Source organism: Helianthus annuus, chromosome 3, assembly GCF_002127325.2.
Source record: "Helianthus annuus cultivar XRQ/B chromosome 3, HanXRQr2.0-SUNRISE, whole genome shotgun sequence".
In the NCBI taxonomy this organism is placed as follows: Eukaryota; Viridiplantae; Streptophyta; class Magnoliopsida; order Asterales; family Asteraceae; genus Helianthus; species Helianthus annuus.
Window position 1 is genome coordinate 21,172,832 of NC_035435.2, and position 72,089 is coordinate 21,244,920.

General features: G+C 37.9%; 3 protein-coding genes and 2 long non-coding RNA genes across 5 annotated transcripts in view; 3 read left to right on the forward strand and 2 right to left on the reverse strand.

Annotated features, from left to right (window-relative positions):
* Positions 1-3,917: 3,917 nt before the first annotated feature.
* LOC110928747 lies at positions 3,918-5,037 on the reverse strand. The gene is made up of 2 exons (XR_002586654.2): positions 4,391-5,037; positions 3,918-4,318 (listed from the first exon to the last, which is right to left on the reverse strand). It is a non-coding gene; the product is annotated as an uncharacterized LOC110928747 (long non-coding RNA).
* Positions 5,038-6,722: 1,685 nt separating this feature from the next.
* Positions 6,723-36,928, reverse strand: LOC110927588. The gene is made up of 10 exons (XM_035987978.1): positions 36,850-36,928; positions 34,989-35,549; positions 33,093-34,888; positions 29,726-29,800; positions 28,966-29,073; positions 26,879-26,983; positions 25,192-25,362; positions 8,517-8,621; positions 6,830-7,000; positions 6,723-6,785 (listed from the first exon to the last, which is right to left on the reverse strand). The coding sequence occupies exons 1-10, from the start codon at positions 36,926-36,928 to the stop codon at positions 6,723-6,725; spliced, it is 3,234 nt and encodes a 1,077-aa protein (XP_035843871.1).
* A 20,909-nt stretch (positions 36,929-57,837) lies between these two features.
* Positions 57,838-60,387, forward strand: LOC110928749. The gene is made up of 3 exons (XR_002586655.2): positions 57,838-57,907; positions 58,005-58,060; positions 58,517-60,387. It is a non-coding gene; the product is annotated as an uncharacterized LOC110928749 (long non-coding RNA).
* A 42-nt stretch (positions 60,388-60,429) lies between these two features.
* Positions 60,430-61,752, forward strand: LOC110931306. Its single transcript, XM_022174705.2, has one exon. The coding sequence runs from the start codon at positions 60,430-60,432 to the stop codon at positions 61,750-61,752; it is 1,323 nt and encodes a 440-aa protein (XP_022030397.2).
* An 8,920-nt stretch (positions 61,753-70,672) lies between these two features.
* The window catches only part of LOC110928748, a 2,609-nt gene continuing 1,192 nt past the window's right edge, over positions 70,673-72,089 (forward strand). The window contains exons 1-6 of the mRNA XM_022171780.2: positions 70,673-70,915; positions 70,993-71,195; positions 71,273-71,392; positions 71,484-71,662; positions 71,731-71,988; positions 72,062-72,089. The exon at positions 72,062-72,089 is cut by the window's right edge and continues 116 nt beyond it. Coding sequence (XP_022027472.1) covers positions 71,642-71,662; positions 71,731-71,988; positions 72,062-72,089 — 307 coding nt within the window. The 5' untranslated portion in view covers positions 70,673-70,915; positions 70,993-71,195; positions 71,273-71,392; positions 71,484-71,641. The remainder of the gene's footprint in view (positions 70,916-70,992; positions 71,196-71,272; positions 71,393-71,483; positions 71,663-71,730; positions 71,989-72,061) is intronic.

Genomic DNA, 72,089 nt, shown 5'->3' on the forward strand with positions numbered 1-72,089 from the left:
CTCCACGGTCTATATGGAGGTATGTTGGCTACCTGGTCGGGGGTTAAGAGAGCGGTTTGGTAAGAGTCTTGCCATTGTTCAGTGTATAGATCCTGCAAAGGACCTGGGTCAAATTTAGTAGGACCTCCTTCAATACCCAACGGTATTGGATGGCGGGGGTCCAAACTCTTTGATCCCCTCATAAGTTAAACTACTATTAAAACTTTAACCCGGCTACTTAGGACTGTATCCTTGTTGACTCAGAATACTTAGCTGAGGGTAACGTTGTTGGATCATTGTAGGACCCGACTGAGTCGATCAGAAGAGCTTTATATCCGGTTCAAAGGCGGAATCAATGAAACGGACGTGGAAACAGCTTGATACTATTAAATCTGTCACTTATATTGATAATTACATCAATTACAACCTGAACAGATTTTGGCAGCACTTCGTTACAAATCCGGAAGCATCGTACCAAATGAAATGTAAGGTGCACTATATATAGTAGTATGATTCCGCTTGAAATGGTCCAGGAGGGTTTCAAGCGGAATCAGAACTTTCTGATTTCGCTTGAAATGGCCTCTTGCATTTTCAAGCAGAATCAGCACTTAAGTTCTGAAAAACTGTTTCTCGAACCTCGTGCACTGAATATCCTATCCTATCCTATTACATGATACAAGACGAAGTCAATAGACGTAATGCACTAACAGACTCCCCCTCGGATATTGACGAAGTCTTTAGTGTCTAGTCATCAGCATGACACATCTTTAGTCTTGATCATTCTGCCTTCTCTTTCAAGTTGTAACATTATAAGCATCTTTCAATCTTTATCTTCTCCTATCAGCTTCAGGCTCCCCCTCTCGTTAAGCTTCCGTGCTTTGGGATCGACACCTAGCTTTCCGTATACAAGCTCTTCTGGGATAGTTACATGGCTTCTAGAATCCACGCTTCCTCTTGCGTTGAGCTCGTCTACAGACTCCCCCTTAGACTCGGCTTTCGGGATCGTAGTCTGGTATAACATCTGCAACACTCAAACATTTATAAGTAACAACGTTTTGAACATTCAATTTTCCAGAAATCGTAATCTGGCTCTATTCACCTTTCTAAATCACTCCCCCTATCAACAAACTTAAATGATATGGCAAAGTTTAAGAATCCAACTCCCTCACAGTTAATCATCCAAGTCCAAATTAATGACCTTGGAGATATCACAAACTGTTTTTAAAATTTTTTATTTTAATTCAAGTTTCAAATGAATGAACTTGTTTTATTTTCAGAAACACAATCAGCTTACTTAGGTGTTTTAAGAACTTAAACTCATTCATGTGTCCCACCTCTTGAATATACTCCCGTATCCAGATCCCAATATTCAGTCTTACAGGTGAGCATACCACAGATGATATCTGTAACGGGTTAAATGCGAGGGCCGTGAGAGCTCAGGTCGATACTTCCGTATACGCAGAGAGATGACGGCTTCGTCTTTTCGGTGTGTCCCCTTTAGAGGATCTTTTTTACAACAGCAATGATTATCAATTTTATTGTTTCATCAATTTGCTGAGGGCGATGCTATGTTTCAAGCAATGCGGAAAGTATTATTCGGGGACTAGGTCAGAACTTCCATTCAGCAGAAGTCCCGGAATAATACCCCAGATATCACTGAGTATAAAGACCTAGTATTTCAGAAAGAGGGACCTTTCAAACGAGATTTCAGGGGTTACCTATATATCTAAGTAATGTTCCCCATGAAATTTTCACACCCCGAAATTATCAGAGCATGGCGTGACTGGACTGGTATCTTCATTGCACAGCGGAAGCAGATAAACTAAGTCTTTTAGGAATTGAACGCCACTAAGTACTCGACTCTTCATGGTTCTCCTATTCCAACTGTTCCATTGCTTGAAAAGTAACCTGAGAAAGAAACATGCGAAAAATCAACATAAAGTTGAGCGAGTTCATAGTTTGTTTGTAAATGATTTAAAATAAATCTTTTTGAATAACCGGTTTTTGTTGTATTGCTGAGAAAACGAATCTAAAATCATTTTCTTGTACAAATCATGTATTCTTGTATAAATCATGTATTCTCGTATGCATCATGTATTCACTGTATAAATCACGAATTCTTGTATGTATCATGTTTTCATGTATAAATCATGTTTTCTTGTATGTATCATGTTGTTAATGGGTTGCAAGGCCATTAACATGTGACACGACATAGGAAGTCACCAAACCTTAGGCATTTTCTAGTTGGCATATTCTGAGACACAAAAGCACTGCTTGGTACTCGTTCTCACCAAGAGTGAGGCTGCCCGACACCCATTAGATCTAACCTTTTGTTCTGCGGTCTAGGTATATTGTTGATTAATGGTGCTTATGTACCCTATTCGTGACACGATTTCTCGTATCATTTTTCATAACGCATCATACTTGGTTCTCGTTCTCACCAAGTGCGCTTCTTGTATTCTTATATCACCTCACACTTGGTACTCGTTCTCACCAAGTGTGCTTCTTGTATTTTGTATTCTCAATTCTTGTATCCCTTTGTACTTGTATTTTCTCATAGTTTAGAAAACTAGAATTCATATGTATGCATATTTTGAAAAATACGCTTGTTTGAAAAATCGGTATAAAAGCATAAGCTTTTCGTAAACCATTTGTGTCAGTTTAAAATTTGCTTGTAAAATGGTTTAGAACTATGTAATTCTTGTATGCTTTGCAAAAAGTGCATGTCTTTCCACCCCGAAAACATTTAGAAAAATGTAAAACAGTGAAAAGGTGGGGTTATGAACTCACCTGAATATTCCTTGTGCGAAAACTAGCTAATTACGACTTCGTGGTGTCATTTCCAAGACGAGACTCGCTAGCGTGCATTCTACAATATTCCTAACATGGAATATCTTATAAGTTTCTAAATAAAAAACGGTAACTACGTGTTACCGAGCTCTACCGAATCGTTAATCGAACGATTCGTTGGTATGTTGTTATCTTAAAAGAAGCTAAGAAGTTATACTTGTTAACTCGATTTGAGAAGTCGTATGTTGATATATAGGAATATTCGCATGAAAGTAATATATAATAAACTTGTATTATATATCGCGTCTTGTATGAAAATTATCAAAATATGTGTATATGCGGTTTTAGGTGTTTGAAATAAATATAAAAGAGTTATATTTATTCTACAAAAGAATCGTTGAGTTGTATTTGAAAATAAATATATAACTATATTTATTTTTTATAAAAGAACTCGTGTCATACGATATTTGAAATAAATAAGTATATAAACTATATTTATTTTATAAAACGAGGGCAAGTTCGGCGTTTGAATCAATATAAATAACTATATTGATTTTATAAAAGATTTGTTGAATTTCCGAAGTTTAAAATAAATATAAATACTATATTTATTTGTTGTCGAAATAATTTCCGTATTCTTGATGTTTAAACCAAACCTCGTAGTCATTTACGAAAAATTATCCGAATTTGGATGTTCGAAAAAAATATAATAGTTATATTTATTTTATAAAAGACTTTTCGAGCTTTCAATGTTTAGACTAAACATGATTAGTTATATTCCTTTTATAAGAAATATTCGAATTGTTGTTGTTTGAAACAAATATATCTAACTATATTTATTTTATTTTACAAAGTTATCAAGTTTAGTAATGGTTTAGTCGAAATGTTATAACCACGCTTTGTAAGTCATGCAATGTTGTAAAATGTCGTTGATATTTTGTATTGGTTTTACTAAAATATTATTTGAATTCTGACGTTTGGTTTTATAATAAAAGCGCTTCGTATTTACGGATTTTCTCAAAAAACGGGCAGAGTTTCCTCTGTTTTTGGACAGCCCCGACAATTAATAGTGTCGATATTTTGTCAAAATTCAACCAATTGCAACAATGTATACGTATGTAATCAATTTATATAAACACGACAATAAATAATTCCAAGTAAATCTTTAACTAAAAATTTACTAAATTGTTCGGTTCGAGAGCTCGTATTTCACGTAATCCATAAATAATGAAATGATTAAATGCGTTATTGCGTTGATAATTTTACCAAGTCTTCGTGTCGAATCGTCGGAAATGGTTGACTGAGTTTACCGAGTCAACTGAGTTGACTTGCTTTGACTGTGTTGACCGAGTTGACTCGGGTTGGACCGAGTCGACCCGGACCCTAACCACGAACCGCAAGACCCGATCCGCTGACCGTTTTTACTAGGTTTGACCAGACCCGAAACCTTGACCCGTCGTGAACCCAGCCGCGACCCAAACCGTTCATACCCGAACAGAAACCATTCTGACCCGATCTCATCATGAACAAATCGAACCTCTCACAACATCTTCAACAACATTCAGCACCATCATCAAGAATCTTTCAGAAGCAAAATAGAAAATAAAGAATGGGGGTTTACCGTAGCATTGTCGGAGAACAAGCACCACCGCCGACATCAAGGCGCGTCGGAGACGCCACCTCCGTCTGCCGTCGCTGTCGTACCCCAGTCCTTCCTCTTACCGGTAAACACACTCGAACCACCGCCGGCTCCTCCACCGCCGTCGTTTCCGGAGGCTACAGTCGCCGCCGTGAAGACCCACCGCCTCCGCCGCCATCATTCTCTCTCCTTCTCTCTCTCTCTCCTTCTGATTCTCGTAGCATCGTCAACTTGGAACGAACCGTCGGATAAAAAGAATGACCGGCGGTCCGTTGTTTCTCCGGTGACCGAACAGAAAGCAAGAGAGGGGGGGTTATCTGTCGTCGGTTGGAACATCTGCCGCCGGTAATACGACCGGCAGCCGGCCGTGTCTTCGTCGGAGGGAGAGAGGGGAATCGAGAGGGTGAGGAGGACAGACTATATGTCTGTGTTTGTGTGAAGGTGTTTGTCTTTTCTGTGTGTATATATTGATATGTTGCAAAGAAAGGAAAAATAGGAGAGAAGAGATGATGCTCCAATCTTTGATGTGGGTGTGCAGTAGTAGCATCGAGAGGGAGAAAGAGAGTATGTGAGTTTTGGGTTTTGATTTCTTTTGTGGGTATAGTTGTGTGTATGCAGACAAATGAAAGTGATGGTCCTTTATATAGAAATTTGAGGATTAAGGGTTCTAGTGTGTATTTTTATTACATTCACGTTGTATAGTTTACCCTTTGAATTAAAATCTTTTGAAAAGTTTTGTAGAGATTTTGGATATGTCGTAAGGATTTTGCAAGATATTACAAGATTTCATAGAGATCTTGTATGTTATGTGCAGGTTTAGGTTTGTGGGTTTTGGGCTTGGGCCCAGAGCTCGCAAACCCATCTTATGTGTAAGTGGCCCGATAATTCCTATAAACTCGTTTTTGCGACCCGAACTTCTCGTATTACTGAAATTAAAAATTTCAAATTTATAAATATGTGAAATAGCATCAATAATCATTGTTTGACGCGTTTGATCATTGGTCACGTTAAAAATTTGCGTAGAGTGCATCGATTGTCGTTTTAATGCGTTTTTCCATCCGGTTTCAACTGCGATAGTTAAAATTTGATTACGGAGCTAAAATCTATATTACCCTGTTCCGCGGAAAATGAATCGTATTAGCAATCGAGTAATTACCCTGTTCCGCGGCAGTGATTCGATATTAGTGGGTGTGTGAACGATTCCTGCTATAACTCAGTGTATAATCGAGTTTTAACGTCGAAGTAACACCAAAATTCAAGTGCCACTGCCCCCTATTTATATCTGAAATTTGGTCTCCCTCGCGTGTCGCGACAGGGAAACATGGTCCTGTCGCGTGGCGCGACGGGTAACAAAAGTAGGGTAGGGTGAACACGTTTCGGGGTAGCTTTGCTGAGTTGACAGAATAATAAATTTTAATTTTGACAACGAGGTTTGAAGATAATATCGAATGGGAATTGCTCCCTCTGAGTTTTAGGGGCCCTAATCCTGATTCTGATTGTTATGAAAATTTTAGGAGTTGTGCAGGATTACTTGGGTGTTTCAACTATGGTTCCCTATTGGGTAAATAAAATAATAGGCATGACTTTTGATGAAAGTTTGTTTACAAAATAGAAATAATAAATAATAGTTTTGGGTAACTTACAAAAAGAGAATAAAATGGTGGGAAAAAGGAATGGACCCACTGTGTAACTTTAGGATTCAACTAGAAGGACTCCTGGTATAAATTTTGGGTATAACTTTATTAAAAATATATAATGCACTCGTGTTAAGTATAATATCCTAATTCAACCTTGTCCCGAAGTTCCGAGATAGAATCCCAACAACTTAGTCTGGTAGAGCCCTGCCGAGGCTCAGATCAATCGGAAAAAGGGTAGCGGTGATCAGGGGTTACAATACTTAAAACAGGGCAAGACTTTTATTATTATCAGTGTAATATAAAAGAGAGAAAATTTTGAATTTAGAGAAAGAGAGGGGCGTTTGAGAGTAAGAGCAAGAAATTGAGCGACTTCTCAATGTCTACCCTGCTTGCTATTTATACTACTTTCCATGAATGTTAAGAGTAAGTTTTATGAGATTTCTTTTTATTGGAATTGTTACATGTATACTAATTCTTGACACATACACATATTTAATAAATTTTAAATTAATAGTTTTGATTCTTCTTTGCAAACTAGACACGTATGAACAAAATATTATATTATTATTTTTGATTCTTTTGCTATTCACCAAACTAGGTAGTTTCCGGCGCGCGCGTTGCGCCGCGCTTCATGAATATGATTACTAACACGATTCACCAATAGTAGTTAAATAGAGCTATTTGCCAGGAACATGATTACCGATAAAGATTTCAGTAAGATCACTACCGACAAAGATCGACTACAATGGCAACGCTAAACGAATACAGAAATTAGCACGTGGACCTTCTGCATCAAGAAATCATCACTTGTACCGTCAGCCACAAAAGGTTGCACTATGATACCTTCTGCCATTGACGGTATGCTTGGTAGTTGTGTGCCAATGAAGCTGGTTAATCGATACTCTGTTCCATCTATATCAATATGTCCTGCTCCCCATGTCCATGTCCATGTCAACTATAATTAGTCATATAAATGTCAAAAAACTGATCGAAGATCATCATCAATACTTTTAAAAACTAATTTTACCGGTGACGGATTCAGAAACTTCAGTTTAATCAATAAGTATTGGGTATGTATGCAGCAAATAAAAATAAGTATGAAATGCTATTTGAGAAATTAAAATCTTTTTGCTTCTTAGTAGATCTGAACTAACTGTATGTACCATCCTATCATGACCTTAGTTAATAAGAGTAGCGTTTGCAAATTTTTAGCAACCCTTCTAAGGCTTAACGTTGATTGAACCCTTTTACAAAAAGTAGGTTTACTATAAAAGTATTCTTCGACCCGTACATATTAACATACCGAGGCTTTATAAATTTTTTTAAAGGCCAAGTAGTTTTAAGGCTTTATAGGTGGAGTGTGGACACAACACTTTTTGTCTTAATTTTAAGGCTTTAAACAATTAAATTGCAGTGCGTGTTATTAAGGCTTTATAGGTCAACGCTACACTTTTTGGCCAAATATTTTTACTTGATCCGCTCTGTGACTTGAGTTCCCAATTAATCCTAAATGAAAGCATCTACCTAGATAATGTTAATCCTTCTCCCGTTTTAAGTTTTGTTGATTATTTTTGCTTCTTTTAAAAAGCATGATAAGCTTTAATAACCAATCTTAAAAACGAAACTTAACAGCGTAACTTCTTGTATTCAATAAACTAAATATTACAAACACTCAGCAAGAATAATTAACTTTAACAGGTTAAACCAAGATGTTATGCCACAACTGTCCATCCAAACCAATGTTGCCATTACTAATGTCTGATTGCTATATTATTATACATGAATGCTACTCTAATTTGGATAAATCAAAACAAAACAAAACGAAATCGATATTTATCCTCAACAGATACTACAATAACCATATTACACAACAAAAAACCACACAACAGTTTGAAATCAGGGGCAAATATGTATAGGACCAACAAAAGTTTAAGACTAAAGCCAGCAGCCAGCTAACAGCCCAACCAAACAAACAACCACCATCTCACAAAGAAATTATTAAGCAAGAAACAACCATTTACAGATCATCACCGCATGAAAGTGTAATAAAGTAAACTAAAACAACAACAATAATAATACCAGCAACTACTGATGAGATTGGTGGGGTGGGTTAGACGGGTTTTACCTTGATAATTGGAAAAGCACAACGAATCAATTACATCATCCTCATCACTGTGGTAATACCTTAACTGCCATCACCATCTGGTTCCGCTGATGTCGCCTGAAACGGCAAACGAAACCCTAGCCGCCACTGTCGTTTCCGCAGGTGGCTCGACGCTGCGTCACTCTCACACTTCCGGTTCACTCTCTAATTCTCTGGTTTCTGCAATGTTAGAATGAGGTAACAATCAACAGGAATTGGGGGATTAAAGATACCTAGAGATGGATCGATGAAACCATCAAAGAAGCAGCAAAAACCCTAGGTTTAGCTGAAAAATTAGAAGCAGATATAAAAAGATTTCGAGAGGAACCTCAACGCCGCCACCGTTTCTCCGCTGCTGCCGCCGCCGCCTCTCTCCGCCCCCTCCTCTCTCTCTCTCCACCGTTATATGTTGCTCTCTCTTGGTCTTTCTTCCCTGTGTTGCATACACAAAGCAAAAAGTGTGAGCAGAGTTTATGGGAAAGGAGGAGATGAGAGACACGTGTAGCAGGAGGAGCTGTCAAAAGAAGAAGAGACTTATGCTGGACTTCTTTACAGATGTGATGGTGGAGAGGTGATGGTGGGTTTGGTGTTAGGGTTTTGAGATGAAGTGGGTTGTAGGGATGAAGTGGGTGTGAATGGTTTTGTGAAAACCACCAGTCAAGAAGATGAAGCACCCTCTCAAAAAAAGGGCACAAAGATTCGAACTCGGGTATCTACTCTTAGTGGTGCACAGGAAATCCAATTTATCAAGTCGAGTTTTTGTTTAATGAGTTGAAGTTTGTTGTATTTAAGATGAAGTCAAAAACAGAGGGTGGGCCATGTGGGTTAAGTTACTATTCATAAGGTTTGTTTTTTAATATATATATAATATAATATAATGGCAGTTTCCCTTCTATACGTGTATATTATGAAATTCAATGTTAGGTATGACTATTATTATTATTATTATTATAATTTTCTTTTTCTTAAAATCCACATATCGATTGATATGTTAATATTATTTTAGTACTTTATTTATTATAATGAATTCAATTGTTTTATTGGTTTGGTGCATATAATTTCTAAACTATAACGTTCTAGAAAATAATAAATATGTCTTTGGAATGAGAATATTTATATCTATATTTTGAACCAAGTTTTATTAAAAATAGACTAGGTTCAAATACAATGTATGTTTATAATTTAATTATTATATGGTTCATAGGCCCGTCTAGGTACTTCATATTTCTAATATTCAACTTACCCGTAATCTACCCATCTAATAATATAAGTTTATATACTTTTATTTTATTTAGAAAGGTCAGCTATATACAGGTCAAATAAATAAATAAATAAAATATTTCAACCAACTATATAAAATAGTGTTTAAAACTATTTGGGTTGAATATTTATATTAGAAATAAACTAGTTACTAGTTACTAGTGGTTAATAAATTTAACCAAACTTTATATGATAAAAATTGGTATGTTACATCCTCCCCACCTTGTTTTAAATCTCGTCCTCGAGATTTGGGCTATGATATTTCTTTTAGAGTTATGTTACTTTTTAATTTAAAAAGAATAATATTAAGGTAAATGATACCAAATTAAAATATCAAATTTTGTGACTATGAGTTGTACAATAGATATGACTTAATGGTTCAACTGAATTAGTGTAAGAATTCGATGACAACCGAATGAGATGAAATGGTATAGTTTCCAAGGTGACTAGGTTCAGGCCAAAAGATATATGATAAATAGATTTTAAAATAAATGTGAAGGACTTTTTGAATCAATAAAATTCTTTTTTTTTTAAAGAAATCTTACTTGATTGACAACTGAGGAAGACTTAGAATTGACGGGTTCAAAATGAAAATAAAAGCATGAAAAATGATTTGTTAATTAGTAAGTTATGATATGAGAAATTCTATGTGCTGAGATGAGTGAATTGCAAGGATACACCAAAGGACAATAGAGTTAGTGTATTAGAGTTCCAAGTTGTTTTAAATGGTGAAATAATACTATTAGTGACTATATTTTTCATACTATGTCCTAAAGATGGAAACATAATAATAAAAATAAGTTGTTTTGACATGACCAACTATTATATTTGTTTCGCATTTTTACTATATGTAAAAGGGTTACTGTGACACTCGAGGTTTTTCCGAACGAACACCTTGTAATATTTTGTGTATATAAATATTATTAAATGGAAACGTGATCTTTATTTGCTTAATGTGTGTTGAATGTACGTATTATATATAAATGTACGTGAGTCGAGACCATGACTCGCAACCGGGCGGTTGCGAGTGGGCCTTTGGGCCGTAACCGGTTTGGGCCGAAACCCCAAGCCCAACCCGAAACATCCCTTGGTATATATACCCCATCTTTCCCCACTTTCCCTCATTTCATACACAACACACAAACACACTTCTACTATTTTTCTCTCAACTAGAAACCCTCAACAACACACCCCAATCCCTTTCAATTTTCGGTTCAAGCAAGGATCCCGGACAAGGACTCGGTCAAGACCACTAACTCGGACACTCCATCTTCTCGGTTCTTTTCCTTGTTTACGGCTTCTTCTTCTCAAACCGGTTAGTGTTCTATTTTGTGTGTAGAAATTATGTGTGATAAATGAACTAGAAATGTTTGGTTAGAAACAAGATGCATGATTCTTAGGTTGGTTTGTAAAGCTTGACAATATGTGGTAACATGTTTAAAAATGGTTAGAAAATGGTAGTCTAAGAGTATTCATGGCTAACCAATCTATGCTTCATTGTCCTTGCAAAATGATGTTGTTAAATATGAGATTTCGGCTACAAACATGTGTGTTTCTTGTTCTTGCATGATGATCTTGCTAGAAATATGTGATTTTCGGTTCATAAATGTGTGTTTATGTTGGCATGAAAACCCTAGAAAATGATGAACATAAGATGAACTTGTTTGAATATGACTTGAAGATGTAAAAATGGCAAAGTTTGATCTATTTTCATTGCTGGTCAGTTTAGGAAAAGTGTTAGTGAAACCTTATTGGTTGTTTCCTAATCTGGGTCTGAATACATGGTACAATTTCGGACTGTTGCATCTGCATCATCACGTGTACGTGAAAGGGACAGCTTACGACTCGCAACCGCGTCGTTGCGACTCGCAACCAAGGCAAGACAACTCGAGACCACGTAGTTGCGACTCGCAACCACAGCATGACTACTCGAAACCACGAGATTGCGACTCGAAATCACGCCGTTGCGACTCGCAACCAAAACATGATGACTCGAGACCACGGTTACGACTCGTAACCACAGCGTGACAAGCCGAGACCACCTGGTTGCGACTCGAGACCAGCTGGTTGCGAGTGGGCTGTCTATTCTGGTTATTGGGCCATTCTGTGTTAACTTGGGCTATCTGTTAAATGAACTATGTGTTGCTGTTGACTGCCTAATTATTTAGGCCGGCCCATTAACCCACTGTTTACTTATATGCTTGATACATGTTAGTTATGTGTAAGTTTTACGTGAATACTTGTATACCGAACCTGACCTATACCGGTAACCATGTTAGGACGTGGTGACCAGCGTGATTGACAAGTAACCTAAACCTACCGAGCAACCCAAGGTGAGTTCACAACTTAAAAGCATGCGTCCCGGTGGTTTGGGACACGAGACCAACAACCCTATCCCCTGGTAAAAGGGGATACCATTTACATACTTTCCCTGGTTATTGGGAACAAAACTTACTTTTCCTTCCCTGGTATTGGGAAACCTTTTGGACAATCCTATCCCCTGGTAAAAGGGGATACCATTTACATACTTTCCCTGGTTATTGGGAACACAACTTACTTTTCCTTCCCGGGTATTGGGAAACCTTTTGGTTAATTACTGTTTATACGGATTGCAACTAACGGCACTAAACGAAACTCTATCACTCAAGTCCCTACTACAAATACCGATTAGTCGCCGGGTTAGGCGAACGGGTTATTAGTTGATAGCGCTATTTAGGTGTTTACCAGCCTCACACCGTGCCCTGGTTTGGGACGGGCGTGAACTAATAGACTCAGAAATCCGTCAATGATGATAGAACATTGACATCGGGGCATCCTGCGGATACGCAACGGTTACCTAGTGTTCGGTATTGGAAAAACAGTTTAGTCGCTAACTTTTGGGGTAGCTCCCCAGGGCATGTATAAACGGATAAATTAACCGGTGAAACAAGTTTTTGGTAATTAAAACTGGACAACTAGTGAACTCACTCAGCATTATTGTTGACTCCTTACTGCATGCTTTGCAGGTAACCAATGATTCAGGAGCTGCTACTTGGGGAAGTGTAGTGTTCGTCAAACCCGTGTGTTGGGATAACTGTTTTGATCAATGAACTGTCTTCAAAACTATTTTGGTTTATGCTTCCGCTGTTTTGTTAAACTAATTACCGAATCTAAACTCTAATGTTGTTAATTACTTCGGATTTTAAATATTTCTACTATTAATTAAATGCTCAGTATAATTGGTGGCTGGATCCTGGTCAGTCACGCCCTCGAAGCGGGTGTTATCCGCAGGTGGATTTTGGGGGTGTGACAGATTGGTATCAGAGCCATTGGTTATAGTGAACTTGGTTTTAAAAAAAAGGGGTAAATCTTTTTGGAGAAAACCAGACTATAACCCGTGACTCGTGACGACGCTACACTCCAAGTGCAAGGCTCAACACTTTTGACCTCATAGCTCGGACCAGTGTTTACTTGTTTGCTTACTTTATGTTTCCTGTTTCGCTATACGTACTAGTATGCCTAACTAGTGAAAGCCCACATACGATATTGCATGTGATTGCACGTTAGCACACCAACATGAATTTATGTACACTTTCTCGTATCATGTGATTGATAGGGTGGTAATTCCCTAAACCTCCATGACTTACACTACTTGATACTCTTTGAAATCTACTCGAGTGTGGGGAACCATTTGACATGAGTTAAGAGGAGCTGAGATGAACATGCAAATCACAATATTATTGTGGGTGCACACATAATAATATAGTGGGGTGGATGTGAGTCCCAGTGAGGCTTAACAAGTGAAAAAGGGGTTCCGTTTCGTTATCTGTATGATGAGAGACACAACAGTTCATAGGAGCCGTAGCAATGATTGCCTCCTACTCGAACACGATCTTTTCACTTCTCCCTGCACCCCTTTCGAACCTCGATGCTATCGAGTAGTACCTGAACACCCATATGAACGCCTAGCAAACTGTGTAGAACATTAGGTGCCTGTACGAACATCCCCGGGATGGGTGTTGAAACGACAACGATTGGTCTATATCCTTCTCACCTTTCTTCGCTTACTGGAACTTAACGTGTTGACGTCTTAAATCCCGAAGTGCGATCACTTCTGCAACACTATCTCAACATACCGTGTATTACTCAGTCAAGAGGGTAGACGTAGTACCTTACTGGCTTCAGCATTTGAACGACCCTAGTCACCGACAACGAGCATCAGCGAATTGACTCCAATCGAACCCTTAACCCTAGTCAGCGGCTCATAGGAGCCAGCTCTTACGAATCAGTCGGGCCATAAGCGATGACAATTGACAATGGTGCGGAAATGCGTAACGGCCAGCTCAATAAGTACACCTTGGGACGCGGCACGGAAACGTGACAAGGTGGACTTGTCAGTGAAGGATCGTAGCGCACCATTCCAAGCAACGACATCAGAAACAACAGTCGCGACAACATCAAGGGCAATAACCAGGGAATGATGATAGTAATGGAAATCCTCGCAACCGTAACAACAACATTGGAAATGATGCTCGTGGAAGGGCATTTAGGATTGGCGCCGGCGACGCCAGGCATAGTAGCAACATGGTAGCTGGTATGGGTAGTTGTTTGCTTCATCTCTGTTCTGCTTGACCCTGATACTTCTTGAAACTGAACCAGATGTGGAATCGACTGATGGCAAGTCAAATAGAATCTCAAGAGTTCGTCAGGATGTAAACACGACCTTGTGGGACGAGTGTCCGATGTCGACCTTCCTTCTACCACACTCGATGGTTACAACGCAGTAGTTAGTGTGAATTGGTTACCCAGGAATCACGCGAATATACCCAGTGAGGAGAAAACTTTGTGTGGAGAATCGGCATTTGTTCTAAAGCGTCAGAGTAGTTCAATAGTTAGCGCCATTTCAGCTGTGAAGGCCAGAAGCGTCTACAGAGGGATTACTCCGCTGTGTTAGCAACCGCTACGGATGTTAAGGCTAAGGAAAAGTGGATCGAGGATCCACCAGTTGTTCGTTGTTTCTCTCGGCGTGCTATCCGAGGAACATTCAGTTTTTCTTCCGAAAATTTGTTAGGCGGAATCTCAGTTTGATCTCACGTCTGAGGCAGCCCTGATTACTTGTACTTTTTACCATTTTGCGCCAGGAAGGTCGCAAGGCCTATCAAAGCAACTACAGGAACCGTTGGACAGGAGTTTTGTAGGGTCTAGTTCTTCGCTTTGGGGGAGCCTCACTTATCCTAGGGAAGATGGGCCTTTTCTTGTGTATACTGACTATTAAGAACTCATCAAGGTGACAGCCCATAACCGTTTGTCTCGATCCTGTATTGACAACCTGTTGACCAGTTACATGGGTCATGCTCCAATGTGAAGATTGAGTAGCGAACGAACTAACATCAGATGGAAGTCCAGAGGGAGGATGTTCCTAAAACGGCATAGTGAACGCAATAAGGCCATTTCCAGGAGACACCGGATGAATTATTCCATGACCTTTTGGGGTGAACAACCCACCAGCTGCTTTATGGATCACACTGCAACTGTGTTTATCTAGTACGTTTTGAATCACTTCTAGGAGAAAGGGGCACCTTGAACAACACTTGTATTCCATTATAGAGCTTCTAGGGGAGGAGCGTCTACGTGCGAAGTCTACCTAAGTATGACTTCAGGATTCGGGAGGTACACATTTTCTTTTTATCAAACAACGAAGTGGGAATACACATGGATCTCGCTAAGATCCATTTTGTTAGGAACTGATCAACATCAAAGATCCCTTCGAGGATACAGGAGTTTCTTGGTCCCACTAGATACTATCGCAGCTTAATCACAAGATTTTCGAAGGTCGCACAGCTTAAGTCTCGTTGGCACAGCAGGGTGTTGTGTTCGTGAAAGACCAAAACAGGAGGACGTCTTTTCAGCTTTCGAATCCCAACTTTGTAATGCACTGAGCATCATCTTCACCCTAGGGTACGGGTGATCTAGCGGTATACCATGATGCTTCGAATCAGGATCCCAGTTACACACGGATGCAACGCGAGAAGGTTATTGCTTACGCCCCTCGACAACTTAGGACGCACGAAAGGAACTACACAACGCTTGATTTGGAACTGGGAGCAGTGATCTTCGCACTTAAGTTATGACGGCATTACCTATACGGAACCAAGTGCGCCGTCTACACCGACCGCGGAAGTTTAGAACACATATTCAAGCAGAAGGAACTGAATATGCGACAGCGACGATGGGTCGGACTGCTGAATGATTACGAGTGCTCTATCAGGTATCACCCGGGCAAGGCCAATGTAGTGGCAGACGCCCTCAGTCGGAAGGACACTACGCCTAAACGCGTAAGAGCTTTACAGCTCACGATCCATTCTAGTCTACCTTCGCAAATACGAGCTGCTCAGATAGAAGCACTGAAACCAGAGAACGTTAGAGCTGAAGCCCTACGCGGGTCAAGGCAACGCTTAGAACAGAAGGAAGACGGTGCTTATTATGTAACAGGACGCATTTGGGTCCCACTCTATGGCGACTTACGGGAACTTGCGATGAAAGAAGCGCACAAATCTCGCTACTCAGTACACCCTGGTTCGGATAAGATGTACCACGATATTAAGACTACGTATTGGTGGCCTAGCATGAAGGCCCACATAGCAACTTACGTCAGCAAGTGTTTGACTTGTGCGCGAGTCAAGACGGAATATCAGAAACCCTCAGGCCTGCTCTAACAACCAGAGATACCACAATGGAAATGGGAGCAAATTTCCATGGATTTCGTTACTGGCCTACCTAGATCACAGCGCGGAAACGACACTATCTGGGTGATCGTGGATCGACTCACGAAATCCGCACACTTCTTGGCAATCGAAGACAACAGATGAATTCTCCACTCTGGCGAAGATATACCTCAAGGAAGTGGTTTCGAGGCACGGGGTGCCCACCTCTATCATCTCTGATCGAGATGCACGTTTTACTTCGGAACTGTGGCAAGCAATGCACAAGTCTTTTGGCTCACGTTTAGTTATGAGCACAGCATATCTATATCACCCACAGACGGACGGGCAGTCCGAACGCACTATTCAAACATTAGAAGACATGCTTCGCGCTTGTGTAAACGACTTTGGCAACAGCTGGGAAAGGCATCGGCCACTCGTGGAATTCTCGTATAATAACAGCTACCACACCAGCATTAGAGCTGCTCCGTTTGAGGCATTGTACGGACGTAAATGCCGGTCACCTCTTTATTGGGCAGAGGTGGGGGATAGTCAAATCACTGGTCCAGAACATGTGATAGACACTACTGAGCGGATTGCTCAAATACGACAACGCAGAAGGCCTACGCCGATAAGGGCAGGAAACCACTTGAGCTCCAGGTTGGGGAGCGGGTATCACTCAAAGTTTCACCCTGGAAGGGTGTGGTTCGTTTTGGTAAACGAGGCAAACTCAACCCACGGTACGTTGGACCTTTCGAAATCCTTGAGAAAATAGGCAGGGTGGCCTACAGACTGAACTTACCAGCAGAACTCGGTGCAGTTCACAAACGTTTTCCATGTGTCGAATCTGAAGAAGTGTCTGTCAGATGAGACGCACGTAGTTCCTCTGAAGGAACTCACGATCGACGAACAGTTGAAATTCGTCGAAGAACCTGTCGAAATCACGGACCGGGATGTTAAGGTCCTCAAGAGCACTAGAATACCTCTTGTTCGAGTTCGTTGGAACTCACGTCGCGGCCCAGAGCTTACCTGGGAGCGGGAGGACCAGATGAAGTCCAAGTATCCCCAGTTATTCCCAAACGAAAACCCCAGCACTGAAGCTACAACCGAATTTCGGGACGAAATTCCAAACTAACGGGGGGATGATGTGACACCCCGTTAAAACACGCTAGCTTGGCAGTGGCTGCTTCAACTTTCGGGACGAAAGTTCTTAAAACTTGGGGATAATGTGACACTCGAGGTTTTTCCGAACGAACACCTTGTAATATTTTGTGTATATAAATATTATTAAATGGAAACGTGATCTTTATTTGCTTAATGTGTGTTGAATGTACGTATTATATATAAATGTACGTGAGTCGAGACCATGACTCGCAACCGGGCGGTTGCGAGTGGGCCTTTGGGCCGTAACCGGTTTGGGCCGAAACCCCAAGCCCAACCCGAAACATCCCTTGGTATATATACCCCATCTTTCCCCACTTTCCCTCATTTCATACACAACACACAAACACACTTCTACTATTTTTCTCTCAACTAGAAACCCTCAACAACACACCCCAATCCCTTTCAATTTTCGGTTCAAGCAAGGATCCCGGACAAGGACTCGGTCAAGACCACTAACTCGGACACTCCATCTTCTCGGTTCTTTTCCTTGTTTACGGCTTCTTCTTCTCAAACCGGTTAGTGTTCTATTTTGTGTGTAGAAATTATGTGTGATAAATGAACTAGAAATGTTTGGTTAGAAACAAGATGCATGATTCTTAGGTTGGTTTGTAAAGCTTGACAATATGTGGTAACATGTTTAAAAATGGTTAGAAAATGGTAGTCTAAGAGTATTCATGGCTAACCAATCTATGCTTCATTGTCCTTGCAAAATGATGTTGTTAAATATGAGATTTCGGCTACAAACATGTGTGTTTCTTGTTCTTGCATGATGATCTTGCTAGAAATATGTGATTTTCGGTTCATAAATGTGTGTTTATGTTGGCATGAAAACCCTAGAAAATGATGAACATAAGATGAACTTGTTTGAATATGACTTGAAGATGTAAAAATGGCAAAGTTTGATCTATTTTCATTGCTGGTCAGTTTAGGAAAAGTGTTAGTGAAACCTTATTGGTTGTTTCCTAATCTGGGTCTGAATACATGGTACAATTTCGGACTGTTGCATCTGCATCATCACGTGTACGTGAAAGGGACAGCTTACGACTCGCAACCGCGTCGTTGCGACTCGCAACCAAGGCAAGACAACTCGAGACCACGTAGTTGCGACTCGCAACCACAGCATGACTACTCGAAACCACGAGATTGCGACTCGAAATCACGCCGTTGCGACTCGCAACCAAAACATGATGACTCGAGACCACGGTTACGACTCGTAACCACAGCGTGACAAGCCGAGACCACCTGGTTGCGACTCGAGACCAGCTGGTTGCGAGTGGGCTGTCCATTCTGGTTATTGGGCCATTCTGTGTTAACTTGGGCTATCTGTTAAATGAACTATGTGTTGCTGTTGACTGCCTAATTATTTAGGCCGGCCCATTAACCCACTGTTTACTTATATGCTTGATACATGTTAGTTATGTGTAAGTTTTACGTGAATACTTGTATACCGAACCTGACCTATACCGGTAACCATGTTAGGACGTGGTGACCAGCGTGATTGACAAGTAACCTAAACCTACCGAGCAACCCAAGGTGAGTTCACAACTTAAAAGCATGCGTCCCGGTGGTTTGGGACACGAGACCAACAACCCTATCCCCTGGTAAAAGGGGATACCATTTACATACTTTCCCTGGTTATTGGGAACAAAACTTACTTTTCCTTCCCTGGTATTGGGAAACCTTTTGGACAATCCTATCCCCTGGTAAAAGGGGATACCATTTACATACTTTCCCTGGTTATTGGGAACACAACTTACTTTTCCTTCCCGGGTATTGGGAAACCTTTTGGTTAATTACTGTTTATACGGATTGCAACTAACGGCACTAAACGAAACTCTATCACTCAAGTCCCTACTACAAATACCGATTAGTCGCCGGGTTAGGCGAACGGGTTATTAGTTGATAGCGCTATTTAGGTGTTTACCAGCCTCACACCGTGCCCTGGTTTGGGACGGGCGTGAACTAATAGACTCAGAAATCCGTCAATGATGATAGAACATTGACATCGGGGCATCCTGCGGATACGCAACGGTTACCTAGTGTTCGGTATTGGAAAAACAGTTTAGTCGCTAACTTTTGGGGTAGCTCCCCAGGGCATGTATAAACGGATAAATTAACCGGTGAAACAAGTTTTTGGTAATTAAAACTGGACAACTAGTGAACTCACTCAGCATTATTGTTGACTCCTTACTGCATGCTTTGCAGGTAACCAATGATTCAGGAGCTGCTACTTGGGGAAGTGTAGTGTTCGTCAAACCCGTGTGTTGGGATAACTGTTTTGATCAATGAACTGTCTTCAAAACTATTTTGGTTTATGCTTCCGCTGTTTTGTTAAACTAATTACCGAATCTAAACTCTAATGTTGTTAATTACTTCGGATTTTAAATATTTCTACTATTAATTAAATGCTCAGTATAATTGGTGGCTGGATCCTGGTCAGTCACGCCCTCGAAGCGGGTGTTATCCGCAGGTGGATTTTGGGGGTGTGACAGTTACCATTTTCAAATAAATAGTATTTTATTATATTATGTAAAATAACTTATATTTATTACAAAATACTATAGTGAAGTTATTATATTTACAAAATATTTTGGTATTATGATTTTGTAAAAGAATCACTATTATTTATAACGTTTAAATGAAAGTTGTGAATAAAAGGGGTAAAAGTATTTGTAAAATATTTTATATAACACTGGGTCAATTCTATGTGATTACTTATTTTTGTTTTGAAATCATATAACGTTGTAAAATGTAGTTACAAATGTTGTGGTGACTATTCTTTATGTATTATAATGTTTTTCTAACCCAATGTAGTCGCTGACTACTATATTATTCTTATATGGTTATTTTCTTATTAGAGTGTTATGGTGCATAATTACCACAATATAGGTGATACATAATTATTTGTTTTATTCGTCCCTCTAATTCTGGTATTGTTTTATGAAAATATGTTTTCTCTTTACAGTACAAAGTAAAATATATAATTAAGATTTACTAAATAAGTATGATGACTTAATTAACTTGTCATTATCATGGCGGATATTGGTTAGCGCTGCCTTGTTTAAGCATAGGTGGCCAGTCCATGCCTAACTAAGGCTAGGCTATTCAATACATGCCTTTGATAATAACTCTAGTATCTAGAAAAATAATATTAACACTATTACTATTAATATATTATTACTAATAATAAAACTAATATTAATTACCAATAATAAATGCATAAACTTAAATGAGAATATACTTTAAACAAAAATTTTATACGTAAAAATATAATTTCTTTACCTTAATGGTTTTAACAAAAATTTTAATTACAGAAATACTATATTGTAAGTTTCTATATATAATCAATTAAGTTTATACAATGTTTTTCGATTAATGATGATAAGGTAAGAAATATCACGAAAGGCTCGATTGATTGTAAGGACTACGGAATTTAGGACATGAAATGGTGGATTATTATCTTAGCACATAATTGTGTTAAGATTGCTTTTATAAAATAAATCAATAAAGCGGATTCAATATAAATAAATAATTAAATCTTAGATTAGCGCAATCTTCAATTTTGTGAAAATGTCATCACAAAGTGATCGTGATCAAAGAGATGATTTGATGAATTCGAAGACTAAACAAGCATATTATGGTTTAAGAGAATTGAAGTGCTTGTTAGGACTATTTTGAATATGATGGTTTCAATCCATCATATGGGACTTTGAATTGAGTACGTATTGCGAAGTTAACTGGGTTTGGATAAAACGAGTTTTAATAAGGAAGTTCGGACATGATCACAACAGAAACCATGTATACCCTTCAAAAAGAAAATCGAGTTTTTCAAGAAATGCATTGATTCGATATTAAAGAGTTATCGCTTTGTAAAATGCGGTTTACAATGCAAAGATCAAGTATAGCAAAACGAGATTTGAACTTTTGATAAAACAACAAATTGGAATGGAGCCTTCCTATGGTCTTCGTAACTCAAATGAACCACATGCACAACAAACAGTGCATGTGTACCGTGTGGATTTTCCAAGAAATGAAATGAATTGATATTTGCTACTATGAAAGAAATCTTTATGGTATGATGATCATTAAAAGAAGTAGAAACATGAAAGTCAACTTATTTATAGGCAGAAGTCAGAATTGCAACGAAAGAAATATAAGAACTTTATCTGAAATCTCGTGTGATAACCGTTGTTACGTGACAGTACCAAGGAATGTCGAATGAAATGAAATGAAATAGGGAATTTGCAAAACTATATGACTTCTTTTGTAGTGCTAATAATTATGACTCAGGTTAGACTATGCACTGATGTTTGTGAAATATTGTACCTCAGCGAGATTTTGATCGGTTGTAAGATCATGTGGCAAAATACCGCTTTTTGATTAGTAGTACTTTCACCGACGGAATTAATATTGGTGTTATCGTGCCTAATTTATATTTTTTCAAAGGTCTTGCCTTGGAAGTTGTGTGTGATAAACTTTGACGTCTGTTGACGTATAATTTAAGTTTTATGTGTTTTCTTGTGCATTAGCACAACTTTACATGCTTCTTTCTTGCGTTCATAATTTATGGCGTTAATAATTTATGGTAACGCATTGGTAATTCTTATATATTTTTGATGGTGTCCCAATTTAATGGGTTTCCAATATTATTTTGTTGCACGAGTTACGAGGTAGATGATCAAACGAAAGAATGTTTGACATCGAAATTAAAGATATATATGCCAGAGATTCCTGATAAAGAAATCTATATACATATGCTTGTGCTTTATTCTTAATTGACTTTTGAATTCCTTATAGATATACATATCTATATTATATATTTCACATGTTGTAATATACATACCTTTTATAAGGTTAATGTATTTAACAGATTCTTATTTCCAAAAACAAGTCTGATATTAGGTCATGATACTTATTTAGGGAAATCTTGTCACTTGTTTGACATTTTATATACCTCATCTTACCCGGTTTGCGCCGGAGAGGTAACCTCAGTATATCCGGACAAGCTGGAGAGTTTGCTACTCTATACCCAGTTTTGCCGGAGAAAATTTTCTATTTCCCATAAATAGTATCTTTTCAAGATTTTTAAAAGTGCCTCTTTTATTAGGGCTTTTATCCAGAATTAAGGAAATTTGTATTCCCATAATATATCTTATTCTAGACCAAATAATACCAATAAACAAGAATAAATGGCAATTAAATGCTATTGCCTGCTAGTCGTTATTCTTATGGAATACCAATTATACTTATTTATACTTATATAAGAAATTTTATCTTGAAATTTATATTAAGACAAAATTCTTAAGTTCGAGTCTAAATATCATTCAGAGTGCTATAATATTAAGTTTCTAATTCTCCGTTTAAACTTAGGTATTATTATAACACCTATTTGCATAAACAAGTGGCTTAGCTTATACTAAGGCATCTTTTCTTATGTTCAAGTCTAAACGCTATCAGATGTGCTACCAGTTAAGTTAATAACAATTTCCTAACTCTTTTATTTAAGTATTGTTATCACAACACTTATAGGCTTAAAGCAGTGGCTTAGCTCTGATACCACCTTTACTGTCACGACCCCCGACCCCATCTAGCCGGAATCGGTGCCGTGAGCAGTCCAGTGGTACCGGTGATTATTTTTAAAAAAAAAACATTGCAGCGGAAATTTCATCAGGACCGTGAGTTAGGAAAAATATCAGAGTTTAGAAACACCGGATTTTATTTAAATGGATGGAATAAATTCCAAGTTTTACAAAGGTAGCTTTTAATGAAAACAATATTTCTTAAGTTGATTTAATTAATAAAATAAGCCACTTCTTGAAGTCCTTCAGTGTCGGATCCAATCCTTACTCCAATCTACTGTAATTACCTGAAACGCGTTTTAAAAAGGTTTTGTCAGCGGGAAATACTGAGTGAATTATTCTAGTTACTGGAAAATGACACATTTGTTATAATTCACAGTGTTAAGATCTTTTACAATGTTTCTGATATCAACCAACTACCCACAGTACTTTACCACTCGACCCATTGGCCCACCTGTCCAATGGTGTCTGTGATTATGGTCATATCACCCAATGGCTGCCCCAATGGTGAAGATTATCAAGTAATGTATACAATACCCCACATACCGGCTGTAATTTGGTGATTACATAAACTTAATCACTGTAAGTTATAATTCTGAAAATAATTTGGAGTATTGTAAACAGTTAACAGCTCACAAATGGTGAGAAAAGTTTATAAAAGAAGAATAACTCACAATATAAGCATGCAGTATTTGAATTAACAAGCTTCATGGTTCAGATTCTTCTGAGAATTAGCATCTACTTTGATTGTAAGTGTATTAAGACTAATAATCCTAATTTAGGAAATGATGCACACAAAACCGGGTTAATGATCAATACAGCTTTTACGATAACTCACGAGATCAAATTCTCACAACGAACGACAAAGTGCGATACTTCAACTCATTTATCGAATTAACGACAAACGACAAAGTATAATACTTCAACTCATTTATCGAATTATCGACAAACGACAAAGTATAACCCAATGTGGGCGGCACTTAGACATTCTTTGGATATATTGATCCCGGAAAATGAATCGTAAAAATCGAGTAATTACCCTGTTCCGCGGCAGTGATTCGATATTAGTGGGTGTGTGAACGATTTCTGCTATAACTCAGTGTATAATTCGAGTTTTAACGTCGAAGTAACACCAAAATTCAAGTGCCACTGCCCCCTATTTATATCTGAAATTTGGTCTCCCTCGCGTGTCGCGACAGGGAAACATGGTCCTGTCGCGTGGCGCGACGGGTAACAAAAGTAGGGTAGGGTGAACACGTTTCGGGGTAGCTTTGCTGAGTTGACAGAATAATAAATTTTAATTTTGACAACGAGGTTTGAAGATAATATCGAATGGGAATTGCCCCCTCTGAGTTTTAGGGGCCCTAATCCTGATTCTGATTGTTATGAAAATTTTAGGAGTTGTGCAGGATTACTTGGGTGTTTCAACTATGGTTCCCTATTGGGTAAATAAAATAATAGGCATGACTTTTGATGAAAGTTTGTTTACAAAATAGAAATAATAAATAATAGTTTTGGGTAACTTACAAAAGGAGAATAAAATGGTGGGAAAAAGGAATGGACCCACTGTGTAACTTTAGGATTCAACTAGAAGGACTCCTGGTATAAATTTTGGGTATAACTTTATTAAAAATATATAATGCACTCGTGTTAAGTATAATATCCTAATTCAACCTTGTCCCGAAGTTCCGAGATAGAATCCCAACAACTTAGTCGGGTAGAGCCCTGACGAGGCTCAGATCAATCGGAAAAAGGGTAGCGGTGATCAGGGGTTACAATACTTAAAACGGGGCAAGGCTTTTATTATTATCAGTGTAATATAAAAGAGAGAAAATTTTGAATTTAGAGAAAGAGAGGGGCGTTTGAGAGTAAGAGCAAGAAATTGAGCGACTTCTCAATGTCTACCCTGCTTGCTATTTATACTACTTTCCATGAATGTTAAGAGTAAGTTTTATGAGATTTCTTTTTATTGGAATTGTTACACGTATACTAATTCTTGACACATACACATATTTAATAAATTTTAAATTAATAGTTTTGATTCTTCTTTGCAAACTAGACACGTATGAACAAAATATTATATTATTATTTTTGATTCTTTTGCTATTCACCAAACTAGGTAGTTTCCGGCGCGCGCGTTGCGCCGCGCTTCATGAATATAATTACTAACACGATTCACCAATAGTAGTTAAATAGAGCTATTTGCCAGGAACATGATTACCAGGAACATGATTACCGATAAAGATTTCAGTAAGATCACTACCGACAAAGATCGACTACAATGGCAACGCTAAACGAATACAGAAATTAGCACGTGGACCTTCTGCATCAAGAAATCATCACTTGTACCGTCAGCCACAAAAGGTTGCACTATGATACCTTCTGCCATTGACGGTATGCTTGGTAGTTGTGTGCCAATGAAGCTGGTTAATCGATACTCTGTTCCATCTATATCAATATGTCCTGCTCCCCATGTCCATGTCCATGTCAACTATAATTAGTCATATAAATGTCAAAAAACTGATCGAAGATCATCATCAATACTTTTAAAAACTAATTTTACCGGTGACGGATTCAGAAACTTCAGTTTAATCAATAAGTATTGGGTATGTATGCAGCAAATAAAAATAAGTATGAAATGCTATTTGAGAAATTAAAATCTTTTTGCTTCTTAGTAGATCTGAACTAACTGTATGTACCATCCTATCATGACCTTAGTTAATAAGAGTAGCGTTTGCAAATTTTTAGCAACCCTTCTAAGGCTTAACGTTGATTGAACCCTTTTACAAAAAGTAGGTTTACTATAAAAGTATTCTTCGACCCGTACATATTAACATACCGAGGCTTTATAAATTTTTTTAAAGGCCAAGTAGTTTTAAGGCTTTATAGGTGGAGTGTGGACACAACACTTTTTGTCTTAATTTTAAGGCTTTAAACAATTAAATTGCAGTGCGTGTTATTAAGGCTTTATAGGTCAACGCTACACTTTTTGGCCAAATATTTTTACTTGATCCGCTCTGTGACTTGAGTTCCCAATTAATCCTAAATGAAAGCATCTACCTAGATAATGTTAATCCTTCTCCCGTTTTAAGTTTTGTTGATTATTTTTGCTTCTTTTAAAAAGCATGATAAGCTTTAATAACCAATCTTAAAAACGAAACTTAACAGCGTAACTTCTTGTATTCAATAAACTAAATATTACAAACACTCAACAAGAATAATTAACTTTAACAGGTTAAACCAAGATGTTATGCCACAACTGTCCATCCAAACCAATGTTGCCATTACTAATGTCTGATTGCTATATTATTATACATGAATGCTACTCTAATTTGGATAAATCAAAACAAAACAAAACGAAATCGATATTTATCCTCAACAGATACTACAATAACCATATTACACAACAAAAAACCACACAACAGTTTGAAATCAGGGGCAAATATGTATAGGACCAACAAAAGTTTAAGACTAAAGCCAGCAGCCAGCTAACAGCCCAACCAAACAAACAACCACCATCTCACAAAGAAATTATTAAGCAAGAAACAACCATTTACAGATCATCACCGCATGAAAGTGTAATAAAGTAAACTAAAACAACAACAATAATAATACCAGCAACTACTGATGAGATTGGTGGGGTGGGTTAGACGGGTTTTACCTTGATAATTGGAAAAGCACAACGAATCAATTACATCATCCTCATCACTGTGGTAATACCCTAACTGCCATCACCATCTGGTTCCGCTGATGTCGCCTGAAACGGCAAACGAAACCCTAGCCGCCACTGTCGTTTCCGCAGGTGGCTCGACGCTGCGTCACTCTCACACTTCCGGTTCACTCTCTAATTCTCTGGTTTCTGCAATGTTAGAATGAGGTAACAATCAACAGGAATTGGGGGATTAAAGATACCTAGAGATGGATCGATGAAACCATCAAAGAAGCAGCAAAAACCCTAGGTTTAGCTGAAAAATTAGAAGCAGATATAAAAAGATTTCGAGAGGAACCTCAACGCCGCCACCGTTTCTCCGCTGCTGCCGCCGCCGCCTCTCTCCGCCCCCTCCTCTCTCTCTCTCCACCGTTATATGTTGCTCTCTCTTGGTCTTTCTTCCCTGTGTTGCATACACAAAGCAAAAAGTGTGAGCAGAGTTTATGGGAAAGGAGGAGATGAGAGACACGTGTAGCAGGAGGAGCTGTCAAAAGAAGAAGAGACTTATGCTGGACTTCTTTACAGATGTGATGGTGGAGAGGTGATGGTGGGTTTGGTGTTAGGGTTTTGAGATGAAGTGGGTTGTAGGGATGAAGTGGGTGTGAATGGTTTTGTGAAAACCACCAGTCAAGAAGATGAAGCACCCTCTCAAAAAAAGGGCACAAAGATTCGAACTCGGGTATCTACTCTTAGTGGTGCACAGGAAATCCAATTTATCAAGTCGAGTTTTTGTTTAATGAGTTGAAGTTTGTTGTATTTAAGATGAAGTCAAAAACAGAGGGTGGGCCATGTGGGTTAAGTTACTATTCATAAGGTTTGTTTTTTAATATATATATAATATAATATAATGGCAGTTTCCCTTCTATACGTGTATATTATGAAATTCAATGTTAGGTATGACTATTATTATTATTATTATTATAATTTTCTTTTTCTTAAAATCCACATATCGATTGATATGTTAATATTATTTTAGTACTTTATTTATTATAATGAATTCAATTGTTTTATTGGTTTGGTGCATATAATTTCTAAACTATAACGTTCTAGAAAATAATAAATATGTCTTTGGAATGAGAATATTTATATCTATATTTTGAACCAAGTTTTATTAAAAATAGACTAGGTTCAAATACAATGTATGTTTATAATTTAATTATTATATGGTTCATAGGCCCGTCTAGGTACTTCATATTTCTAATATTCAACTTACCCGTAATCTACCCATCTAATAATATAAGTTTATATACTTTTATTTTATTTAGAAAGGTCAGCTATATACAGGTCAAATAAATAAATAAATAAAATATTTCAACCAACTATATAAAATAGTGTTTAAAACTATTTGGGTTGAATATTTATATTAGAAATAAACTAGTTACTAGTTACTAGTGGTTAATAAATTTAACCAAACTTTATATGATAAAAATTGGTATGTTACACTCCTTCTCTGTTGTAATAACACTCTCTCTTCTTATCCCATCTTCTGTTGCTGACAGCACTCTCATACTCTTCCTGCATGTCATCCATTCTGTTGTAAACTACGTTTCTTTCTCTGTATGTTTTCTCACTCAAAATATCTTCTCAAGTTTTTTCTTTGACCTCAACTTTTTCTTCACGAATTTCAGCAGTGTCTTTGTCTTTGTTTTCATCTTTAATCTCAGCAACAAAAACAAACTTTCTTTCCTCTGTCATAGCTCTCCCATGAGCTGTTTTTCGAACATTCTCCAAACGATCTTCTTCTGGACAAATTGAGCTCCAATCAAAACCTTCATCATCTTGAATTACAAAATAAGCTTTTGATTTTGATTTATCTTCAATCAATTTTGGCTCTTCTTTGCTTCGATGGTAGATCGCCTTTCGGTAGTAATCATCGTTGAAAGGTCTCTCCGATTCAGCAACTTCAGAATTTCTACATTCTCTCTTGAAATGACCGTTTTGCTTATATCTAAAGCAGGTCACTTTGGATTTATCGAATCCAAGCTTCGTTGACGGACCACCAAGAGATTGTTTCCCGGTAATCTCCATGTATCTCTGAGCTCTGCGAATACAACTAGCTAAACACCAACGAATGTCAATGAGTTCCATCTCTTCCGGATCGATCTGGTCGTAGTCTTCTTTGGTTAACTCAGAGTTTCCAATTTTGCCAGCTACAAGACCTTCATATGATTCCAGAACAGATGCAAGGAAACTCATTTGCTGCTTAGCTGCATTGATGCTCATCGACGGAGAATTCTTCAGTTTGAGAGCAATGTTGCACAAAATCTCCTCAGCTTCATCAGAATTTGACTTTGAAGATGAATGGTATCCAGAATGATGACTTGTTGACGTTGTTTGTGGTTCTTTCATCTTCTCACCACTGAACGCTGTCTTTGGTGAACTAACGCCTTTCTCTGAAGGTACACTGCCTTTGTAATACAAGCCAACATTCTCTTGATGTGAAGAACCAGTCATCTTACTTTGCTTTTGTAGTTCCAGATCATGACTCTCAATCTTTTCAAACAATGCATCAAGAGAAATTGTGTCATATAAGGCATCATTTTTCAAAATAAAAACAAACGTTTGCCACTGATTAGCTCGTGGTAACGCTTCAATCACTTTGTCTATAAGTTCCTCTTTTGTTTTCATTATCTCAAATCTCTCAAGTTCAATTTTAAGATGACAAAATCTTTCTATCATTTGCCTCACCGACTCTCCTTTTAAACTATCAAACAGATCAAATTCTTTTTTAAGTAAAGCAATTTTGTTCTTTTTTTATCTGTTTACCACCCTCAGCTTTAACACGTAAAGCTTCCCAAACCGATTTCGATGACCCGTCATGATTAAGCAGTGCAAATATATCATTCCTAATTGCCGACTGGATCAACGCAATCATTCTCTGTTCGGTGGCAAATTCAGATTTATCTTCTCTAGAAAATCTCTTGAACGGTAGTTCTTCGCCTTTATCATCTTTTGGTCGTTCGTATCCAAACTCTAAACAGAACCAGCTTTCATGAGCATACGCTTTCGCCCAGTTGAGAAAACGTTCTTTCCACCATGTATAATCCTCAATGCTCTCCAGAGTTGGTGGCTTTGAGTGTGTTCCGTAAAAGTTATCATGCTTGATGTTCTCATTGATCGCTTTTGTGATGGTCTTTGGTGTAACATTTGTTCTTTCGGAAGAATCGGATGTGAACGCGTTGAAAAACGTGTTGTAGAATTCTTCAGCCATGATACAAACCTGAACAGATAATCAAACAAACACAATCAGTACAAACTACAAACAATATCAAATAAACTGAAACAGACTGACACTCGATCGACGTGAAATGATCTCGACACAAAATTTCACTTTTTCAGGCGAAATAAGAAATCCAAGCGAAATCACAGATTGACAACTCGAGCGGAATCAGATCTCCACTTCAAGCGGAATCAATTGACTAACACTTTGGAGCGAAATCAGTATTTTGTTTTCGAGCGGAATCTCTAGGATATCAATTTGGAGCAAAATCAGATCAATTCTACAAGCGGAGTAGCAGACTCGAGCGAAATCAACAGATTTTTTAGGCGGAATCACTATTACAAGCGGAATCAGAATCAAATTCCAAGCGGAATACCAGACTCGAGCGGAATCAACTAATAATTTCGAGCAAAATAGTCATTTGAAGCGGAATCTGTTGACATTTTCAAGCAGAACTAAATGTGTTCATTCAAGCGGAATCTGGTTTTTGTCCATTTTTTGTCATTTTTAGTCCGTATTTGGATCTCAAACTTTCAAGGCTTTGTTAATACACTGTTATGTACGTTCGGTGAAAAATTCATTCCATTTTGACCGTGAAATCTTGTCCAATTTGAAAAAGACGGTGTAGAAGTCAGAATAGAAATGATATCAAGCTAAACTCTTCTTCCTGAGCTCTGATACCACTTGTAGGATCGTTGTAGGACCCGATTGAGTCGATCAGAAGAGCTTTATATCCGGTTCAAAGGCGAAATCAATGAAACGGACGTGGAAACAGCTTGATACTATTAAATCTGTCACTTATATTGATAATGACATCAATTACAACCTGAACAGATTTTAGCAGCACTTCGTTACAAATCTGGAAGCGTCGTACCAAATGAAATGTAAAGTGCACTATATATAGTAGTATGATTCCGCTTGAAATGGTCCAGGAGGGTTTTAAGCGGAATCAGAACTTTCTGATTTCGCTTGAAATGGCCTCTTGCACTTTCAAGCGGAATCAACACTTAAGTTCTGAAAAACTGTTTCTCGAACCTCATGCACTGAATATCCTATTCTATCCTATTACATGATACAAGACGAAGTCAATAGACGTAATGCACTAACAAACGTCGCCTTCAAAAGAGGGGCCTACCACACTATGCATTAATAACTTAATTAATTATCTTTCAATAATCCGACCCTTTAGGATTGTATCCTTGCTGACTCAAACTACTGGGTTGAGGGTAACGTCACCTTCAAAAGAGGGGCCTACTACAATTACTAAGATAATCTTTTAAACAAGTGCAAAAGTGCGAAAATAATCAAAGGTTACACTACAGACGAGTCGGATCCAAGTGATTCATCTTGCCTATCTGTTTTTTATTTTAATTTTACTTTTCAGCATTTTAGTTAGTTTTATTTTCCTAGTTAAAAACCTTTTTCTAACATTTTGATTTGATTAGACGTTGAGGATAAACCGGTACTAAAAGCTCTTGTGTCCTTGGACGACCTCGGTATCTTACCAACACTATACTACGTTCACGATGGGTGCACTTGCCCATATGTGTGTTTAGTGTTAGTAAATATCGTGTTTATAAATTTAAAACTTGGCTAAAAAGTGTAAAAATGGCTTAAAATATACACCTAAAACATATATACACTGACACGCATCAATTCTTCTTGTTTATTTCTTAGATAAACATTCGCTCTTTAAATAAAATTAATATAAAAATTTAGGGTTGTTTGGAAAAACTAATTTATATGTACACAAGAGATTTTTTATAACCAATCGACTAGATTTTAGTTTTCCTTAATCTTTATTAAGTGGTTGGATCATGTACAAGACCAATTTTACGTACAAAGCATACGCGATTAGGAGAGGAGGACAAGTGTCAATGGCTTGAAGGGTAAATTAGTTCATTCTCACTTGAACAACTTCCCTCCTTGATTTTCAAATGGCTATAACTTTTTCATACGTTAATATTTAAAAAAAATACACCATATTAACGAGTATTTCATTCTCTTTAATTCGAGCAGCCTATTGGTATAGTTTTCTTAACGAAAACTATAGGATTTTAATTGCCCATTTGTCCATTACATGATTACCTGATTGTGAATAACCAACACATGACTACGTGATTTTTAATATCCATTACGTGATTACACATTCAAAATAAACCATTACACATTTAGTATAAATCCATTGCTTGATTACACATTCTGTATGATTTGTTATAACTAATGTTATTACAATTATGCTTATTACATGATTACACATTCAAATAAAAGAACTTGATTGTTTATGCTTTATTACATGATTAAATCTCTAATATAAGACATTATGTGGTTGTTATAGGTTGATTTTGGCTAATGTTTTGTATATACTTTACCCTTGGTACGTGATTGGACCAAAACTATTAGGTATTCCATATGAAATATTATGTATCACATGTTTTTGTTTTAAGGTAATTACGTATCACTCGATGTGGTTTCACATAAAATACTATAATGAAATCACGTAATTACTCAGTGTGGCTTCACATAAAATACTATAGAAATCACGTAATCACAAAATGGGTATTCAAAATCACGGATTCACATAATAATACATAGTCAACTATTGTTAGGTAATTACATAATCGCTTAGTGGGGTTTCACATACTATAATGAAATCACATAATCACGTAATAGGTATTCATAATCACGTAGTCATGTGTTGGGTATTCAAAATCACTTAATCACGTAATGGACTAATGGTATTCAAAATCCTGTAATTTCTTTTAAGAAAACTATAGCAAAAGGTTGCTCAACTTATAAAGGATGAAATGTTCGTTAATATGGTGTAATTTTTCTTAAAAATATATTAACGTATAAAAAAGTTATAGCCATTTGAAATTAGAGAGAATGTGTTCAAGTGGGAAAAGACCAGTATACCCTTTCTTTATTTGTTTCTTCAATTGTTTAAACTTGAGATTTTATACCCTTTCTCTATATTTTTTTTTCAATTGTTTGAAATTAAGAATTACAAAAATACCACTATCAAATTTTGAGCCCATTGGTCCTTGAAATATAAGAATTATCTTGTTGCATACAATTTGTGCGTTTTTTTATTGTACAATATCCCTTCTCTCTTGCCGTTCAAAAAAAATAGTGATTTTTTTTTTGAAAGGTAAACTTCATTAGAAACAAACCGCTACCTCAAACCGAGGCAGCCCCAAACAACAAACATTACAAATTTACACCATTCGGACCACGGTATAGACTCTCTTTTGGATCTCGAATTATACCACAAAAAACCTAACTTCTTTACCTCCCTCGTAATGGCCTCTAAATTAGCCGATTTGTTATTGAACTTCACATCATTCCTCATTCTCCATAAACACCAGCAGCCTATCCTAATAAGGCCTTTAACAACTTCTTTTTTCCGACCGATCAGCCCCACATGATTGTGAGCTTCGATTAAATCCCTGAATGAGAAGACCAAAAGATTCTGGCATTTACACCAACTACTAAGGAAAGCCCATAACATTAATGCATAAGAACAGTTGGTGAATATGTGCTCAATACTTTCATCAACCTCTCCGCACAAGGAACAGCCCGCATCGCCTCCACCAATGTTCCTTATTCTTAATTTGTCCATGGTCGCAATTCTACCCATCTCAGCCTTCCATATAAAAATAGAGCATTTTTTCGGAATCCAGTTACATTCTTCCGGGACATAGATATCCGGTCTGATCCTAACAGAGTCAAGGAGTTTCTTGACGGCATTGACGCTGAACTCCCGATCCTCAGCACCGTTCCATAACCAGCTGTCTTGCTTCTGATTCAAGGACACTGTAACCAACATCGAACACAAGTTAACAAGCTCATTTACCTCATCTTCTGATGTTATCAGTCTTTTCCATCTCCATATCAATTGATTATTCTCGCTGAAACAAGAATTAACTCTGCATCCTTTTTCCATTTTGAGCAGAAAAAGTCTCGGGTACAAATCCTTGAGCGGCCTATTGCTGATCCACGGGTCCAACCAAAAAGCCGTATTTCTTCCGTTCCCCACTGAAGCCTTGAAAAAACTTCTCAAAGGCGTTCCGTCTACCTTAGTATTGTTCAAAACCTGAACGATATTATACCACACCCCCGAAAGAGACTTTTTACATGGCAAAAAATCATCTTTGTTCCTTACCTTATGTAACGCTTCAATAGTTTGAGACCACAGCCTGTTTTTGTCCACCAAGAATCTCCATCCCCATTTGGACAACAACGCAATACTAGTGTTTTTTAATTTGCTTAACCCGAGGCCTCCATATTTTTTTGGAAGCGTCACCCTATCCCGAGCCACCCAATGAAGTTTCTTAACCGAATCATCGCCACCCCAAAGAAAATTCCTTATTTTAGCTTCTAGATCTTTAACCACTTGCACCAGCACTTTGTATAAGGAGAAATAATAATTCGGAATACTCTGCAATATCGCTTTTATCAGCGTAATTCTACCTCCAATCGAAAGAAGTTTTGCCTTCCACTTAGCAAGACGGGCGTCAAAGACATCATACACTGACTTCCAATTGCTGATCCGATTCATGTTCGCTCCCACCATAAGGCCAAGATATTTGAACGGAAGACTACTTGCTAGACAACCCACCGTAGATGCCATCGAGTTCAATTCAGCCGGTTGCACCCCAATCCCGAAAATATTACATTTATCCAAATTTATTTTAAGACCCGAGAAAATATTGAAAACCCGAAGAATGCGAACCACATTCCTAATATTCGACGAAGACCACTCCCCAAGAATGACCGCATCATCTGCATAAAACAAATGGGACACACAAGGCCCGTTGGGGATATAAATACCTGAGAACTCTTCTTCACTTCTAGCCTTTTCAATCATACACGATAGGACCTCCACAATGATGAAGAGAAAAGGTGAAATAGGGTCACCTTGACGTAACCCCTTAGAGCATTGAAACTCAAAAGTTGGGGATCCGTTGACTAAGATGGACGATCGAGCAGATTCAAGAATACCTCTGATCCACATACACCATTTATTCAGAAAACCCATCTGACTCATCGTGGCTATCAAGAAATTCCAGTTAACATTGTCATACGCTTTTTCGAAATCGATCTTTAGAAAAAACGCTTTTTTTTTTATTTTTTCCCCAGTTCGTAATTTCATTAATAATAAGAGGGCCATCAAGAATAAAATTACCTTTAACAAAAGCAGACTGCGAATCCGAAATCACCGTCCCAATGACCTTTTTCATACGATTCGCTAGAACCTTCGAGATAACCTTGCTTATAATGCCAATCAAATTAATCAGCCTGTAATTATTTAGCTCCACCGGGTCCTTATCCTTTGGGACAAGAGTAATAAAAGAAGACCCACAACCTATACTAATGCTCCCTTTCTCGAAAAACTCATTCAACACATTTACAAAATCCAATTCAAACAGCCCCCAAAATTTCTTAATGAATCTCATGTTCAACCCATCCGGGCCAGGAGCTTTGTCATCACCACAGTCGTTCACCGTTTCCTTTATCTCGTTAACCGTGAAGGGCTCAATGAGAAACTCTTTGTCTGAATCCTTCAACATTTTGAAATTACTACATTCCAGCACCGGTCTCTCCCTGGCCACTTCCTTAAATCTATCTCTAAAGAACTTCAAGACTTCTCTTTTAACTTTTGATGGCTCCTCGATCCATCTACCCCTGATGTTAAGACCCGGGATTTGATTAGCAACTTTACTAGCGTTAACTTGAGAGTGAAAAACTAAAGTATGATGTATTTAAGGGTCTTATTTAATACATCATACTTTAGTTTTTGCTTATTTAAGCTTTTATATTTTATACAATATATAATTCCACACAACAGGATAATATCTTTTCATATCTTTCTTTAGATTAGTTACATAAATATATTACAATTATTACAATTTATAATGTATATCATGTTTTCTAAACCGTTTGGTCGGTTTGACTAGTAAACTAGTAATCCAACCATTTTAGTAACGATTCCGGTTATGAAATTATTGGTAGACAAAAGCATAAGAAAAAAAATAGATGAGATTTACACACAATATTATCATCATTAACGTTAAATATCCAAATTACATAGAAACATCAAGATCCACAACCAGCATACTTATTATCATCAATACTAAAATAAAACAACAAAAATAAAATAGATGTCGATCCTAGTACTACATGGACTCTATGGCTATATGCTATGAATACATAAGATTACATAGCAACCATAACACAACTATAAGTTTAATTACTAGTATAAAAATGGGTTTGTGGGACGGTTCAAATAATATTTTGGAGCGGTTTAGAAAAACACTGGGTCAAAAAACCCCTACAAAATTTTATTGTATAAAAAAGTGGATCAATAAGGTTTATTTGGGCCAGTCTAAAACAAACCGGGTTACTAAAAAAATTATTTGGGGCGGCCCATTATTTTAGGACGGTTAAAAGTATTTGGGGGTGGCCACATTCTTCTAGGACGGTTATACCTTTTTAGATGTAGGGTTTATCTTCTCAATCTCTAATCTCTGCAAACGCAACAACAATTCTTCACTGAACTCCTCTTCCTTCCCAAATTAGACTAGATCAGAGCTCCGGTTTCCAAAGGCGCTATGATTTTCCGTTCTTCCCGGCACACTTCGGCGAGTTTCTGTCGTCCAGTGTACAGGTGAGTTTTTACTGATGCCTTGGTATGATGCATGCATAGTGATGAGGATACGTCCTTGGTCGGACCGAATCGACGTCAGACATAGAGTCGAGTCATAGTACTCGAGGTCGGACCGATCCCTAGCCACAAACAGAGCAGACGAATATAGTGTTACACCATAACAAACTGGGCCCCACGAGCATAACCGCCATGACAATGACTGGTCCGACCCTAACTAACTTTCCACGTCAGCACACCCAAAGACTATAAATACCATACTTAAACCACCAAAACGGGTAACTGCTACTTTCTCTCTCTAAACTCTCATCTCTCTCTCTCCCTGACCTACTTTCTCCTCACAAATACTTATTCTCACGCCCGAGCCTGGTCACAGAGAGACCCCCTCCCTGTGACGAGGCTAACGGTGTGCTTTTTTCCTTGTGATCTTGCAGGTTCATTGCTTGGTCATCTGAAGTCATAACTCTAGCCAGGTCGGACTGACTGGCTTTTGAGTCTTCAGTGGCGCCATCCCCTCGAATTCACTCAAGTCATTTTGCTAAACCTGTTTCTTCCAAGTCATGGAATCCACAACAGCCGATCCTACAAATACCTTCCCGTCGTTCAACGACATCTGGGAAGGAAATGTCTCCTCCACAACTGCTCCAACAACAGTTGCTGCAGCGGCCTCAGCTGGTTCAGCATCGGCACCTCCAGTTGCAAGTTCCGTAATCGCGAGCTCTGTCACAACACTCTCGGTTACCGCTCCAGTCGTAACACCGCTACCAGCTTTCGACAATGCCTTCCTATTACGGAACGCCGATTTATTACGACAATTACAACAACAGCAGTAGCGAGAAGAAATGTTGCAGAGTCTCCGCACAAATTTGTTCAGCAGCGTATATCCAGGGAGCAACCCCGTTTCTATCGGCGCTCTCACCTCTGGATCTATGGTAAGTTCTGCAAACCCTACTCCCATAACATGCGTTGCACAATTCTCCTCGTTTACAAACGCTCCAATGAATAACGGTCTTAACGACCTGTTTCGCCAGGGATCTATGGGTTTAAACCCTCAGGATCATGAGCTGATTATGCCGTATCATCCCACATCTATGACTTCTCAGTCAAAATTCACGATGCGGATTGTTAATGCCCCACTCCCAGCCAAGTTGAAGATGCCCCCCACTTTGAAATTTTATGACGGTACGTCCGATCCGGACGACCACATGTTCGCATTTGCCGGAGCAGCTAAGGTCGAACAATGGCCCATGCCGGCCTGGTGTCACATGTTCGCTCAAACTCTCACCGGATCAGCCAGAGTATGGTTCGATGGGTTGCCAGAAGGGTCGATTGATCATTTTGAAGATTTCCGGCGTATATTCTTGCAAAACTTCTGCCAGCAGCGTCGTTGCAAGAAAGACATTACTGAGGTACACCACATAAAGTGCCGCGACGGAGAGTCCGTAGAAGATTTTATAGATCGCTTCAACCGAGAGAGCATGCAGATAAGCGGAGCAGTCGACCAGCTCCGGGTCTCCGGATTTTGCCACGGGGTACGGAATAATCAGTTGGTGGAAAAGCTCCACGAAGATCTCCCAAAAACCATGGAGATACTCATGGAGCGAGCTCGAGCTTTTGTCCGAGGGAAGAGTGCCTGTGGTCAGCCGAACGAAACAACCGCTAGAAATTCCAAAGCTCGAACCACGTCATGGAGACGGAACGCATCGCCACCAAAAGATAGAAACAACAATTGGAACAGAAGTCGCGGTCCATACCAAAAATCCGATCGAAGCAGCTTCCGGACTGGAAACGTGCGATTCAACACTTTCTCTGAACTAACAAAATCACCGAGCGAAATCCTCAGTACGGAAACTACTCGGTTTCCTACACCATCAAAACAGCGACCCACTTCGGATAAGCACTCCAAGAAGTATTGCGAGTATCACTGAGACAAGGGCATACAACTGATGAATGTTGGGCACTAAAACAAGAGATTGAAAAAGCCGTACGGTCCGGTAAACTTTCTCATCTTGTAAAAGAGGTAAAGGATGGGAAGAAGCCCGCGATAGCAAACGATAACCCGAACACCGAGGCCGGAATCAATATGATTCGGTCTGCTGAGCCAAGGGGGGTAAAACGGTCGAACCAGCATATGGCAGCATGGATACGTATTTCCCTCCAGTTGATCCAGAAGACGCACGAGACGGACCAATCACAATATCAGCTGTAGTTGCAGGACACTTGGTCCGACGGATTTATGTGGATGGAGGAAGTGCCTTCGAGATAATGTATTTACAATGCTTCCAACAGCTGAATCCCCAAACAAAAAAGAAGTTGATCGAAGTGTCTACCCCTCTGATAAGTTTTTCGGGAGAGGTAGTTCGTCCGATAGGACAGATTACTCTTCCGACCACATTCAAAGATGGTGACAAGAGCAGAACCGTACAGTTAACCTTTTTGGTCGTTCGGACCCACTCCTCGCACAACATAATACTTGGGCGACCCGGGTTACGAGCCCTCGGAGCAATCAGCTCTACGATACACGGTGCCATTAAATTCCCCACCGAAGCAGGTGTCGCCACTATACTTTCAGAATCAAATTCATTCGTAGCTGAGGTAAGACACGCAGCAGAGACGAGTTCCAAAAAATCTGAAGTACCCACGGAGCTTTGGGCAATCAACCCAGAGTATCCCGAACAACAAGTAGCCATTGGTGCACAGCTCCTGAAACGAACAAAGAAACTCTTGTGGGAATTACTGAGTAACTCAATCGATGTTTTCGCCTGGAAGCACTCCGACATGCAGGGAGTCTCCAGGTCCATGGCACAGCACCACCTGAACGTAAAAGAGTCAATAAAGCCGATAGCACAGAGAAAAAGGCACATGGCACCGGACCGAGCCAAGGCAATCGCAAAAGATGTAAAGAGTCTCCTGGACGCCGGGATCATTCGGGAAGTCCGGTACCAAACATGGGTGTCGAATCCAGTCATGGTGCGAAAAAAGGATAATTCATGGCGAATGTGCATCGACTTCACTGATCTAAATGATGCATGCCCCAAAGATTGTTTTCCATTACCAGAAATTGATGAGAAGATCGATTCCGTGGCCACGTTTAGGTTGAAATGTTTCTTAGATGCTTACAAGGGGTACCACATATTCAGATGGCAGTTGAAGACGAAGACAAGACAGCGTTCGTCACTAATGAAGGAGTTTATTGCTTCACTAAGATGCCATTCGGATTAAAAAACGCCGGAGCTACATACCAGCGTCTAATGAACAAAGCCTTCAAAAACCAGATCGAACGGAACTTAGAAGTGTACGTCGATGATATAGTGATCAAAAGTCATGATGAAGCTACCATGTTGAAAGACATACTCGAAACCTTCACCCGGCTCCGAAGCATCAACATGAAGCTAAATCCCAAAAAGTGTACATTCGGAGTAGAGGAAGGAAAGTTCTTGGGGGCCATGGTCGGATCAAGAGGTTTACGAGCCAACCCAGACAAGATCGATGTTGTTCTTACAATGAAAGCTCCGACGTCGGTTAAAGAAATTCAGTCCTTAAATGGACGATTAGCCGCTCTCCATCGGTTCCTATCAAAAGCAGCAGACAGATCTCTCCCGTTCATGGATGTGCTTAGAAAAAGCTTTAGATCGGAGTTCAAATGGACCGAAGAAGCCGCACGAGCTTTTGAAGAGCTTAAAACTTGCCTCAGCACTCTACCAACACTCACTGTACCAGAAAAAGACGAAGTATTGACGGTCTACCTAGCTGCGTCGTATGGAACCTTCAGTGCAGTACTTGTTGCTCAGCGAACCGGGGCGCAAATCCCCATTTATTATGTGAGCCGAACATTGAAAGATTATGAAACAAGGTACTCAAGCCTGGAAAAGCTAGCCCTCGCACGGGTTCATGCTTCAAGAAGGCTTCGTCGGTATTTTCAGGCCCACCCAATTGAGGTACGAACGGATCAAAGAATCCAACATGTTCTCCGGAGACCCGAAGTTTCAGGTCGTATGGCAAAGTGGGCAATCGAGCTAGGTGCATTCAATATTACTTTCAGAAGGGACCTCTGAAGGGGCAAGTAATAGCCGATTTCCTAGTAGAAATGCCGGAAGAAAAAGCAGTCGAAGAGACCGAGAAAGCTCCAAACAAACCATGGACCCTATACACAGACGGAGCCTCGAGCTCCGAAGGGTCAGGGGCAGGCCTAATTCTCACCGATCCAGATGGTACAGATATGACGTACGCGCTCCGTCTAGAATTCAAGAGCTCCAATAACAAAGCCGAATACGAGGCTTTGTTAGCAGGTTTACGTCTAGCGGTAAAAGTCAGAGCAAGAAACGTCGTAGCTCATGTAGACTCATTACTCGTGGCAAATTAGGTGAACGGGGATTATGAAGCAAGGGAAGCCAACATGATCGAATATCTTGAGCAAGTAAAACAAGTTATGGCATCGTTCGAATCATGCAAAGTTGAACACGTCCCCCGAAACAAGAACAAAAAGGCCGACGCGCTAAGAAAACTTGCGTCCGTATCATTCAGTCACCTGGCCAAAGAGGTAAGGGTAGAAGTGTTAACCGCACCCTCGATGGCTGCCCCCATGTTATGCAAGTAGAAGCTCCGACCCAGACATGGATGACGCCTATCATCAACTATCTAGTGCACGATGTCTTACCGATCGATAAAGCAGAAGCGAGAAAGATTCAAATCAACTCCCTACAATACCAGATGCAGGAAGGGGGTTTGTACCGAAAGACTTTTCTCGGCCCACTATTGAAATGCCTCGATCCGGAGCAGGCTAGCTACATTATCAGAGAAGTTCATTACGGTATTTGTGGTATTCACGCGGGACCCAAGATGATCGTGACGAAGGTAAAGAATGCGGGGTACTATTGGCCCGGAATGCACGAAAGTGCAGTTAAAGAACTCCAGCAGTGCGATGAGTGCCAAAGGCACGCACCAATAAGCCTCCGAGCCAAGAATGAAATGATTCCGGTAACCGCTGCATGGCCCTTTCAAAAGTGGGGTGTTGACATAGTTGGTCCTTTCCCACGGTCGAGCGGAAGTGCCCAATATTTGCTAGTCGCCGTGGATTACTTCACCAAATGGGTGGAAGCTCGGCCGTTCACAGTCATCTCCGGCTAGAATGTAACGAGATTCTTTTGGGAGCAAATCGTATGCCGCTTCGGCCTTCCACTCTACATCATAAGCGACAATGCAAAGCAATTCGCAGAAAACCCGTTTAAACGCTGGTGTGAAAGCTTGAAGATCAATCAGGTCTTTTCTTCGGTTGCCCATCCCCAGGGGAACGGGCAGGTCGAACAGATAAACCGACGGATCGTGGACGGGATAAAAAGAAGGCTGGGATACGAAGGCAAAGGATGGGCAGATGAGCTGCCAAACGTCCTATGGGCCCACCGAACATTACACAAGACCAGCAATGGGGAAACGCCGTTCAGTCTCACCTACGGGACCGAAGCTACAATCCCCGCGGAAATCGGGCTCCCAAACCAAAGATGCAAGAATTGGGAGGAAAATGAACGGGAACTTCGATCCAATTTGGACTTGCTGGAAGAACGTCGAAACGCCGCAGCAATCAAAGAAGCCCGATACAAGAAAAAGATCGAAAAATATTACAATGCTCGCGCCAAGCTTTACAAATTCAAAGCCGGAGACTTTGTACTCCGAAACAATGAGGCGAGCCATGCCGAAGCCCCTGGCAAGTTAACCCTGAAATGGGAAGGGCCGTACCGAGTCAAAGAAGCAAGTGAGAAGGGCTCGTACGTATTGGAGAAAATTGACGGAACCCCGATACCCAGAACTTGGAACGGGGTGCACCTAAAGAAATGTTTCATGTAAACAGCCGAGTACGGCCAGAAAAGATCGCTTTTATCTTTTTTCTGTTTACGTTGTTTAAGAATTCCGTATGTAAGTCGGGAGGGTAATTCCCCGAGCGAATTTCTGATTTCCTTGTAACCGGGTGGGTTTTCCCCGGATCTTCAATTTAAGCAATCAAATAAAGCGATCTGTACTTTAAATAAATATAATATCTGTGTAAGTTCGAACAAACATCAAAAAAATGTGCACAAACGGGCCTCGACCCATGCCTCACGCCGATCGAGAAGGCTTAAATAGTTCTAAAAACAGTAAAATCTATTAAGCAAAGTGATCCATCCCCGATTTGATGCGATCGCTAATAACTACAAATCAGAGATAGACAAAGCTCAATTACCCAAATAAGCTAAGAGATAAAACCTGGACGAACAGCGAAGTTTGGACGCAAACTAAAAGCTAGTAGTCAGGAACGAATAAATGATTTGGCAAAAAAGTCACAACCTCATGCAAAACATGTTGGTCAAAGATTCTAAACAAAATAAATTGTACCGATTACATGCCACAAATATATTGTACGGTTACAAAAGTTAAAACACTAAATTAGAGTTTCGTCATCATCCTCTCTGATAATGGGAAGTTTGCTCCTTTGCTGAATAACGGACAAGGGCTTATCTATCAAGTCCGCAACCTTTCCAAGAACGGAGATCTGAAGCTCATCGAAGGCTTTTACTGCAACATCCAGCGCATCCTGGGCTCCTTCATCATAACCGGGAACTTCTTCAGCAGAACGAACCGAATCGTGGGCAGCCTTGAAGCCCTTCTTAATTCCCTCGTTCGCCCCCACCACATTAACGCTGTTAACAAGATCAGCAACAGCCTTCTCCAGCTCGGGACTTTGTTGAACTAGCTTAACAACCCAAGCAACTCCCTCCGTCAAGAACCATTACTTTGTAAGTATAAGCTCCGACACCTGAGCATAGAGCTCGATCATCTCGCCATCGCAGCGGGTTAGCATCCCTTTTGCTTCGTCAATCACCGCATTATGTGACTCAACAGCCCTGTCACGAGCTCTCTCGAGTTCACTTTTAGCTGAAGAAGAGGCAAAGTTCGGTAAGATAAAGATAAAATATATATACAAAAGGTAGTCTGCAAAATGTACCAGTTATCAAGCGATGGTAATTGGCCAGGAGTTGATCATATGACGTTTGCATCTCTTTCAATTCTGCCGCATGCCTTTCCTCCGTGCCAGCTAGTTTTTTCTCCAAATCAGCAAATTTTCCCTTGAAAGCTTCCAAGTCCTGAAGAGCTTTATCTCGAGCCTCGTGGGCAGCCGCTGCTGAAGCTTGGGAAGACTTGTTGACTTCTTTCGCCTCTGAAACTTATCCCTTCAAGCGTCCGACTTGGGATCGGAGGGAAGCCAGCTCTTGTTTCGTCTTCGATCGGACATCACCTTCGCCCTTCAGATTAGCAATTTCACGCTTAAGTTTGTGACACGATGACTCCGATTCAACCGAGCGTTTATACGTCTCTACCACTAGAGAATTCGATTGAGCTTGATTCAACATCAGGGAATTCCCAAGCTCCGGCCCGCTCATTTTTCGGTAGTAAGAATGTTCGGCAGGGGTTCCCAAATGAAATAAAGCCATCGTGGCTGAAAGAGCGTCCACAATCCTGTCTTTGTTCGCCAATGACCACTCCGGTACATATTTTTCCAACGCACGAGCCGAATCCATGTCTTCCATGCCACCCGAACCTAACTCCCGGGAAAAGAAGATAGCTTCAGTATCATACCATAAAGGAGAGGAAGAGGCACTGTCCCCACCATCAATTGGCGAAGGGCTCGGCCTAGATACATTAGATGCAACCCCCGTGGTGAACTTACCCGAAGGAGAAGGTTCGGTCTTTTTGGGATCGGACGTACGGATATCAGTAACAACCTTAACACCCCCTCCTCCGAAAGATAGCGGACTTAACGGAGTTTTTAGCAGGTGGTCCCTTGGAGTGCGACCCCCATGGAGATGGGCATCTAAATTCTCCAGTATGCCTCCGGCAGTAGAAAACTCGGTAACTTGGTCATCATCGTCGAGCGTGATAGTCATGAATTCTGCCTTCTTCCTCTTCACTTGCTTGAGCTTCGGGTCAGCTTTAGTCGAAACAGCCCGTTTTCTTTTTAAGCTAACCTGAGGGTGTTCTTTCTCACCTCCTTCATCCTCCTCGTCTTCATCACCTCCCTTTTCACCACTAGCACGCGTTTCTGCGTCCTCAACAGAAAGGTGGACCCCTTCGTCCTCGATCACAAACTTGGAGCCAGATCCTTTCGTCCCTATCGAACTGGTTTTACGACCCTTAGCATCATCAACCATAACCGCCGCCTGAACCGGAGCAACATTCAGCACCCTTGCCACGGGGGCAGAACCCGAACCACCTTGAACCGCCAAACCACCTTGATCACCAGGAGCTTCGGGCTCACAAATCTGATAAAGATTCTCATGCACAAGGTGCAAATACGGAGGATCACCTTTCGGAGTCTTGGTGGCCCGAATGTCAAGCTCCTTCGAATCGAAAGACTTTAACCGCAAAGCTTCCTTTAAGCCCATAGCTGCACAAGAAGATAAACCGTAAATAATATCTATGACCCAACAGAGTATCAAATGAAGAAAGAAAATAAAACAATCAACATAAATACAAAAAGCACCGCACAACTGACCCTCTTTATTCCATTTGAGGGTAGGATACCACTCCGGTTCGGCCCAAATCGTGCTAATCCGCCCCATGACAAGGATGTGTTCCGGATATTTTTGTATGCGTCCGGCCTCCTTGATCAAATCCGCATATAATTTTGTATTATATTCGAAGTCTTCAGGAAGAGGAGGCGGGAGCTTCGACTTCTTTAACCTCCATGTCATAAACTCCGGAACGCATCGGTCATCAACCAAGAAAAAGCGATCCTTCCAGTCCTTAATACTTGTAGTGATCCATGTATAACAGCAAGAATTCTTGTCTCTAACTTCGAAAGTATACCAGTAGCCGGACCGATTCAACTTGTAAAAAGCCCGGAACACATCCAAATCCGGGTCGGACCCCAAGCCACGACAAGCCAACTCAAAATGACACACCTTGGCAAGGCCAAAAGGGTTCATCTGAGTTAGGTGAACCTCATGGAACAGCAGAACTCCGACCAAGAACTTCGTCAAAGGAAGACGATAGTTGCAGTAGTCGAAAAGGCGAGTATAAATTCCTATTTTCCCCTGAATGAAGGGATAGATAGGCGTGTTCTTATTGGGAAGAACAGGGTGTAACGAAGCAGGAATTGCATAGCTATCTATGTACCAATCTAAACCTTTCTGGGTCAAAATATTAAAGCAACCAGATAATTTGCTTTTGTTCGCCATAATAAAAAAGAAGAAGGGCACTGACCTGATTGAACGAGTCAATTCGCCTCAGAAAAGAAGAAGGTAAAGTGAGGAAGATGAAGTAAAAAAGTGAAAACAAAAAATCACTTTTTCGTCTTTTTATAGGGGAAATAGCACCGCCTCAAAAAGAACCAATAAAAAAATGACACGTCACGACAACTGACGCACATCAAGCGTCACTTCAAAAGGGAAAAGCTAAAGTTAACCGACGGTCACGAAACCAAGGTCACCGCCCAATTTCAAATTTTGAAAATCAATAAAAACCGTCAACGGAAACCCCAGATCTCAAAACACTCCGACAAATAGTTCGAAGTTTTTACTAAACAAACACTACGAACTAGGGGGACTTGATGAGGATACGTCCTTGGTCAGACCGAATCGACGTCAGACATAGAGTCGAGTCATAGTACTCGAGGTCGGACCGATCCCTAGCCACAAACGGAGCGGACGGATATAGTGATACGCCATAACAAACTGGGCCCCACGAGCATAACCGCCATGACAATGACTGGTCCGACCCTAACTAACTTTCCACGTCAGCACACCCAAAGACTATAAATACCATACTTAAACCACCAAAACGGGTAACTGCTACTTTCTCTCTCTAAACTCTCCCCTCTCTCTCCCTGACCTACTTTCTCCTCACAAATACTTATTCTCACGCCCGAGCCTGGTCACAGAGAGGCCCCCCTCCCTGTGACGAGGCTAACGGTGTGTTTTTTTCCTTGTGATCTTGCAGGTTCATTGCTTGGTCATCTGAAGTCATAACTCTAGCCAAGTCGGACTGACTGGTTTTTGAGTCTTCACATAGTGTTGTTTGGGTCTTTCGACAGTCATTGTGGCTTGGTTTGGCTTTACCCTTTGTCCTAGGGTTGAGCAAAAACCGTGTTGACCCGAAATTACCCGACACCCGGACCGAAAATTACCCTAAACCGAACCAATTTGATATAAGCAAGCTGGTTTTCGGTCCTTATATTCTCTAGAATTCGGGTCCGGGTCGGTTCTCGGGCATGGACAGAATAACCGACTTGATCACGACCGGACCGAATGTAGTGACCCAACAATATAAATCCCAGTTGTCACACCCCAACCGATGGCGGAAACATCGGGATGAGACGTACAAATTGCTCAAAACAACATAACACTAAATGTGACAATAATTTATTTAATTCATTTCATAAACTCTAAAGTGAAATACATAGTTCCAAACAATACAACATATTGTTCAACAATAATTCAAATGTTATGTGGGTTTCTAGAGTTCATCCTAGCTTGATTCTTGAATCTTGAGCTTTCAACCTGTAATATGTATTAAATTAAATGTCAACAAAAGCATGTTGGCGAGTATACAAGTTTTCATACATAGTACATACATGTTTAAAAATGTTTACTCAATTCCAAATGTGAATAACAATATCATGTCAACAGTATATACTCGAAACGATGTTACTCTATGTGCCCAAACCAAAGTTTAACGCAATTAAAGTGTACCCAAACGAGTTTGAGTATGTTTGACATAGTTTAAACCTAACAATACCTGTTCATAGAACAGGAGGGGCGTTTCTCAACCTATAGCGCTACCATTGTTAGGGGAGGCTTGTACGAAGTTAATGAACACATAGTCATTAGGTGTTTACAGTAGCATAACATGTCTAACATGAATAAAGTGTGTCACATAGAGTATGGAACGAGTGTGCATAAAATGTTTAACGTGTTGTGATGTTTGATATGTAATACATATTGCACCCAAAAGTGTAAAACGAAAATGGGTCATGTATACTCACCTTGGAGTGCGTTGCGTATTTCTTGGAAAGAGAATATGAGGATTGTTCCAAGTGTCGTTGCACAAGAGAATTACCCTATTAAGTTTGAGGATTTGTCAATTATAGGGAATTTAGTGATTATTTAAATAATAAGGCTAAAATAATATTAATAAGTCTTATTTTATAAACAAGTAAATGTAATATTACTGATTTTTAAATATTATAACTGAGTTTACCAAGTATTATAAATATTGTTACTAAAATGTTGGATTAAATAAATAATAATGATTCTGATAATGATGAAATATAAATTCTGACTAAAATATTATTTTAAATAAAAATTCTGATTTAATATCATATTTCAGATTGTAATTATATAAATAAATCTGTAAATAAATCTGTTTTTATTAAATATAATTATATAAATGAATCTGTTTTATTAAATATAATATAAATAATTGTGTTTTTATAAATAAATCTGATCTATAATACTATATCAGATTTTATAATTTATTTGAATAAATCTGTTATTAATTATATAAATAGTCGGCTAATAATATTAATAATAAATTTATTAAATCTGAATAATTATATTATAGTAATATCAATAATAACAATAACTAACAGTAACCTGTTTCATATATATACGAAGGAAATTATAAAAATCGAAAAAAAACTGAATGAATTTATATAAAAACGAACGGATTACCGGACAGTGGCGGCGAAGAGGTGGTGATCAGGAGGTGCTCCGGCGAAGACGCAAGTTTCCGGCGAGTTCAGTTTCTACTCCGGCGACGTTTCGAAGGGTGTTGAGAGTGTGGTTTCGGAGAGAAAGGGTGTCGGGTTTTATAGGAGATGTTGGGGTCGGGAAATATGGAAACGAGATGGGTAAAATGGTAACCGGATGGCAGTTTGGGATGGATTGGCAATCAATCAGACGTGAAGGTTTTGGAAAGTCGGAAGTCAGCGAGGAAACAAGGAAGACAGCAGTCAACGCGTTTTCTTTTGGCGGCAAGGTTTGAAAATGGGACGCGATTATTTAGCGCATATAATGATTTAAGACACAGATTCAAACGGGTTAGACACGTAGCCCAGTTGGTCGGGCTACGTGCACACGAGCGTGAGGTCGCGAGTTCGAGTCCCGCTTCAGCCGGTTCCAGGGGGTTTAACCCCCTTTTTGTTATTTTGATTTTCAAATTTTGCAATTAGATCCCTGAGGTTTGCTGACCTGCCTTAACAGACCTAACTGAGGTCTTTAACTCGGTTAAGTAGTTCCTTCATCAAATGACTAACCTAGTTAATTGTTAACTTAATTATAACTATATTAGTTCAATATACTTTTTAACTTTAATAACTAACTAGGTTATCTTTATCAAAATACAAAGAATAAACTCTTATTTAATTAATTTATTTTATAAAATTTGATAAAATAATTTATTTACTTAATTAAAGTATTAACTTATTATTTAATATTAATAAATATTGTAATTATTAGATTTAACTCAACTTTCTGGTAAACTACCGAATTAACGTACGAATTCCCAATTTGCGTACGGTTTGGGGTAATCTCTTGGCCGCGATGAATTTAAGAGCTGAGATTTAGATGGAATTTCACTGTTTTTACGTGCTTAACATAGTTTCAACGTGTTTCAACGTGTAATAACATAACTTAGTATTAAAACAAGCATATGATCAAAACGATGCAATTTTTCATTATGATTCAAGTCTCGAAATTCGATTAAGTTGACTGAGAGTACAATTGTCTAAAATAGGACAGTACAAGTCAACAAGCTATAAATAGAAAGTTCAAAAACGCGAGGCGTTACAGTCTCCCCTACTTTAGGAGATTTCGTCCTCGAAATCAAGATAAAACTTTTGAAAAGATTATATCTAAAGGTTTATAAAATGAGACTTTGATCATAAGGTTTTTTTTTTATTTAGGAAAATTGATTTCATGAATGCATCACATAGCACATTGTCTTTCACATGAATTGCCAAATAGTTTTACATAGAATAGCATTGCACATAGAATAACATGATGATACACATAGAATATCATGTACCATGAAAGCAGGATAAATTTAGTTTGTTCACGAGAGAGTATCATTAATTGTTTTAGGTTGCGACAATAGTGCGAAATGTGTCTCCTAGCTAGAAATGATCAAACGCTCAAACGAAAATCACATAATAATTGAGATAACATAAAAAGAGATTTAACGTAAAATATGGATTGTCACGGAACGTAACATACGACACTTCCAAAGTGAATCGAAGACCTTCTCGAATTAAAGAAACGTGCTTTGGCCTAATAGGTATTAGTACTCTCATCGATGGTCCCCAGGTAGGCAACGGGTCCTTAATGGATTTATACGAATGCCAAACCTAGACAGGACGTCCCGACTACCGGTACCTAACCCTTCCAGTTACTACACATCCTTAATCGATCAGGAAATCGAAACTTTGGCGAGAGTGAAAATCGAGGAGTGGGACTAGTTAAACAAGATGCGAGTTTCACCTCTAACTTGATAACATCTTACCCTAATGTGGTTGGTACTTATCAAAAGATAAGGGTCCACTAGAATATGAAATGGAAAACTCCCAACAAGGTTTGGATATCACTCCTAACTTGAGGGTAGATTTCGTGCAAAAATCAAAGTATAGCTGAGTGAAAATCATCACCAAGTGTGGGAATCACCCCTATCTTGATAAGTCATTTCGATTGTGTTGTAAGAGTGTCTTCAAAGCCTCCAAGTGTGTATTGTGTTAGCCTTAGGAAAGGCATGTATATTAAAAGTCCAAAAGAAAGTAGAGGGAAGCAAAGAAGATAGAAAGGAAGTTGTTTTAAGCAACACATAGTGAGAAAGCTCCTAAACTATAGACTAGGCAAGGCATTCCTAATTCCCTATAGTTATGGCTCTGATACCAATCTGGTATCAGGGTATTCCTACTATAGGCTAGGGAAGAGTAAGGCAATCCTACCTAATTCCCTATAGTTATGGCTCTGATACCAATCTGTCACACCCCAACCGATGGCGGAAACATCGGGATGAGACGTACAAATTGCTCAAAACAACATAACACTAAATGTGACAATAATTTATTTAATTCATTTCATAAACTCTAAAGTGAAATACATAGTTCCAAACAATACAACATATTGTTCAACAATAATTCAAATGTTATGTGGGTTTCTAGAGTTCATCCTAGCTTGATTCTTGAATCTTGAGCTTTCAACCTGTAATATGTATTAAAATAAATGTCAACAAAAGCATGTTGGCGAGTATACAAGTTTTCATACATAGTACATACATGTTTAAAAATGTTTACTCAATTCCAAATGTGAATAACAATATCATGTCAACAGTATATACTCGAAACGATGTTACTCTATGTGCCCAAACCAAAGTTTAACGCAATTAAAGTGTACCCAAACGAGTTTGAGTATGTTTGACATAGTTTAAACCTAACAATACCTGTTCATAGAACAGGAGGGGCGTTTCTCAACCTATAGCGCTACCATTGTTAGGGGAGGCTTGTACGAAGTTAATGAACACATAGTCATTAGGTGTTTACAGTAGCATAACATGTCTAACATGAATAAAGTGTGTCACATAGAGTATGGAACGAGTGTGCATAAAATGTTTAACGTGTTGTGATGTTTGATATGTAATACATATTGCACCCAAAAGTGTAAAACGAAAATGGGTCATGTATACTCACCTTGGAGTGCGTTGCGTATTTCTTGGAAAGAGAATATGAGGATTGTTCCAAGTGTCGTTGCACAAGAGAATTACCCTATTAAGTTTGAGGATTTGTCAATTATAGGGAATTTAGTGATTATTTAAATAATAAGGCTAAAATAATATTAATAAGTCTTATTTTATAAACAAGTAAATGTAATATTACTGATTTTTAAATATTATAACTGAGTTTACCAAGTATTATAAATATTGTTACTAAAATGTTGGATTAAATAAATAATAATGATTCTGATAATGATGAAATATAAATTCTGACTAAAATATTATTTTAAATAAAAATTCTGATTTAATATCATATTTCAGATTGTAATTATATAAATAAATCTGTAAATAAATCTGTTTTTATTAAATATAATTATATAAATGAATCTGTTTTATTAAATATAATATAAATAATTGTGTTTTTATAAATAAATCTGATCTATAATACTATATCAGATTTTATAATTTATTTGAATAAATCTGTTATTAATTATATAAATAGTCGGCTAATAATATTAATAATAAATTTATTAAATCTGAATAATTATATTATAGTAATATCAATAATAACAATAACTAACAGTAACCTGTTTCATATATATACGAAGGAAATTATAAAAATCGAAAAAAAACTGAATGAATTTATATAAAAACGAACGGATTACCGGACAGTGGCGGCGAAGAGGTGGTGATCAGGAGGTGCTCCGGCGAAGACGCAAGTTTCCGGCGAGTTCAGTTTCTACTCCGGCGACATTTCGAAGGGTGTTGAGAGTGTGGTTTCGGAGAGAAAGGGTGTCGGGTTTTATAGGAGATGTTGGGGTCGGGAAATATGGAAACGAGATGGGTAAAATGGTAACCGGATGGCAGTTTGGGATGGATTGGCAATCAATCAGACGTGAAGGTTTTGGAAAGTCGGAAGTCAGCGAGGAAACAAGGAAGACAGCAGTCAACGCGTTTTCTTTTGGCGGCAAGGTTTGAAAATGGGACGCGATTATTTAGCGCATATAATGATTTAAGACACAGATTCAAACGGGTTAGACACGTAGCCCAGTTGGTCGGGCTACGTGCACACGAGCGTGAGGTCGCGAGTTCGAGTCCCGCTTCAGCCGGTTCCAGGGGGTTTAACCCCCTTTTTGTTATTTTGATTTTCAAATTTTGCAATTAGATCCCTGAGGTTTGCTGACCTGCCTTAACAGACCTAACTGAGGTCTTTAACTCGGTTAAGTAGTTCCTTCATCAAATGACTAACCTAGTTAATTGTTAACTTAATTATAACTATATTAGTTCAATATACTTTTTAACTTTAATAACTAACTAGGTTATCTTTATCAAAATACAAAGAATAAACTCTTATTTAATTAATTTATTTTATAAAATTTGATAAAATAATTTATTTACTTAATTAAAGTATTAACTTATTATTTAATATTAATAAATATTGTAATTATTAGATTTAACTCAACTTTCTGGTAAACTACCGAATTAACGTACGAATTCCCAATTTGCGTACGGTTTGGGGTAATCTCTTGGCCGCGATGAATTTAAGAGCTGAGATTTAGATGGAATTTCACTGTTTTTACGTGCTTAACATAGTTTCAACGTGTTTCAACGTGTAATAACATAACTTAGTATTAAAACAAGCATATGATCAAAACGATGCAATTTTTCATTATGATTCAAGTCTCGAAATTCGATTAAGTTGACTGAGAGTACAATTGTCTAAAATAGGACAGTACAAGTCAACAAGCTATAAATAGAAAGTTCAAAAACGCGAGGCGTTACAGTCTCCCCTACTTTAGGAGATTTCGTCCTCGAAATCAAGATAAAACTTTTGAAAAGATTATATCTAAAGGTTTATAAAATGAGACTTTGATCATAAGGTTTTTTTTTTATTTAGGAAAATTGATTTCATGAATGCATCACATAGCACATTGTCTTTCACATGAATTGCCAAATAGTTTTACATAGAATAGCATTGCACATAGAATAACATGATGATACACATAGAATATCATGTACCATGAAAGCAGGATAAATTTAGTTTGTTCACGAGAGAGTATCATTAATTGTTTTAGGTTGCGACAATAGTGCGAAATGTGTCTCCTAGCTAGAAATGATCAAACGCTCAAACGAAAATCACATAATAATTGAGATAACATAAAAAGAGATTTAACGTAAAATATGGATTGTCACGGAACGTAACATACGACACTTCCAAAGTGAATCGAAGACCTTCTCGAATTAAAGAAACGTGCTTTGGCCTAATAGGTATTAGTACTCTCATCGATGGTCCCCAGGTAGGCAACGGGTCCTTAATGGATTTATACGAATGCCAAACCTAGACAGGACGTCCCGACTACCGGTACCTAACCCTTCCAGTTACTACACATCCTTAATCGATCAGGAAATCGAAACTTTGGCGAGAGTGAAAATCGAGGAGTGGGACTAGTTAAACAAGATGCGAGTTTCACCTCTAACTTGATAACATCTTACCCTAATGTGGTTGGTACTTATCAAAAGATAAGGGTCCACTAGAATATGAAATGGAAAACTCCCAACAAGGTTTGGATATCACTCCTAACTTGAGGGTAGATTTCGTGCAAAAATCAAAGTATAGCTGAGTGAAAATCATCACCAAGTGTGGGAATCACCCCTATCTTGATAAGTCATTTCGATTGTGTTGTAAGAGTGTCTTCAAAGCCTCCAAGTGTGTATTGTGTTAGCCTTAGGAAAGGCATGTATATTAAAAGTCCAAAAGAAAGTAGAGGGAAGCAAAGAAGATAGAAAGGAAGTTGTTTTAAGCAACACATAGTGAGAAAGCTCCTAAACTATAGACTAGGCAAGGCATTCCTAATTCCCTATAGTTATGGCTCTGATACCAATCTGGTATCAGGGTATTCCTACTATAGGCTAGGGAAGAGTAAGGCAATCCTACCTAATTCCCTATAGTTATGGCTCTGATACCAATCTGTCACACCCCAACCGATGGCGGAAACATCGGGATGAGACGTACAAATTGCTCAAAACAACATAACACTAAATGTGACAATAATTTATTTAATTCATTTCATAAACTCTAAAGTGAAATACATAGTTCCAAACAATACAACATATTGTTCAACAATAATTCAAATGTTATGTGGGTTTCTAGAGTTCATCCTAGCTTGATTCTTGAATCTTGAGCTTTCAACCTGTAATATGTATTAAAATAAATGTCAACAAAAGCATGTTGGCGAGTATACAAGTTTTCATACATAGTACATACATGTTTAAAAATGTTTACTCAATTCCAAATGTGAATAACAATATCATGTCAACAGTATATACTCGAAACGATGTTACTCTATGTGCCCAAACCAAAGTTTAACGCAATTAAAGTGTACCCAAACGAGTTTGAGTATGTTTGACATAGTTTAAACCTAACAATACCTGTTCATAGAACAGGAGGGGCGTTTCTCAACCTATAGCGCTACCATTGTTAGGGGAGGCTTGTACGAAGTTAATGAACACATAGTCATTAGGTGTTTACAGTAGCATAACATGTCTAACATGAATAAAGTGTGTCACATAGAGTATGGAACGAGTGTGCATAAAATGTTTAACGTGTTGTGATGTTTGATATGTAATACATATTGCACCCAAAAGTGTAAAACGAAAATGGGTCATGTATACTCACCTTGGAGTGCGTTGCGTATTTCTTGGAAAGAGAATATGAGGATTGTTCCAAGTGTCGTTGCACAAGAGAATTACCCTATTAAGTTTGAGGATTTGTCAATTATAGGGAATTTAGTGATTATTTAAATAATAAGGCTAAAATAATATTAATAAGTCTTATTTTATAAACAAGTAAATGTAATATTACTGATTTTTAAATATTATAACTGAGTTTACCAAGTATTAAAAATATTGTTACTAAAATGTTGGATTAAATAAATAATAATGATTCTGATAATGATGAAATATAAATTCTGACTAAAATATTATTTTAAATAAAAATTCTGATTTAATATCATATTTCAGATTGTAATTATATAAATAAATCTGTAAATAAATCTGTTTTTATTAAATATAATTATATAAATGAATCTGTTTTATTAAATATAATATAAATAATTGTGTTTTTATAAATAAATCTGATCTATAATACTATATCAGATTTTATAATTTATTTGAATAAATCTGTTATTAATTATATAAATAGTCGGCTAATAATATTAATAATAAATTTATTAAATCTGAATAATTATATTATAGTAATATCAATAATAACAATAACTAACAGTAACCTGTTTCATATATATACGAAGGAAATTATAAAAATCGAAAAAAAACTGAATGAATTTATATAAAAACGAACGGATTACCGGACAGTGGCGGCGAAGAGGTGGTGATCAGGAGGTGCTCCGGCGAAGACGCAAGTTTCCGGCGAGTTCAGTTTCTACTCCGGCGACGTTTCGAAGGGTGTTGAGAGTGTGGTTTCGGAGAGAAAGGGTGTCGGGTTTTATAGGAGATGTTGGGGTCGGGAAATATGGAAACGAGATGGGTAAAATGGTAACCGGATGGCAGTTTGGGATGGATTGGCAATCAATCAGACGTGAAGGTTTTGGAAAGTCGGAAGTCAGCGAGGAAACAAGGAAGACAGCAGTCAACGCGTTTTCTTTTGGCGGCAAGGTTTGAAAATGGGACGCGATTATTTAGCGCATATAATGATTTAAGACACAGATTCAAACGGGTTAGACACGTAGCCCAGTTGGTCGGGCTACGTGCACACGAGCGTGAGGTCGCGAGTTCGAGTCCCGCTTCAACCGGTTCCAGGGGGTTTAACCCCCTTTTTGTTATTTTGATTTTCAAATTTTGCAATTAGATCCCTGAGGTTTGCTGACCTGCCTTAACAGACCTAACTGAGGTCTTTAACTCGGTTAAGTAGTTCCTTCATCAAATGACTAACCTAGTTAATTGTTAACTTAATTATAACTATATTAGTTCAATATACTTTTTAACTTTAATAACTAACTAGGTTATCTTTATCAAAATACAAAGAATAAACTCTTATTTAATTAATTTATTTTATAAAATTTGATAAAATAATTTATTTACTTAATTAAAGTATTAACTTATTATTTAATATTAATAAATATTGTAATTATTAGATTTAACTCAACTTTCTGGTAAACTACCGAATTAACGTACGAATTCCCAATTTGCGTACGGTTTGGGGTAATCTCTTGGCCGCGATGAATTTAAGAGCTGAGATTTAGATGGAATTTCACTGTTTTTACGTGCTTAACATAGTTTCAACGTGTTTCAACGTGTAATAACATAACTTAGTATTAAAACAAGCATATGATCAAAACGATGCAATTTTTCATTATGATTCAAGTCTCGAAATTCGATTAAGTTGACTGAGAGTACAATTGTCTAAAATAGGACAGTACAAGTCAACAAGCTATAAATAGAAAGTTCAAAAACGCGAGGCGTTACACCAGTTGTGTATTTCTCGACTGTTCTAGAAAGAAGAAGAAGAAGAAATAATAGAGAAAATATGACATCAATACAAAAGCTATACATTCAATAGCAATATTTTATAAATCGAATCATGAATACCAATATCTTTAAAACTTCTCACATTCATGGTCTTGTTTTTTTTTTCAACCGAAGTATTCAAAAAGAAATTGAAAGTTAAGAAACTATAAAGTAGATGATGCATCTTAATAGAAGAAACTAGATAAGAACTAAAATGAAATTAAAACTAAAATAGAAGTGGATTTCTTTCAGAATGGATATGATATGTTACGTAGGTTAACAAAGAACTTGATATATGATGTTGAAAAGAGTGCAGCTCATCTCCCACAATTTTCTTCCCACTGTTTTTTCCTTTGTTTTTCTACCCAGTACCCAACTACCCACTTTGGAACTCACAACTTATTAAACTAACTCTTTAGGTCTCAAAACCTTGGTATTCTACCATAACTTTGAAACTCACGCAAACTAATTATTACAAACTCTCATCAAATACTATTTAAAAAGCATTTAACAGTTAAAATAATTCGGGGTCGTGTTTTTGGGGAAAAACCGATAAACCCGATTGATATGGGAACCAAAATCGAGTTTGGATTTAGGGTTGGGTTGGGTTGCGGGTTAAAATGGGTTCGGGTCAAAACGGGTTTGGGTTGGAACGGGTCTAGGTTGAAATGGGTTTCGGGTCGGGTTGTACTGTACTGTTTTGGATACCTCATTTTGACCTTCTCAAATCATCCGAGATATACAATTTGAGTTTTGATTTGAAGTCATTAGACTTGAGCTTAGATCCCATTAATATTATGATTTTTAATAAATGTATGCGTCTTAAACTTGTTGACAAGTTTAATTATGTGTTTAGTTTTTGTTATATCGTTTCCCGATTTTTTTTTCTTTTTATTAGAATCACCAGCAAGAATGTTGTATATTTTGGTCAGTATGAACCTCTAATGATGAGTTAAAAAGTAATTACTTATTGAGATACCCATATATGCAAGTCATGATGCCACAAAAGTGACTAAGCTCGTTCATTATATGCTTTCCCTTTTAATATTTTTCTAACCTCTTCATTTTATTGTAGTTCAGAGACACTATTTGTCCCAAAACCATAGCCACCTTCCACTTGATTGAGTTAGCTGTATCTTCTCAAATCTTCAACTTTAAATTCATTCAACAACCCATATAAGGTAGAAAAATTTCATTTTGTTTCATTAATTGTTAATATATTTTTACTTTTAGTTAATTTCATTCATGTATTAATTGATTATATGCTGTCAATTGTAGTTAAAAATTGAAGAATTATAGTTTCGTCAACTCTTCATTCTATCACCAATTTAAAGGTACGGAAATTCTATTCATATTCCATTTGTTGTTATATATATTGATTGTATGCATATACATCTAGATCCAGATAACCTTTAGAGTATACCCGTCCGAAATTTATCTAATAGAGATAAATTTCGGATTGTCCCCATTTTGGGACTGCTTTTTGAATATTCTATCTCATTAGGATGTGTATATGTTTTAACGGGTTGGCTGTTTAAGAAAAAATCGGTAGCATTTCGCCTTAGCTCCTTCGAGTTTGCGGGTTATACGCATACTTGGGGAGTTAAGGCGAAATGCTGTCGATTTTTTCTTAAATAGTCAACTCGTTAAAATATATGCATATGAGATAGAATATTCAAAAAGTGGGTTAGGATCCACCGCCTTAGAACACTAGTTTACACCATATATGTGTGTGTGTGTGTGTATATATATGCACTTATATGATTTATTTGTTTATTTTTAATTTGCAGATGGATCGTACTTACTGGATGTACCATACCACACATACAAGCTCGACATATACGGATGGCGTTCGAAATTTTCTTAGGGTTGCTGAAACACATCGGTTGAATAGTGGAAGTGGATTGATTTGTTGCCCTTGTACAATTTGTAAAAATTTCCAAAGATTTAATTATATCAAAGAGATACAATTTCATTTAATTACACGTGGTTTTATGCCTAAATACACATGTTGGTCAATGCATGGGGAATCACTTACCAACACTAGCACAACGTCAATCAATCTAGATGATGATAATAGGGAGAACAATGATTCAAATATTGATGACGATAATGACCATTTTAATGACCCCAATGACAACTTAAATAAAATGTTTCATGATTTAGAGACTAATATTGGTGCGGATGATCAAGAAAAATTACAACTCCTCTTTGAAAAAGAAGGAAAACCGTTGTATCCCGGTTGTGAAAAATTTTCGAAACTTAATGCTGTGTTGAAGTTGTTTCATTTAAAGTCAAAAAACGGATGGAGTGATAAAAGTTTCACAAATTTATTAGTGCTTTTGCACGACATGCTTCCGGGAGGTAATGAGTTACCGCTTTCGACATGACATACCGAGCAAAAAAGTTGATGTGTCCTATGGGGTTAGAAATTGAAAGAATACATGCATGTCCAAATGATTGTATGTTGTATAGAAATGAGTTCAAAAATGAACATAAATGTTTTAGATGTAATGCATCGAGGTATAAACGTAAAAAAGAAACCGATGAAGTTGATGATGATGTGACAAAAAATGGGCCACCGGCTAAAATGTTGTGGTATTTTCCCATCATACCGAGATTGAAACGTCAGTTTTCAAACGAAAAAGAGGCAAAACTATTACGTTGGCATTCAGATGAGCATGTAAACGATGGAAAATTAAGATACGTGGCGGATTCATCTCAGTGGAGAAACATTGATAACATGTATCCAGAATTTGGAGAAGAGATTAGAAACATACGGTTTGGACTTAGATCAGACGGAATCAATCCTTTCGGGAGCATGAGTAGTCTCCGTAGTACGTGGTCGGTTCTTTTATGTATCTACAATCTTCCACCGTGGTTAGCCATGAAATGAAAATACATTATGATGTCTTTGTTGATTCAGGGTCCGAAAAAACCTGGTAATGATATTGATGTTTATTTGTCTCCTTTAATTGAAGACTTAAAAACTCTATGGAGTTCAGGTGTAGATATGTATGATGCTTACAAGAAAGAACAATTTAAATTGCGGGCCATGATTTTTTGCACCATAAGTGATTTTTCTGCGTACGGTAACTTGTCAAAGTACAAGACGAAACGTAACAAAGCTTGTCCTGTTTGTGAAGATGAGACAAGTTCAGTATATTTAAAAAATTGCAAAAAAACTGTATACATGGGACATTGAAGATTCCTTCCAGATGGTCACATTTATCGAGAGAAAAAGGAAGAGTTTGATGGTACTACCGAGCTCCGAAAGATAAGGAAACGATTTGATGCATTTTCAAGAGTTAAAAATTTAAAAACTGTGCTGGGAAAAAGAACTCGCGTTGAGAAAGGTGTTATTTGGAAAAAGAAGTCAATCTTTTGGGAATTACCTTACTGGAAACATTTAGATGTTAGACATTACCTAGATGTTATGCATATCGAAAAAAACGTATGTGATAGCTTGTTGGGCTTATTGTTAAATATTCCCGGTAAAACAAAAGATGGGATAAATGTCCGTAAAGACATGGTAAATATGGGAATACGTAAAGAGCTTGCCCCTGTTGAGAGAGACAACCATATTTTTCTGCCACCTGCATGTTATACTATGTCAAGTGAAGAAAAAACAAAGTTTTGCAAATGTTTACATGATATTAAGGTACCATCAACTTATTCTGCAAACATTAAAAGTTTAGTGCCAATGAAAGACTGTAAACTTCTTGGTATGAAGTCTCATGATTGTCATGTTTTAATGACACATATGATTCCTATTGCAGTTCGTGGAGTGTTACCAGAGAACATCCGACATACAATCACAAAACTTTGTTTGTTTTTTAACACGATTCACTCGAAAGTTATTGATCCCCAGTCACTGGATACATGGCAAAAAGAAGTTATCATCACGCTCTGTGAACTAGAGATGTACTTTCCACCGTCTTTTTTTGATGTTATGGTTCACCTAGTATCCCATATAGTAGGAGAAATTAAGGCTTGTGGCCCTGTATTTCTACGTTACATGTACCCTTTTGAAAGATATATGGGTTTTTTAAAAGGTTATGTAAGAAATCCTAACCGACCTGAGGGTAGTATTGTTGAGGGATATGATTCCGAGGAAGTGCTTGAATTTTGTACAGGTTATTTGGAAGGTGTGGATAGTATTGGTGTACCTAAATCTCGCCACTCGGGTAAACTTGAAGGGGTTGGAGGTGTAGGTATGAAAAACATCATCCCAAGTCGCGACACTTTACAAATTGCACATTTATTGGTCCTAAAACACATGACTTGTCTTGCTCCATTTGTTGAAGAACACATGAATATTTTACGGTCGACATACCAGGGTAAGGACAATATGTGGTATATAATAAAGCACAATAAGGAGTTTTCTAGTTGGATGAAAACTAAGGTAACAACAACTAAGGTTGATAGAATTGTGGAAAAGTTGGGGCAAGGTCCAGATTTTAAAGTTAAATCTTACCAAGGGTACGACATTAATGGTTACACGTTTTATACTAAAGATCAAGATGCAAAAAGTACAATGCAGAACGGTGGAGTTACAATAATAGCATCAACGACTGAATTTGATAGGATGAATCATGATACGATGATAAGAATTGCTAAAGATTCTTATTACGGTGTCATACAAGAAATTTGGGAATTAGACTATTATGATTTCACTGAAACTGTGTTTAGATGTAAATGGGTGAATAACCGTACAGGTGTTAAAGTTGATAAATATGGTTTTACTCTTGTAGACCTTAAAAGTGATGGCTATGCATCTGAACCATTTGTTCTCGCAAAACATGTCAGACAAGTGTTTTTTGTCAATGACCCAAGCAACCCAAGATACCACATCGTGTTGCAAGGTAAACGACGTATTATTGGTGTTGACAATGTCGCTAATGAGGAAGAATACGACCAGTTTGATTATCTACCACCATTTTCAGTCGGTATTCGACCAGGTAATTACAGGATTGAAGGCACCACATACTTACGATCTGACCACAAGGAAGGGACGTATTGCTGATAAACCACATCAAACTAAATGATCAAGGTTTAAGATTAAATATATACACACACATTTTGTATTATTTTTTTAATTGTGGTCTATTAATATAATTTTATTTTGTACAGGATAGACAATGACGAAGATAAGCCATGTGATAGATGATCTCATTTTTATTGGACTTTTTCTAGTGGAAACTTCGTAAAAGATTGTTATTTTGTGTCTTTTTTTAATTATAACTGGATTTTTTTATTGGTTTTTTCTTGTGTTAAAGTTGTATAGTCAAATAATTTTTCTTTCGCATCTTAATTAATGATTATTCTTTGATTGGTAGCAGTACATGATATTACTCAACTAGATGATTCAGCCTGCACGTTGCTATTGAACCCAGGCGAAATTTGATAGGTATTAGACTGGAAGGTATGGTGTGGGGAGGATGGGCCTCCACGTCATCCGTCACGTCACCAGGAGTGAGGATGGGCTTAAAGGGGATGGACCAATGGGGTGGAGGATGGGGCTAAATATATGTATGTATGTGTGTGTGTGTGTGTGTGTGTGTGTGTGTGTGTGTGTGTGTGTGTGTGTGTGTGTGTGTGTGTGTGTGTGTGTGTGTATGTATGTATGTATGTATGTATGTATGTATGTGTATGTATGTATGTATGTATGTATGTATGTATGTATGTATGTATGTATGTATGTATGTATGTATGTATGTATGTATGTATGTATGTATGTATGTATGTATGTATGTATGTATGTATGTATGTATGTATGTATGTATGTATGTATGTATGTATGTATGTATGTATGTATGTATGTATGTATGTATGTATGTATGTATGTATGTATGTATGTATGTATGTATGTATGTATGTATGTATGTATGTATGTATGTATGTATGTATGTATGTATGTATGTATGTATGTATGTATGTATGTATGTATGTATGTATGTATGTATGTATGTATGTATGTATGTATGTATGTATGTATAGGTATGTGTGTGAAGGAGAGGGCCGGCGAGCACGTCTTCTGGGCGACGGTGAAGCCGGGACAAGCATCAGGGGGGCGGTGTGGGGGTGCGGCGCCGGGCCTGGCCGGGCCAAGGCCGCCCCCATTGTAACGCCCTGCTTATTTGTACTTTCCATTTATAGCAAGTCTTGTTTGTAATTCTATTTTTGGAAACTCTGCATTCTTGTAATTGTTCCTTCCTTTGTACTCATTATCAAATCAAGACTTGGATCATTAATGAAGCTTGTATTTTGTTATGCACACTCTATGTATGCTCGTATGTTCGACTTCGTGAATCAATCAATGTCTAATCGTTATTCTTGGAAACTATGTGCGAAACTTGTAATTAATCTAAACTTATGCATTGAACGTCTTTTGAACGAGAACGATACTTAGTTACGACATTTATACGCTTAAACATACTTTGATTATGATCATCATGCTTAACTACACCTTATACTATGCTTTTGTATCAAAACAAGTCCCTAAACTCTCAACTTTGCACCTAAAGGAACCAAATATAAACTTCAGGGGCCTAAGTGTAATAAAACGAAAGTCACACAAACCTACCCGCCGCGCGACGCGAGGGGGCTAGGCGTCACGCGATGCCCTTGTTTCGGCAGAAGGTGTGTTTCTTTGAGCTGCATGCACGAAATCCAACTCTCCAACCTCACCCAATCACCTTTAATCCACCTCTAATCACCTCCAATCATCTTCTAACTCCTCCATTATAAATACCCACCTTCTCCAACCCATTTGACACTTTCACAACTCTCTAATCTTCACAAATTCACTCTCAATCTGCAGTAAATCTGAGTTTTGGACAGATTCTTGTAACTTCACTAAAGTGAGTGTAACTTGCTTATTTCTTAACCAAATCACTTGGTTCTTCTTCCTATTGCTTTGTTATGTCCTTGGGTTTGAATCCTTGGTTTTTCCTTGGAAGAATCATGCTTGGATTTGCCCTAAAATGGACTAAAACTTTCTGTTTTGTTCACTATTAACCAACAACATGTTATTTCTTATCCAACTTGTGTCTAACACATCTCACACCAATGTCCTAATGCTTACAACCTCTCTTATGGTTGGTTAAGCTTAAAAACATGGTTGAGACACTTAAATCAGAGGTTAAAACCTCACAAACTTTCTGTTTTAATTAGGGTTTTACCCACAAGTAGTGTTCAAGTGTGAAACTTGATGTATGTGTGATGGTTGGTTTAGCCTAGGCTATCCTTCATAAGAATCCACTCTTCTATAGATTAGTTGTTGTTATTACCTTAATACTTGTATGTTCATGACCCTCCTTGTTGTTTATAACAACAAGTGTAGTGGTGAACAATAGAGGTGCCTAAATGGAAGCTTGCTCTTCCTACCTCATGTATGTATTCTATGACACAAAGAGGTACCTAAATGGAGACATTAATCTCCTACCTCATGCTTGAATCATAAGACTTGTAAACTATATAATATCTAAGTTATTCTATATGTATACATCTAAGTAACTAAGACTTGATGATGACTTAATAGTTATTTGTTAAGTGGACGTTACATCATCCATGACCATGCCCTTGTTACGACTCTAATGGATCCTTGAATCCATGAAATCATACCAACTCTTTTGAGTTTAATAGTGTCAAGAACAAGAGTTATGTGTACAAGATGATTATTTTCACTTATGTTACTTTTATACATATTAAACTCCGAATCTATAATCTTCCGATTTCCCCCAAACTCACACACCTTTGCTTTTCCGTATAGAAGGACAAGGTGCTCCAAACTAATCCATCCACCAACTTGCTCTCGGATCCTCAAGTTTAAAGACTTGCAAACCGTGAGTATACTCGTATCTCCCCCTTTTATTTTTACCACTTTTGGGGTGTAACATGTTTAACTATTGAAACTTACACATGAACTTTTGTCTAAACACATGAACATTCCTATAACATGCTTGTATATGTGATGGCTTGATACTTTAAATTTGGGTGATTCTTATGTGTTGAACTTATCATTAACTTCGTACGAGCCAAACCTTGACATATGTAGCGCTATAGGATTAACGACCCGCCTCTACTGAAACTTTGGTTATGTCATGAGCAAGTTGCGTTTTCTTGGTTTGATATGTTAGACACATGCCATATTTAATGTTTATCTTGAATCGTATGCTTGCTATGAGGAATTGTTCACACTTTTATCTTATGCTATGTATGTACCAAACTTGTATACTCGCCTTTGCTTTTGCATTGAACTTTATTTTAAACATGTTACAGGTTGAGGATGATGATGCTATGAAAAGAAGTAGCGTTGATGCCTAGATACACATATAGACGTTTAGGTTTAATATGTTGTATCAATTTTGATTATGTTGTTATGTATTTCCTTTGAACTTGTTGTTATTCGTATTTCTTGTATTGTTGACAATTTACTTATGAAATGAAACCGGTTTATTAAATATTGTCACAAATAGCATTATGAAGTCTCTTGCAATCTTCACACTTCGTCTCATCCCGATGTTTCCGCCATTGGTTGGGGTGTGACACCCATACCCTCCAGTCTTATGGTTACGAGGTTAAATTACCGGGTACTGGTATCAAATTTACCAAACCAGATACATTTTCTGTCAGTCCTTGTCTGTTGACCAAGCCCTAAGCGCCCCGCTGTGGTCATAGCGCGGCGCTTTGGGTGTGCAAAAAGTCAAATGGCGTGTGCGAATGAGGTTTTATTTCGTTTGAATGAGGTTTTATATACACAACTTCTTTTGTATTTCGTTTGAATGAGGTTTTATATACACAACTTCTTTTGTTTTCTTTGTTGTCTTTTTCCGTAATGAATGAATTGTAACATATAAATTTAACTTGGATATTTAAATTATTAATAAGTAAATGGTATCAAATCCTGTAATCAAACCGGTATCGCATCGGTAACAAATTTACTATACCAAATTATTTTCGGTACCAATTTGGTACCCACCTTTTGGCGTTTTCAGAATCGTTACTTTCAGTTCGACACCGGTCTAGCACCATACCCATATTTACTTAGTTTTACCTTCAAATACCATACCGTATAATACGGAGCATTTCGGTGCCGGTACCTAATTTCGATATTTTCGGGATCGGTACTTTCGGTGCCATTACCGGTACCGAGCTCATCCATATTTTAACGTGTTACTGAAAACAACCGAATTTCCAACGTGTAGAACGTGTGGGTCCTACTATTATATATTACATTTTTTAAAATCGTTTTTAGGATCAAGTAACTAGCGTTACTACATCATTTTTATCTATGTTTTGATATTTGGTATCTGCTTACCGTTGTCGGCACGCGTTAAGTATTTGTCGGGTAATTACCCATCAGGTATCGGGTATACCCGCCGGTATCGGGTATACCCATTAGTTTGTTAAAAGATATATATTGGGATTTCTAAATACATTTTTTTACTATCGTAATCATTTACCCCGCCACCACCACCATCACCTCCAAATTTTATTATTCAAACTTAAATTTTATTATTTTTAATAAGAAAAGGTAATTTGGTCATTTCATTCAAACTTAACCGAGCAAACTAACTGTCATCCAATCTGGGGACTATCTGAGTAACAAGTGAGCAAACCATAGGGACTATACATGATATTTTGAAAAGTTAGGGACTAAAGATGAAAAATTAGAAAACCACAGGGACCATCCGGGCAATTAACTCAAGAATTAATTAGATAACAAATAATTAAATGTATTTTTTTAATAATGTTGGCACTCATGTAAATGCTGGAGTTGTCGTGAATTCCCTATTACAAAAAAAATTACGTATTATAAAAAAATTATATTAAATAATTAGTATTAAACAAAGCCATCGGATTAATATCCAATTCAAGTATGAAACCAAAAAAATTCTACATTAAAATTAAAATAATTATATATGTGATACTTGACAATCCGATTATTTTAAAACTAAATATTGTTTCAATCTTTATCTATTATTATTTTAATAAAACCATTGTTTCTTTTTATATATCTAAACCAAACCATCAAACAAAACTTTTGGTGGCTATCATCATCTAGCTCAGATTACTGAACCAGAAAGCTTAGCAGCTGGGTTCTGGTGTGGTGGCCGGAGAGAATTCTGAGCGACGACCAGAATTAGAGATTTAGTGAGAAATTGAGATGCGAGAGTGTGTGGTGGCGGACCAATATTCCCAGCGGCGACGGCGGCGGCCATCAAGAGCAGTCAGACGCCGTGCCTACAATGTCCAGCGGTTCTCCGATGGTAGAATACGAGGGTGTCAGATAATCTGGCAGGTTAGGTGTAAAAATCAAACAAAAAATTTCATCGCTTTTTTATCACTATCTCCGTCTTTCTTCTAGATCCGACCATCTTCGACGGAGATGGTTTTTCCGGCAACTAATTTTAAAAAAAGGCCCAAAATGGTATTTTTTTGTGTGAAAAAAGGCTTGAACCCGCGCCGTTTCTTAATAAAAATCACAACTGCACCAAACCATTTAGGGCTTGAACCCGCGCCCTTTCTTAAGATCAGAACCGTGTTAGAGAATCATTTTTTTCTAAAAAAAAAAATACCCCCTCCCGCCACATTATCATAACTTTCTCACATAAAAACCCACTCCCGCCCCATTTAGCACAGTCCCGCCTGAATTTTAAACCTTGACCTCCAAACCGTCCACGTTCTTAGCTTCTCCCCCATTTTCCATATTAAAGTAGTGAAAACATAGCTTTTTCCCCATTCCCATTCCCTGTTTCCTCCATTTTGATTTGTAAGTACCTTTGCATGTTAAAAGCTTTATAATCATGTTTAATATGATGATTTGAATTTTCAACAAGTTTAACATTCCTATTTGTTACTTTGTGTATTATGATTTACTTGACTGAGTTGTTATATGCTGTTAAACCTTTTTGTTTATTCTGCAATTTTGATTCATTAATTGGAAATTGCAAAATTACCTTTTTAGTTGGGTTTATGAATTTTAAATTCAAGATTTAGCTTTTAGTTTTGATTCCATTGTGTGATTTCGATATGCTTCCAATCAAATCAAATATTCGTTTAATAATCTTATTAATATAATAACACCTATCATCAAGATGTTGATAGCATTTATGCATTGTTAAAACTGTTATTGGTTCTACAAGATCACTTTCTGAAATTAGGGCAACCTTTCAGTTTAAACTAATGCTTGGTTGATGTTGGTTGTGACAAATATGTTTACTGATTTTGTAGGTGTGTATGTATATGTATTTTTGTGTGTGTATTTCTATGTGTATATAGTATGTATATGTATCTAATTAAATAACTCTACTTATGTGTTTTTTTTTTGTTTAATAGTAAACTATAGCTATGTCGAAAAGAGGCAAACGCGGTGTTGCTTCTTTTCAAAAGAATTATAAAGAGGAGGATTATAAGGTAGAGTTTGACCAAAATAATCGTCCGGTGGGTGCAATGAGTTCTCCATTTATGTCATGGTTTGGTTGAAAGTTAGACAAACGTTTCCATAACATATTGATACGAAGAAGTTTGATACAAACCGGTGGGAAGAATTATGGTTGGATGCCAAGGTATGGTTTTTTTTTAACACGTTACCATAGATATTATATATTTGTTTAGTATTATGTTTAACCTTTTGATTTGTAAAATCTTTAAAGGTTATGGAATATTCAAACCAATCGGCCAAAAAAGTTTATGCTTAGAAAAGCAAAGAAACTTTGTACAAAATTTAGAAGCAGGCTTGTTATCAACTATGTTAATAAAGGAAAAAGGCCTTTTGAGAAAAAAACAAGCAAAGAATTTTTGGTACGTATGAATTAATTAATTAATTAACTAATTAATTAATTAATATTAATATTATTATTATTATTACTACTATTAGGGTGTACGGGGCGTCTTCGGTGAGGGTGTTCGGTGAAGGCTTTCCCCGATCGGGAACACCGCCGCCATCCCCGCGGGGTCCCGAATCGGGGTTGATTTTGGGTGGTGGTTCACCGATGTAAATTTTGCGTGGATCGAGGAGATGACCGTTGACAACGGTCGACTTTTTAATAAAAAAAATAATAACTTTTTTTAAACTAATATAAATACCCAACTCATTCTCACCCTTTTTTTATACACAACCCATCTCATTCTCTATATTTTTTTAAACTCTCCAACCACAACCATTTCACTTTTTATTTTTTATACTCTCCAACCAAACCCCCCCCCCCTACTTTTTATTTTTTATACACCGAGCAATGGAGAACCGACCCCGCGAGGCCAAGAAAAAAACTAAGGGACGGGTCTCGAAACCGTCTCGAGATGGTTCGAGCGGTGCAAATGCTCAACCACAACCCCCTTTCGGATACACTTCACAACCCCCGTTTTTTTTTCCAACAACCTCCACACCCCTCGTTTTACAACACCCAACAACCCAATTTCGGCTATTTTCAAAATTTGCTATCAATGGACGCTCCTCCTCAATCCCCCGCCTTCGACCCATATGCTTATCGTTCTCCACAAGTTCCTTCTACACGAGTAAATGTCGAACGTCCTCTACCTATTGACGAGGACGACGAGGACGATGAGGTAGTGCCCGAAACTCAAAATTTGGGCGACGACGACGAGGAAGATGAATATAATGTGGACGAAGACGCGGGCAACGAAGAAGACGAGGCTCGAGAAAAAAAAAGAGAAAACGGTGAGCGAAAAATGGACAAAAGAACAAGAAGAGGCGTTGGCGAAGGCGTGGGTACATTGTTCTACCAACAAAAAAAAGGGCAATCAACAAAGTCGCGAAAGTTTTTGGGGTAAAATTTTAGAGCACTTTAACAAAACTATCGGTGGAAGTAACCGGACCGTTCATCAAGTATGGTCTAAATGGAACCCGATGCATTCGAAAATAAACTTTTTCAACGGCCTATACCAACAAGCGGTAAAAATTATATTTTTTTAACATTGCATATTTTTTATTTTTTTTCTAAGTTCATACTTTTTTAACACTTTCTAATTTTTTTTATTTTATAACATGTAGGATCGCACACGAGCAAGTGGATGTCAAGATCTCGACGTGATGAAAGTCGCATTAAAAGAATTTAAAGAAAGATTTCCAAGCGGTTTTCAACACATCGAGGCGTGGGAGGTCGTTCGAAAACACGAGAAATGGGCCCAAGTACCATTGATGGGCGAGGAAGGTGAAGGTTCGGCACATAAAAGAAAGCCCGTTGACGTAGACTTTTCGATACCGGATATGAACGAAGATCCCTCGCCACAAAGAGCACAACGGCGAGACAAGCGTCAAGCTACATCGTCCGAGGGAAGCTCGGCCGAGTTGGCGGCACAATTCAAAGTGTACACCGCCATGAAAGAAGCGAAGCAAGCGGTAGAATTGGAGGCGATCGAATTGAGGAAAAAAAGAGAGTCGGAGGCTCGCGAGCTCATATCGGCACAACTCGAGACGATGAAAAACTACAATTTCGATCGAGATATGAAAACATTCCTTAAGCCGCACGACGATGTTCCGCCAAGTATGTTGCCGATCATCCTCGCCCGAAAGCGAGAAATCGCTAACAAGTACGGGTGGCCATGCGATTTCTAAAATTTTAGTTTTCTAGTTTTAATGTAATTTTTATTTTCTACTTTGAATGTGTTTTTTTTTTCTAGTTTGAATGTGTTTTTTTTCTAGTTTGAATGTATTTTTTTTTTAAATTTAATGAAATGTCTTTTATATAATTTTTAAACATCCATAATTTTACCAAAAAAAAAAATAATTTTGAACTCACCTAATAGGGGAGTGCCGCCATCAAAAATCGGTATTAGGGGAGTGTATTAGGGGAGTTGACATGGCACCATGTGATTGGTTGTGTGTAAGAGGGGGGACTCACCTATTAGGTGAGCACCCCTTACACCCTTATATGTTTGCAAGTATTAATAGTAGTTTGCTGATTTGTGTGAAGGATATAAGCGAGAAGGCCAAAGCAAGTGCAAACGCGAACACAAACTTCTCCCAACTAGGACGAACTGGGTACGCGGGATTGGATGCTAAAGCTGATACTATATGGTCTATACTTGAAGCAAAGTATTCGTATCTTAAAAACATACAAGATAAACGCGCAAAAGCGTGGATAATGAGTCAAAAAATAAAAAACCCAGAAACTAACTCGTATGAACTGGCACCAGAATCGCTTGAAAAAATCAAACGTTTGGTAAGTAAATGTGTTGAATAATTCTTTAAAGTTGTATATATCAGACACGCGCATGATTTAACAATATCTTTTTGTAGGTCCGTACCGAGAGAGAGAGATGATAGTAGATGGTAGTTATTTTGCCGAAAAGATATGGCCTATACTTGAAGCAAAGTATTCATATCTTAAAAACATACAAGATAAACGCGCAAAAGCGTGGATAATGAGTCAAAAAATAAAAAACCCAGAAACTAACTCGTATGAACTTGCACCAGAATCGCTTGAAAAAATCAAACGTTTGGTAAGTAAATGTGTTGAATAATTCTTTAAAGTTGTATATATCAGACACGCGCATGATTTAACAATATCTTTTTGTAGGTCCGTACCGAGAGAGAGATGATAGTAGATGGTAGTTATTTTGCCGGAAAGGATGACCCAATTATTAGAGTTATGGGAGTGAACATGGCGGAAGAACACGGGCAGTCTCCGAGGTTATAGGTAATGACACACACACATATATATGAGTTATTATTATTATTTTTAAATGATTATTGATGTTGATGTAATTTCGGATTTTGATTTTATATAGGTTCAACAAATGTTTATGGAGGATTATTCAACAATGGTAAAAAGCGAGCAAGAAATGGCGATAGTTTGGATGTAAACTAGGAGAGAGGCTCGGTATCATGGGTGGACAACATCTCGAGCCTGGGTTTTTGTGGCGCTAGTGCGTTTGGTGGACCAACTATGTCTTATCCACCTATCAAGGTAGTATATTTTATAGCTTGTTAAATAAAAATGTTATGTATTATTAAAAATGTTCTATGGTTTCGCAGAAATTGACCCCATGTGAATTGCTTTTTCCATTTCAACTTAGTGATGAATTGACGGTGGCTATAGGGCAGATATGGCCAACTTCTGATAGGTTCCTTCATGGAAAACTAATAGACGATGGTTTTGTTAAAGTTCAAGTAGATAATGTCATTGAAGGTTGCGAGAAAATGCCTATTCTTGAAGTTACAAAAACTGATGATATTAAACGTGTTGGAGATATGCTGCACAGTTTTGTTCAGTGGCCTTGGGATGCACTAAAGGTATATTTGTTTATACATTACATTACATTTTAGTATATTAATATTTAATCTAATTTTTTCTGTTAAATTGTAGATTGTGAACAAAGACAAATCCAACAGAT

Coding starts and splice junctions, on each gene's coding strand:
- LOC110931306 (XM_022174705.2), top strand. CDS start 60,430: ATGAAAGACTGTAAACTTCTTGGTATGAAGTCTCATGATTGTCATGTT.
- LOC110927588 (XM_035987978.1), bottom strand. CDS start 36,928: ATGACTTCAGATGACCAAGCAATGAACCTGCAAGATCACAAGGAAAAA. Junction 35,550..36,849: donor AGCCTCGTCACAGGGAGGGG/GTCTCTCTGTGA, acceptor ATCATACTTTAG/TTTTTCACTCTCAAGTTAAC. Junction 29,801..33,092: donor TAGAGGCCATTACGAGGGAG/GTAAAGAAGTTA, acceptor TTATCTGTTCAG/GTTTGTATCATGGCTGAAGA.